The following is a 71,155-nucleotide window of genomic DNA, read 5'->3' as shown; positions in this document are numbered from 1 at the left end:
TCGACCACTCTTCTTCCTCTCCAGTGCCTTCATCTTAACCTGGAACACCATCCTCTCTGGCCTGGGCTCCTGAGCAAATTACAAATAACACTTATATGGTATTTACCAGATCATCAGGTACTTCCCTGGGCATTTCTTTATTTAATTAATGCATTAGCTTATATAATCCTCACTGCATCCCTGTTGGATAATTGCAATTATTATTCTACCCACTTTTTTTTTTTTTTACAGATGAGGGCAAGTGAAGCACAGAAAGGTTAAGTAATCTGCCCAAGGTCACACAGTTTTTAACTGGATGTTCCAGCCTTTGAACCCTGGCCCTTTAGCCCTGGGGTCCATGGTCTTAACTGCAAGCAAGTTATCACTTCCCTGGTGTGGTAATCTCTTTACCATGGGGTAAGAGATTCCATGATCACAGAAGGAATTAAATGGCTACTGGGGCAAGGGGAAGAAAAGGCTCTCCAGGGAAATGGAGGGAGCTTTCCGGGCACAGCTGAATGCCCATTCAAGGTGGGTTACAGTGAGTGTGCAAGAACACCAGCGGGCTGTCCTGCTGCTTGTGCGCACAGAGGAGGTGGAAAGCAGGGTTCCATCCCGAGGCGTGTGTGATGGAAGGAGGGAAGGGGTCAGAGAGACCATGGCCCAAGGGATCTGGCTGGAGAAGGGGTACGAGGAAGGGAAGAGCTGATGGGCAAAGAGAAAGTGGTGAGGTGTGTGGAGGAAATAAGGCGGAACTTGGTAGCTTTGGAGTAGGTGCATTTTCCTATGCAGACTGTGGCCAGGGGAACAGGTGGCCAGGGTGGGCAGGAAAGCAGGTAACCTGATGGAGATGACCTTGGTTCCACGGACATACCTACTTCAGCCTCCGACCCCACCACGTGGGCCTGTGGTTTCCTGCCAGCCTGCCTGCATCTGCCTATGGGTCTGGGTCAGCCTGCCCATGTGGGGTGACACTCCCTGCCCCTGCTCCCTACCCTGCCGGGGGCTGCTGCCCCTGGACCCTGCTCCTGGGGAGGCCGAGGTCTATGAGGGGCAGCCCCGCAGACTCCCCGCAGACTGGAGTCAGATTGGGTGGGACAGCGCACGCTGGTCTTGGCAAGGAAGGAAAGCTCCCTTTTTGCTCTCCAAACCCATGTGCTGAATTTTCCTTTTCCTTTTATTTATTTCTTTTTCTTAAATCCTGTTTCTCTCCCCGAGGCATCTAATCTATTATTTAACATTGGATTGTGCGATTGAAACTCCCAGGCAAATTGACAATTATTTGTGCGGGAGGTTTCAGGCATGAAGCCGAGGCAACCCTTTCTGGGCGACCCTGGGAACCCTGGCGGTGGCAAAGCGGCAGCAGCCCCACTCGTGGACGGGGTTGGACGGAGAAGGTAGGAGGTGGTCCGCGGATCCCCCAGGCCTGGCGCGCCCACAGCCCACTGCCGGGGATCATCAATCTCCACGTGGCATTTCCCCAGGGGAGCGCTGTCAGTGCCTCCCACTGCCCGAAGTCCTCTGAGCCTGAACAGGTACAATCAGTCACTGCGCCCACCCTGGGGGAAAGGCCTCAGTGGAGAATTGATGACCCAGGGACCAGGGCTCGCCATCATTTTTCAGGGGCTGGGTTCTCAGTGCAATTGCAGACAGGGGTCGTTGGTTCAATGGGGTCACGGCGAGTGATTTGAGGTCCTGGGGGGGGGGGGCGGAGGGATCTGGGGTGGGGCTGGGGGTTCCCCTGGCTTGGGAAGTGCCAAGCCTGGGCTTTCTGGGCGCCATCTGGGTAGCCAAAGACTGAGCTGGCCCGTGACCTGAGGGCTCTGTAAGCCCAGTGGAGTGTATGTGAGAAGTGATTCCTCGCATGGGGTTGGGTGGGGAGGACAATGGGGAAGAGGCCAGGTACCGGGCAGGTACCATATTGCAGGCCAGGATAAGGAGACTAGATTTTGTGCAGAAAATAGTGGGGAGCCATGAAGAGGCTTTTGATTAGGGGAAGTGCTGGGATCAAGTCTGTACAGCCGAAGAGATCCAGAATGAGGCACATCAGCACATCATCGTTCGACATTACAGTGCTGGCCTTTGTCAGATGTTGTGCTAAGTGCTGCAGACATGTGGCTATGAGACACATGGATTCCTGGCTTGGGCTTCTCCCATAGGGCACTCTGCCACCCGGAGATCCCTGGAGCTTCTGTCAACCCTGCAGGAACACCTGTAAGGACGGGATCTCCCAAGACTCTCCTGGACCAGTCTGTTGCCAGCCTCAACCACAAAACCTGGAAGCTGCACAGGCTCCCCCACTTCCTTCCCCCAGGTCTGTTTGTACAGCAACTTCCAAGCCCACCCCCACTGCCTGTTATGTCCACCAACATCTCGAGCCCTGCACATAGTGTCTGGCACTTACCCACTTTTTGTTCAGCAGGCTGTAGGAAACCCTCCTTCCTCCCACCCAGGTACCAGGGCCAAGCACAGAGCCCCAGACAGTCCCACTGCCACAGCCAACAAATGCACTCAAGCAGATATGTTTATATTTAGTATTATACAGTTTTGCACCCCACACAGACAACACATCATCATTTCATCATTTCAGGGAATATATACAAAGGTTTATCACAGATTACACACACGCACAAATGCAATCTCAATAAGTTCCCCAAAGGAGAGACTATAAAAGCCAAGTCACGGATTTAGTCAACAATAGGGCCTTTTGGTAGCATGTGTAAGAAACCTGTTGGCACCAATTTCAGGTAGAGAAGGACTTTGCTGCAGGTAGCAGGGTTGTCCCATGGAAACCAAGGATGGGGACATACACAGCTGGACCACGAGAACCCAGGACTGGGGACCATGAGTGTCACCAAGCTCTGTCTACAGGGCTTGGCTCTGCGGCCTCTGTGGGCTGCTTCATGTTTCTCTGTCCCATGGGGACCCACTGCCTCTGCTCTTTCTGTGCCAATGGCAGAAACACAGCCAGAGGCTATGCTGTAGGACCTTCTCCATTCCTAGTCCTAGACCCAGGGAGGCTTTGATGGGCCCAGCAGTTCCATCTCTAGAAAACCATCCTACAGAAACTCCAGGCAAGACAAATGTCCATTGCAGCATAATGTGACTATCAAAGGACTAGAAATAGCCTAAATACCCATTGACAGGGAAATCAATGAACAAAGTATGACCTACCTGTGATTCTAAATATGATGTAGTATTTCAAAAGAAAGCAGCTGGCTCGTTCATTCATCAAGTCAACACATACTTTCTGAGCACCTGCTGCATGAGACCCTCTGTGCTCGGTGAAGGGGACATGATAGTAAGCAAAAATGAACCCCACCTTGCCTTGCAGAACTCAATCTATTGGGAGAATCTGACTCTACTGAAATGGTAGCACCCACAAGTTGTCGCATCGCAAGCTTCACTAGGGCGCTGGTGGAGAAATCAGGGAAGGTTTCCCAGAGAAGGTGCCAATGGAGCTGAGATAAGAAGGATAAGTGGAAGAGGAAGGAAAAAGCATGCGCAAATGTCCTGGGGTGAAAGGCTACATGGATAGGCAGGGGGCTGGAAAAGGGTGGAAGGGCAGTGCTAGACCAGAATGAAGGACCTCGTCTAGCTGCTGGAGTGCTGCTGGGCATGGTCCTCAGTTGCAAATCCTCTTAGGGGACAGTGGGGGCTGAACACAGCTGCTCCCCCACACCCACTGACATGGAAGTATAAAGGCACAGCACCCACACCTCAACTGGGGACAATTCTAGATGTTTTTGAAGCTCCATATGTAGTCAAAGTTCCATATGTAGTCAGCTGAAGGTTTGGTTAAGGTTGTCCCTGTGGCTGAAGCGTGGCTCCCCAGTGATGATTCTCATACCTGCAACCTGTGTGAATATGTTATCTTATGTAACGAAAGGACTTTGCAGATGTGACTAAACTAGAAAGCTTGTGATGAGGAGATTACCGGAGTGAGCCCAACATAACCACAGGGTCCTTGTGAGAGGGAGGCAGGAGGGTCAGAGTCAGAGAATGAGATGAAACAATGGAAGCAGAGGCTGGAGTGATGCGGGGAAGAGACCACAAGTCCCAGAATGCAAGCAGACTCTAGAAGCTGGAAAAGGGAAAGAAAGGAGTTCTGCCCTAGAGCCTCCAGAAGGATGCAAATCTGCCCACCCATTTTAGCTTCTGAATTCTGTAATTGTAAGGTAATTAATTTGTGATGCTTTAAGCCACAAAGTTGGTGATAATTTATTGTAGCAGCCAATGAGAAATTCTTACAGCATCACAGTCCAATTTCTGCTGCCCAGTCCTCTCTTCAACATCCCCCTACCCCCACCCCCCAAGGGGTGACCCTCGGAGCCCTTACTAATAAACCACTTACATGCTAACATCTGACTTGAGTTCTGCTACCCAGGGAACCCAACCCACAACTGTAAGTGAAGGAGCAGGGTGAGAAAGCAGAAGCTGAGGTGGGATTTTGAAGCCAGATCACTCATTGTCTGGTTGACAATAGTGGTGGACAGGGCACAGCTAGCCCTGTCACAAGTTGACAGTTCAATTGTTGAAATGTTTGCTGTTAGTTGGCTGGGATAGCTTACCAGCGGAAGGACATGTAGTGGGTGGGGGTGGGGGGCACTGTATCAGGCAATCAATCAATCTCAGGGAAAAGTCATAATAAGGACAATAGAATTACGTGGCTATTGCTAAACCCTTACATTTGGGGTGGGACATCTGAGTTAATGTACCCCCATATCTTGAACCCCTAGATTGCTCTGAATCCTCCAAGCTGGCAGAAATGGCCCAATGCTTCCCTATTAAAAACCAATGCCCCTGTTCATTAAAGAAATGCAGCAGTACCTTTAAGACATTATGCACCCCCCTTTAGGATTTACCTCCACCTCCCCAACTAGCCACTAAGCCAATAATTAGGGGTTAAGTCACAACATAACCTAGCAGGGAAGTGCTGGGCTTCATAAGGGCGGAAAGGACTTGTAGCCCAAAGGAGGTACAAGATCCAGCTGACATGTGCTGTGGGAGCCAGGGGTGTGCATACGGAGCAGGATTCTGCAGGTGCTTGGTCAAAAGTGGAGTGGAACATAAGGTTGGAATTGATCGGAGGGTTACCAATATGGGAAAGATTTTCTGGGGTAGTGGATTGACTACCTTGGCCAGGAGCAGAGGAGATGGTTCTAAAACAGTGCTAGAAGCATGGAAAAGATAAATGGCCCACACTGAGTGAAGTGGAAACACCATCACTGCCGCATTAGATGGTGGAAAAGACATGTATGTGGGCATGCTGGAGTGGATACTTATGCAAAAAAAAAAAAAGCCAATAGAGAAGGTGTGGCAGGGCCTAGCGATACACCACTTACCAAAGCAATAGGGAACCATGAAGAAGTTTAGCAGCGTAGTGAAGGCCCCTCTGCAGGCAACACCAATGGTGGGAAAGGTCGTGTGATGATCAGGTTCTGGTGTCAACTTGGCCAAGTGAGGATGCCCAGTTGTCTGGTCAGGCAATCACTGGCCTGACCATTGCTGCAGGATATTTTGTGGCTGGTTGATAAACCAGAAGGCTGGTGTATTAAATCATCAGATCAACTAATGATAATCTAATCAGTTGAAGGCTTTTAAGGATGAAAGGAGACTCTTTCACAGCTTCTTCAGCCAGTGAGCCTTGCCTGTGGGATTTTTTCAGAGTATTCATTGGAGCCACCAGTGTCACAGCCTGCCCTATGGATTTCGGACTCTTCCATTCCCAAGGTGTGTGAAACACCTTGTAAATCTCCTATTTACAGATCTCTCCTGTTGGTTTTGTTTCTCTAAAGAACCCTGACTAACACAGCTTGGTACCAGAGTGGTTCTTGAGAAATAGAATCTTAAAAATGGAATTTTACAATTGGTTTTCTATTCTAACTAGATTCAGAGGCATTAATGACTGTTTCCCATAATCAAAATGGCATTGACAGCCAATGGGGTGAGTTGACAAAAGAGATACTCAAAATATCACCATTAGAGTCTACTAATTGTACACTTACACGAGACAGCTCTGGGTGATAATGTTTTTAACACCTTTACAGAGATTTGTGGAATTAAGAAGTATAATGATTGGGCGGGCCACGGTGGCTCAGCAGGCAAGGATGCTTGCCTGCCATGCCAGAGGACCCGGGTTCGATTCCCGGTGGCTGCCCATGTCCAAAAAAAAAGAAGTATAACGATGTTGGCTGGTTGTTGTTAGATATGCTGGATACAGTGGTGAGGGAAATGGATGAACTGAAGGTTTTAAATTTGAAACTTCAGTGCCATATGAACAATGTAAAAGTTTCCATGTGTGCCCTGAAAGAAAATCTTATTTCCTGTGGTTGCAAACTTGAGATCTCTGAAAACCAGACGCAAAGCCTCATTGTGCACGTAGCAGATTTACAATGTTAACTAAAATCTCAACCTTGCATGGTGTCTGCTGTTAAAGTAAGGGCTTTGACTGAAAAAAGATGAATCCTGAAATGGGGGGTGGTGATATATGGCTTGACAATGGTGGCAATGGGGAGACAGGATCCCTGGAATCTGCTGAGCCTTTGTTAGATAGACCTGTAATGGACTGCCCTGAGGAAAGAGCTTCCTGCCCTCCAGCCTGTCTTGAGGAAACAGCTTCCCAGTCCCCAGTCTCTCGAGAGGAGTCTGCCATCCAATGTCTGCCCACTTAATTAGATTAACCCTTTAGTGCCCGGTAACCCTGTAACCACCTCCCCTGGGGAAACAGCCTCCACTTCTCCTTCTGAAACGACTAATCCTGTTTCACCAGATGAAACTGCAATAGAATGCCCTGAAGTAATTAGTTTGAAAGACACTTCTATTTCTTTCACAACCCACCCCCATCACCCCTTTTTTCTTCCAGACCTATAACTAGATTAAAGTCTCAACAGGCTCCAAAAGGTGAGGTACAAAGTATGACCCATGTAGAGGTATACTATACTCCAAAAGAACTGCATGACTTTTCCAATCTATACAGACAGAAATCAGGAGAATATGTGTAGGGAATGGATTTTAAGGGTGTGGAATAATGTGGAAGGAATATAAAGTTGGATCAACCTGAATGCATAGATATGGGTCCACTAAGCAGAGATCCTGCATTCAGTGTTGTATCTCGAGGGGTTAGAAAGGACATTAACAGTTTGTTTGGATGGTTGGCTGAAACATGGATCAAAAGGTGGCTGACATTACCTGAGATCAAAATGCCAGAACTGCCTTGGTATAATGTACATGAAGGGATTTAGAGGCTTAGAGAGATGGGGATGTTAGAGTGGATTTATCCTGGAAGACCTGCCCACACACCCAGGAATGTCCAGAGGACACAGCTTTCACCAGAACGTTCAGAAAAGAATTCATGAAACTAGCTTGATCATCCCTGAAGAGCTCTGTAGTTGCCCTTCTCTGTGGGAATTGCTCTGTAGTTGCCTTACTGTGGGAACTGCTGTCACTGAGCTGGAATCCTTAAACACAATGGGGATGACCCAAGCCCTAGTTGGCAGAAGCCATGTGGCAGCAAGGCGGGTGTGGTTGCCATATTAGTCAGCAACTCAAAACAGCAGTCAAAATAATCTAATTCACAGAGATTTGTGGCATTGGCTAGTAGATCATGGGGTACCTAGAAGTAAAATAGATGGGCAGTCCACTCAATTCTTATTTGTGTTGTATAAGCAGAAGAATTCTAGGTCAGATGAACAGAAGTCTAACTTGAATTACAAAAACAGCCCCTTAATCAATTCCCAAACCTGAGACAGTTTACAGACCCAGAGCCTCTCGAATGAGGGGAGGGTCCGGTACCCTTGGGGAAGGACCATTTTACACTGTCCAAAATTTACAGTGTTACTCTTCCTCCCGGCCTCCCCCAAGGAGATTTACGGCCTTTTACCAGAGTGACTGTGCACTGGGGAAAAGAAAATGATCAGATATTTGGGGGATTATTAGACACTGCATCAGAAGTGACACTAATTTCAGGAGACCCAGAACGTCATCTGGTTCACCAGTCAGAGTAGGGGCTTATGGAAGTCAGATGATCAGTGGAATTTTAGCTCAGGTCCATCTCACAGTGGGTCCAGTGGGTTCCTGGACCCATTCTGTGGTCATTTCCCCTGTTCCAGAATGCATAATTGGACTCAACATACTCAGCAACTGGCAGAATCCCCACACTGGTTCTCTGACTCATGGGGTGAGGGCTTTTATGGTAGAAAAGGCCAAGATGAAGCCACTAGAACTGCCTGTATCTAGTAAAATAGTGAATCAAAAGCAATACTGTATTCCTAGAGGGATCACAGAGATTAGTGCCACTCTTAAAGACTTGAAGGATGCAGGGGTGGTGATTCCTTCCACATCTCCTTTCAACTCTCCTATTTGGTCTGTGCAGAAAATGGATGGGACTTGGAGAATGACAGTGGATTATTGTAAACTTAACCACGTGGTGACTCCAATTGCAGCTACTGTTCCAGATGTGGTATCATTGTTTGAGCAAATCAACACATCGCCTGGTACCTGGTATGCAGCTGTTGATCTGGCAAAAGATTTTTCTCAATAGCTGTCAAGAAGGACCACCAGAAACAGTTTGCATTCGGCTGGCAAGGTCAGCAGTATACCTTTCCTGTACCCTCATGGGTATATCAACTCCCAGCCCAATGTCACGGTCTTGTCCTCAAGGAACTTGATCATTTCTCCCTCGCACAAGACATCACATTGGCCCATTATGTTGATAATATCATACTGATTGAACCTAGTGAGCAAGAAGTAGCAACTACTCTAGCTTTATTGGTAAGGGATTTGTGTGTCAGGGCATGGAAGATAAATCCAGCAAAAAGATAGGGGCCTTCCATCTCAGTGAAATTTCTAGGTATCTAGTGGTGTGGCGTGTGTCAAGATATCCCTTCTAAGATGAAGGATAAGCTGCTGCATCTGGCCCTTTCTATGACCAAAAAAGAGACACAATGCCTAATTGGTCCCTTTGAATTTTGGAGACAGCGTATTCCTTACTTGGGTGTGCTACTCTGGCCCATTTACTGAGTGACCAGAAAAGCTGCTAGTTTTGAGTGGGGACCGAAAAAGAGGAGGCTCTGTGACAGGTCCAGGCAGCTGTACAAGCTCCTCTGTCACTTGGGCCACATGATCCAGCAGATCTAATGGTGTTGAAGTATCAGTGGCAAACAGAGATGCTGTCTAGAGCCTTTGGCAGGCCCCTGTAGGAGAATCACAGTGCAGACCCTTAGGATTTTTTAGCAAAGCCTTACCATCTGCTGCAAATAACTACTCTTCTTTTGAGAAATGGCTTTTTAGCCTCCTGCTGGGCCTTAGTAGAGACTGAACACTTAACCATGGGCGACCAAGTTACCATGAGACCTGAGTTGCCTGACATGAGCTGGGTGTTGTCTGACCCACCAAGCCATAAAGATGGGCATGCACAGTAACACTCCACTATAAAATGGAAATGGCATAGTAGAGATAGGGCTTGAGCAGGTTGAGAAGGCACAAGTAAGTTACATAAGGAAGTGGCTAAATGCCCATGGCCCCCACTCCTGCCACATTACCTTCTCTTTCCCAGACCAGAGTTATGGCTTCCTGGGGAGTTCCTTACAGTCAGTTGACTGAAGAAGAGAAAATTTGGGCCTGGTTTACAGATGGCTCTGCATGACATGCAGGGACCACCTGGAATTGGACAGCTGCAACACTACAATCCTACTCTGGGATGTTCTTAAAAGAAAGTAGTGAGGGAAAATCCTCCCAGTGGGCAGAACTTCGAGCAGCGCACCTGGTAGTTCATTTTGCTTGGAAGGGAAACTGGCCAGAGGTGCTCTGTATACTGACTTATGGGCTGTTCCTAATAGTTTGGCTGGATGGTCAGGGACTTGGAAGGAGCATGTTTGGAAAGTTGGTGACAAAGAGGTCTGGGGAAGAGGTCTGTGGATAAGATGACCTGTCCTGTGGATACAGGTCATCCTCTTTCCTTGGCCGTTCCTGTCATTGCCCAATGGGCCCATGAACAAGGGGGCATGGTGGTAGGTATAAAGGTTATGCATGGGCTCAGCAACATGGACTTCCACTCACTAAGCAACCTGGTGTGGCTGCTGCTGAGTGCCCAATCTGCTAGCAGCTGGAACCCACGCTGACTCCCTGATATGGCACCATTCCCTGAGGAGATCAGCCTGCAACCTGGTGGCAGGTTGATGACATTAGATCACTTCCATCATGGAAGGGGAGCAACTGGAATAGACACATACTCCAGATATGGGTTTTCATTTCCTGTATGCAATGCTTCCACAAAAACTATCATATGTGGACTTACAGAATGCCTTATCCACCATCATGGTATTCCACACAGCATTGCTTCTGATCAAGGAACCCACTTCACAGCAAATGATTTTCAGGAAGATGGTGGAATAGGATAGGCTGAGTTCACCCCTCCTCCAAGGAACAATTAGGGAATTGACAGAAAAACAAGAAGGACCATAGTTTCAGGGGCCAATGACCTGAAAGTGTCTTCACCACCATATAAGGATGTCCTGGATGAAAAAGCAGGGGAGTTGGGATGCAGAGAACAAGTTGAGTGGGCTTTGTTGAGACTCCATGAGGGCTAAGAGGCCACACCCAGGAAAGTGCAGGCCCTCGCAGTTAGCTTGGGCTATCAGCACCCACAGCTCCACAACCTAGAATTTCCTTGGGAAACCCAGAAGACAGTAAACTTGCTTTTCCTGTTCATAAAGATAATCTAGATAGTGCACAGAGCCTAATGCTCCCCTTTCCACTTAAAGGTTTAGAACCCTCAGAAGTGCATGGACAGGGAGGCAGGAATGAGGAAGGAAGCCATCGCATGCCCCATGCCACCATGGCCCCCACCTCTCCCCAACCCCTGCACTACCATGCCCCACACCTTGTGCCTCCCTGTGCCCTGCACCACCTCCACACCCACACCATGCCTAGCCAGCAGACATTTCCAAATTGAATGTGGACAGGAGCAGCTGACATAGCCAGTCCCACAACCCAAGGTCATTCCAACCGGAGCCTTGGGGCCACCAGTCCCATCAGGCCCACAAGTGGAACCCGCTAGGATGCACAGTGCCCATCCCCCAGCCGCAGGATTGGCAGCTTTCAGTGAATACTAGGACCAGCAGACCTGGCTAGAGTTACACTGGGTCTCCATCCATCTCACCCAGTTGCCACAGTCAGAGAGAGGCAGGCCAGAGGGGAAGAGGAAGCCCAAGAGCATCATCTGCTGGGAAGAAACAGGAAGTACAGTCTGCCAAATTGCCAATCTGTCTAGCTTCAAACAGATTTTCAAGTAGAGTTATATCCCCTGCATGAGGTCTGGGCCTTGGTTTTATGGGGAATTACTGATGAGCCAAATGCAAAAGAAGACCTTCAATGCAAACCCAAGCAAATACAAACTCTTAGATGACTGAGGAAAATCAACTTTCAAAATAACCCTATCAAAATAATCAATGCCTTGAAGCCAACAGAAAATCACAAAGCATATGAAGGTGCCAGCAGATATGGCCCTAACCAATGACCAAATTAAAACACCAGAGGAGACACAAACTTTGGAACTACTATCAAAGAAGTTCGTACAAATTTCGTAAATAAATTCAGTGGATTGGCTAATGACATAAAGGATATTAAGAAGACATTAGAAAAGCATAAAGAAGAATTTGAAAGAACAAGTAGAAAAAATAGCAGATATCATAGAGATGAAAAATACCTCAGGCCAAATAAAACAATATACTAGAGACACACAACAGCAGATTTGAAGAGTATGTGAACTGGAGGACAGGACAATTGAATTTGAACACATAAAGGAACAACTGGCAAAAAATAGATGGGTAAATTTAAATTGGATCTCAGGGAAATGATGGACAACACAAAGCACACAAATTTAAGAATCATTAGTGTCCCGGAAGGAGAAGAGTAGAGTAAAGGGCTAGTAAGGTTAGTTGAGAAGATAATGGAGGAAAACTTCTCAACCCTTATAGAAGACATAAATATGCAAGTCAAAGAAACCCAATGAACCCCAAATAGAATAAATCCAAACAGGCCTACTCCAAGATACATACTAATTAGGCTGTCAAGTGTTGAAGAGAAATACAAAGTCTTGAAAGCAGCAAGAGAAAAAGTGACTTACCACATGCCAGGGGAACTACATAAGACTGAGTTCAGACTACTCAACAGAGACCATAGAAGTGAGAAGGCAGTGGTATAATATATTTAAGATCCTGAAAGAGAAAGACTTCCAGCCAAGAACTCTTTATTCATCTAAGTTGTCCTTCAAAGGTGAAGGAGAGATTAAAATTTTCACAGACAGACAAAGGCTGAGAGAATTTGTCAGTAAGAGACCAGCCCTATAAGAAATACTAAAGGGAGTTCTGTTAGTTGAAAAAGAAAGACAGGAGAGGTAGGTCAGGAGGAGGGCACAGAAGTGAAGAGTACCAGTAAGGGTGACTTAATGGATTAAAAAAAGAAAGAGGGAGAAGATTATATAGATCTGATAAATAAAAACCAAAGGATAAGATGGTAGATTTAAAAAAAAAATGTGTTTACAGTAATAACTCTGAATGTTAATGGACTAAACTCACCAATTAAAAGATACAGATAGGGTGAGCTACGGTGGTTCAGCAGGGAGAGTTCTCACCTGCCATGCTGAAGACCCGGGTTCGTTTCCCTGCCCATTCAAAAAAAAAAAGATACAGATAGGCAGAACAGAGAATGGATTAAGAAATATGATCCATCTATATACTGCCTACAAAAGACTCATCTTAGACACAAGGATACAAATAGATTGAAAGTGAAAGGATGGAAAAAGATATTCCGTGCAAGCTGTAACCAAAAGAAAGCAGGAGTAGCTATACTAATATGAGACAAAATAGACTTTAAATGTAAAGACATCATAAGAGACAAGAAAAGACACTACATATTAATAAAAGGGACAATTAACAAAGAAGAAATAACAATCATAAGTATTTATGTTCCCAATCAAGGAGCTCCAGAGTACCTGAAGCAAACCTTGGCAACACTGAAGGGAGTCACAGATGTTTAAACAATAATAGTAGGAGATGTCAATACATCACTCTCCTTTATAGATAGAACAACCAGACAGAGGATCAACAAGGTAATAGGGAACTTAAACAATTTGATAAATGAATTAGACCTAATATATCTAGATCGTTATACCCCAGAACAACAGGATATACATTTTTCTCTAGTGCTCATGGAACGTTCTCCAGGATAGACCATATACTGGGGGCACAAAACAGGTCTTTATAAATTTAAAAAGACTGAAATGATTCAAAGCACTTTCTTTGATCACAACAGAATGAAGCTGGAAATCAATAACCACCAAAGAACCAGAACTTTCACAAATATATGGAGATTAAATACTGCACTCTTAAACAATCTGTGAGTCAAAGAAGAAATTGCTAGAGAAATTGGTAAATATCTGAAGGCAAACAAAAATAAGAATACAGTCTATCAAAATTTATGGGATGTGGCAGAGGTTGTGCGGAGAAGGAAATTTATTGCCCTAAATGCCTAGATTAAAAAAAGAAGAAAGAGCAAAAATTGAGGAGTTAACTGCTCACCTGAAGAAACTAGAGAAAGAACAGCATACTAACCCCAAAGCAAGTAGAAGAGAAATAATAAAGATTAAAGCAGAAATAAATGAATAGGAGAACTAAAGAACAATAGAAAGAATCAATAAAATTAAAAGTTGGTTCTCAGAGAAAATCAGTAAAATCAATGGACCCCAGCTAGGCTGACAAAGAAAAGAGAGAGGATGCAAATAAACAAAATCAGAAATGAGAGGGGGGTCATTACCATGGACCCTGAAGAAATAAACCATAAGAGGATACTATGAGCAACTATACATCAAACTAGATAACTTAGATGAACAAACTAAGACAACTTAGATAAAATGGACAAATATCTAGAAACACACAAATAAACTACACCAACTCAAGAAAAAAATAGAAGTTCTCGACAAACCAATATACAAGTAAGGAGATTCAGTCAGTCATTGAAAATCTTCCTACAAAGAAAAGCCAAGGGCCAGATGGCTTCACAGGGGAACTTCAGCAAATATTTCAAAAAGAACTGATACCAATCCTGCTCAAATTCTTCCAAAAATTTCAGGAAAAAGATGCACTAATTTATTTTATGAAACTAACATCACTTTAAGACCAAAACTGGGTAAAGTTGCTCCAAGAAAGGAAAACTACAGGCCAATCTTCTAAATAAATACAGATGCAAAAATTCTCAACAAAATACTTGTAAATTGAATCCGATTATACACCACGACTAAATAGGTTTACACCAGGAATGCAAGGGTAGTTCAACACAAGAAAATCAATCAGTGTAATACAGCACATTAACAAATCAAAACGGGAAGATCCCATAATCATCTCAATTGATGTTGAAAGCATATGACAAAATTCAGCATCCTTTTCTGAAAAAAACACTTCAAAAGGTAAGAAATGAAGAAAACTTTTTCAATATAATAAAGGACAATAGCCAGCATCGTACTCAATGGTGAGAGACTGAAAGCCTTCCCACTAAGATTGGGAACCAGACATGAATTCCCACTGTCACCACTATTAGTCAAAATTGTACTGGAAGTTCTAGCTAGAGCAATCAGGAAGGAAAGAGAAAGAAAAGACACCCAAATCAAAAAGGAAGAAGTAAAATTTTCATTATTTGTAGATGACATGATACTGTACTTGGAAAATTCCTGGAAACCTATGACAGAGCTTCTTAAGCTAATAAATTCAGCAAAATGGAGGTACTTGAGATTAATGTACAGGGTGGTGCAATGGTGGTTCAGTGGTAGATTCTCGTCAGCCATGCTGGAGACCTGGGTTCGATTCCTGGTCCCTTGTCAAGAAAAAAAAAAAAGAAAAAAAAAGATTAATGCACAAAATCAGTAGCAGTACTGAACACAAGCAATGACCTAATTGAGGAGACAATTAAGGAAAAAATCCATTCAAAATAACAACTAAAGGATGCAAATATTCTAAAAAATGATCATAGTGATGAATATACTGCTATGCGATGATATTGTGAGCCATCAATCGTACACCATATATGGAATGTTTGTATATTAAGAATGTTCACGTTTGTATGTTGTTTTGGTTTGCCAAAAAAAAACAGCAACTAAAAGAATCAGGTATCTAAGAATAAACTTAAACAGGGATGTAAAGGACCTATACACAGAAAACTATAAGACATCGCTAAAAGAAATCAAAGAAGATCTAAATAGGTGGAAAGACATTCCCTGCTCGTGAATAGGAAGGTTAAATGTAGTTAAAATGTCAATTCCACCCAAACTTCTACAAATTCAAAGCAATACCAATCATAATTTCAACAATCTACTTTGAAGACTTGGAAAAACTAGTTATCAAATTCATCTGGAAGGGAAAGAGACCTCAAATAGCTAAAAACATCCTCAAAGAGAAGAACATAGTGGGAGGGTTAACACTTCCTGATTTTAAAGCTTATTGCAAAACCACAGTGGGAAAAACAGCACGGTACTGGCACAAAGACAAAAGTATTGACCAGTGGAATTGAACCAAAAGGGCAGAAATACACCACCAAATCTATGATCAACTGATCTTTAACAAGGCCCCCAAATCTACTGAACTGGGACAGAATAACCTTTTCAATAAATGGGCATGGGAGAACTGGATATCAATAGCCAAAAGAATGAAAGAGGACCCTTACCTTACACCCTATACAAAAATTAACTCAAAGTGGATCAAAGACCTAAATATAAGAGCCAGTACTATAAAACCCCTATAAAAAAATACAGGGAAGCATCTTCAAGACCTAACAATAGAAAGTAGCTTCCTAAACTTTACTCCCAAAGGAGAGGCAATGAAAGAAAAAAAAATATATATATGGAAATTCCTTACAGTCAAATGCTTCTGTGCTTCAAAAAACTTTGTCAAAAAAAGTGAAGAGAGGCGGCGCTATGGTGGCTCAGTGGTAGAATTCTCACCTGTCATGCTGGAGACCTGGGTTAGATTCCCAGTCCCTACCCATGCAAAAAAAAAAAAAAAAAAAAAAATGTGAAGAGGCAGCCAACTCAGTGGGAGAACATATTTGGAAATCATTTATCAGAGAAAGGTTTGATTTCCTATATACATAAAGAAACCATACAACTCTACCACAAAAGAACAGGCAACGCCATTATAACATGGACTAAAGATATTGATAGACATTTTTCTGAAGAGCAAATACAGATGGCTAAAAAGCATGAGAAGAGATACTCATTTTCACAAGCTATAAAAGAAATGCATATCAAGACTACAATGAGATATCACATTACACCTATAAGAATGGCTGCTATTAAACAAACAAGAAACTGCAAATGTTGGAGAATATGTGGAGAAATTGGGACACTTTCGCACTGCTGGTGGGAATGTATAATGGTACAGCCGCTATGGAAGACTGTTTGGTGGTTCCTTAGAAAACTAAATATTGTTGCCCTATGACCCAGCAATACCACTACTCAGTGTATACCCAGAAGAGCAGAAAGCAAACACAAACACACATTTGCACACCAATGTTCATGGCAGCATTTTTCACAATTGCTGAAAGATGGAAACAATCTACATGCCCATCAACAGATAAGTGGATCAATAAAATGTGATACATACATACAATGGAATATTATGCACCAGTAAGATGAAATGAAGTCCTTATGTCTCTGACAATGTGGATGAGCCTTGGGGACATAATGCTGAGTGAAATAAGCCAGACACAAAAGGAAAGATACTGTATGATTTCACTATTATGACCTTGGTAAAGGTAAACATAGAGGCTTATAGTATAGAATAGAGGGAATCTAGAGACCCACAGAAGCTAGAGATCAATGAATGGTTAGCTAATGAGGTTGAACTGCTATAATGAGGTTGGATGTTTGTAAGAGAATGGATAGAAGTGAAAGCAGTTTATTAGTGGGTCTATAATTACTATTGCCATATTGAAGGTGATTGTATAATTGAAAGGGGATTGTATAGAGCCTTATATCCCACTGACTAAGACACAAATATAAAGTTCTTGCATGAACTACTTCAAAGGTATGAATCTTGTCCAAATAGTCAATAATAGAGGGGTATAGTGGAAAAACTACTACTGCATGCTATGGGTTAGGTTTAACAGGAAGACATCAACAGTATCACAGCAATACCAGGGGCAAATAATTGGGGAGAAGGACAAGAGTTAAGGGAGTTTGGGCTTTTACTTGGTAAGGTTGCGTTTGTTGGTTATTTTCCTCTTTGGAGCAATGAAAATTGTCTAAACTTGAGTGTATTGATGATTGTCTAACTAAGTGAAGATAATGTGAGACATGGATTGTTGACTTTGGACTTCATACATGATTCCCAATGGATGGAGGTGGCTAAAGGATACATTGACTGAGAAGTAGAATGATGAACTGTAGCAAATACATATGATGAAATATGTACAGCTATCGAAAGGCGCGAAGTTGTGAGGCATACAACTAAGTGAATAAATCTTGGGGACATTATGTGGTGCAAAATAAGCCAGAAATAAGAGAACAAATATTGTATGGTCTCTTTTAGAAAATATTTATGTAAAAAATGGGGCCTATGAGCCCCCAATCTTGGGGTTTGTTCATATGAAACTTAACTCCACAAAGGTAGGTCAAGCCTACTGAAAATTAGGCCTAAGAGTCACCCCCAAGAGAACCTCTTTTGTTGCTCAGATGTGGCCTCTCTCTCCAGCCAACACAACAAGCAAACTCACTGCCCTTTCCCTGTTTACATGGTACATGACTCCCAGGGGTGTGGACCTTCCTGGCAATGTGGGACAGAAATTCTAGCATAAGCTGAGACTCAGCATCAAGGGATTGAGAAAATCCCTAGAATGAGCTGAGACTCAGAATCAAGGGATTGAGAAAAACTTCTAGACCAAAAGGGGGAAGAGCGAAATGAGACAAAATAAAGTGTCAATGGCTGAGAGATTCCAAACAGAGTCAAGAGGTTATCCTGGAAGTTATTCTTATGCCTTAAATAGATATCACCTTCTTAGCCAAGATGTAATGGAGAGGCTGGAGGGAACTGCCTGAAAATCTAGAGCTGTGTTCCAGTAGCCATGTTTCTTGAAGATGATTGTATAATGATATAGCTGTCACAATGTGACTGTGTGATTGTGAAAACCTTGTAGTCTGATGCTCCTTTATCTACCTTATCAACAGATGAGTAAAACATATGGAATAAAAATAAATAATAGGGGGAACAAATGTTAAAATAAATTCAGTTTGAAATGCTAGTGATCAGTGAAAAGGAGGCGTAAGGGGTATGGTATGTATGAATTTTTTTCTGTTGTCTTTTTATTTCTTTTTCTGAATGGATGCAAATGTTCTAAGAAATGATCATGATGATGAATATGCAACTATATAATATTGTGAATTACTGATTATATATGTAAAACTGAATGATTATATGTCAAGAATGTTCATGTTTCTTTCTTGTCATACTTTTTTTAAAAATTTAAAAATTAATAAAAAAAATTTTTTTTAAATGGGGCCTAGATTGTAAGCTCTTATAGCAATCACACTTAGTCCAGAGCTGTAAGTGTTATTTCTAGATTTTGAGATGCTGTGCTGTATATGTATAATCTCGTATCTCCTTTGAACTTTGGTTACCTGTGTGACACCTAAGACTCTGAGTTAGAGCTCTGCAGCTCTGAAAGTCAATATTGCTACGTACAACAACTCTTAAGGAAACCGAAAAAGAGATCAGGCTTCAATTATAGATAAGAATAAAGCCTATCGTGTCAGACCTAAGATAAATCAGAATATGGGGGTAAGTAGGACAATGTTTGTATTTTAGAACTTCATCAGCTATGTGAGAACAAAGGAAGAGAGATTATTTTGTCCAAAACCTAACTTTTCTGTAACACATAGTGTAACTCAACCTGTTTGGACAGTTTATTTAAACAATCCAAACACAGGGAGCCCAGAACGGGAATGAGCATTTGTAATTCTATATCGCTCAGTGTAATACCTGGATACCTCCCGAAGTATGTTGCGCAGACAACTAAAAAGCATTTCTTCCTTGTGGGATGTGAGAAAAAATATGAAACTATTAAACTTTACCCCCAGGAAACTCCTGATACTGGCTCAAACATTAGGGACTCCCAAGTCAACAGGCCAAGCCCTTGATCTCTCTCTCTCTTTTTTTAAATATTTTTATCATAAAATTGTCACACACATATAGTCCATAGATGGTATACCACCAATGGCTCACAATATCATCACTTAATTGTATATTCATTACCATGATTATTTTTAGAACATTTTCATCACTTCCAGAAAAAAAATAAGAAAAACACATACATTTTATACCCCTTATCTCTCCCTCTCATTGACCACTAGTATTTCAATCTATCCAGTTTTTTACCCTTTATCCTCACCTATTATTTATTTATTTTTTAGCCTATTTCTTTTTTACACTTCTGTCCATACCCTGGATAAAAGGAGCATCAGACACAAGGTTTTCACAATCACATGGTCACATTGTAAAAGCTATATAGTCATACAATCGTCTTCAAGAATCAAAGGCTACTGGAACACAGCTCAACACTTTCAGGTATTTCCCTCCAGGCACTCCAATACACCATAAACTAAAAAGGAATATCTATATGTGGTAGTCAGATTCAGTTGTCAACTTGGCCAGGTGAAGGCACCTAGTTCTGTTGCTGGGGACATGAGCCAATGTTATGTGAACCTCATCTGTTGCTGATTACATCTGCAGTCGGCTAGGAGGTGGGCCTGCTGCAATGAATGATGTTTGACTTAATTGGCTGGTGCTTAAATGAGAGAGAGCAACATAGCACAGCCCAAACAGCTCAGCATACCTCTTCTCAGCACTCGCAGCTCAGCCCAGGCCTTTGGAGATGCAGGAAGAAATCACCCCGGGGAAAGTTGTTGGAACCCAGAGGCCTGGAGAGAAGGCCAGCAGAGATCACCCTGTGCCTTCCCACATAAGAAAGACCCTCAGTTGAAAGTTAGCTGCCTTTCCTCAGAAGAACTAACAAAATAAATTCCCTTTTATTAAAAGTCAGTCTGAAGAAGGAAATAAATAAATGGGAACTCCTCAAAATTAAACACTTTTGTGCATCAAAGAACTCCATCAAGAAAGTAGAAAGACAGCCTACACAATGGGAATCAATATTTGGAAATGACATATCAGATAAAGGTCTAGTATCCAGAATTTATAATGAGATTGTTCAACTCAACAACAAAAAGACAGCCAACCCAATTACAAAATGGGAAAAAGACTTGAATAGACACCTCTCAGAGGAGGAAATACAAATGGCCAAAAGGCACATGAAGAGATGCTCAATGTCCCTGGCCATTAGAGAAATGCAAATCAAAACCACAATGAGATATCATCTCACACCCACCAAAATGGCCATTATCAACAAAACAGAAAATGACAAGTGCTGGAGAGGATGTGGTGAAAGAGGCACACTTATCCACTGTTGGTGGGAATGTTAAATGGTGCAACCACTGTGGAAGGCAGTTTGGTGGTTCCTCAAAAAGCTGAATATAGAATTGCCATACGACCCAGCAATACCATTGCTGGGAATCTACTCAAAGGAATTAAGGGCAAAAACTCAAATGGACATTTGCACACCATTGTTTTTAGCTGCGTTATTTACAATTGCAAAGAGATGGAAACAGCCAAAATGTCCATCAACAGACGAGTGGCTAAACAAACTGTGGTATATACATACGATGGAATATTATGCAGCTTTAAGGCAGGATAAACTTATGAAGCATGTAATAACATGGATGGACCTAGAGAACATTATGCTGAGTGAGTCTAGCCAAAAACTAAAAGACAAATACTGTATGGTCCCAATGATGTGAATCGACACTCGAGAATAAACTTGGAATATGTCATTGGTAACAGAGTTCAGCAGGAGTTAGAAACAGGGTAAGATAATGGGTAATTGGAGCTGATGGGATACAGACTGTGCAATAGGACTAGATACAAAAACTCAAAAATGGACAGCACAATAATACCTAATTGTAAAGTAATCATGTTAAAACACTGAATGAAGCTGCATCCGAGCTATAGGTTTTTGTTTTGTTTTGTTTTGTTTTGTTTTGTTCTTACTATTATTACTTTTATTTTTTTTCTCTATATTAACATTCTATATCTTTTTCAGTTCTATTGCTAGTTCTTCTAAACCGATGCAAATGTACTAAGAAACGATGATCATGCATCTATGTGATGATGTTAAGAATTACTGATTGCATATGTAGAATGGTATGATTTCTAAAAAAAAAAAAAAAAAGGTCAGCAATACTACCTAATTGTAATGTAATTATGTTAAAACACTGAATGAAGCTGCATCTGAGCTATAGTTTTTTTTTCTTATATATTTTTTTATTTTTTATTTTTATTTTTTCTCTATATTATCATTTTATTTCTTTTTCTGTTGTCTTGCCATTTCTTTTTCTAAATCGATGCATATGTACTAAGAAATGATGATCATACATCTATGTGATGATATTAAGAATTACTGATTGCATACGTAGAATGGAATGATTTCTAAATGTTGTGTTAGTTAATTTTTTTTAATTAATAAAAAAAAAAAAAGTCAGTCCGTCTCTGGTGTGTTGCATTCCGGCAGCTAGCAAAGTAGAACACTTATGTACCCCAGAATAGCAATGTCTTATTTCCTAATCCAATCTTATGAGGCAGACCTATTGTTTAGTGTGGAAATTTTGATCAGACTGTTTCCATAGAGCTGTGACACACTCAATTGTGGGTGTGACATTTTGATTAGATGGAGATGTGACTCCACCCATTCAGGGTGTGTTGCATTCCAGCAGCTAGCAAATTAGAACACTATATAATGCATAATTAATAACCTCCAGGATAATCTCTTGACTCTGAAATTTCTCAGCCACTGAAACTTTATTTTGTCTCATTTCTCTCTTCCCCATTTTGGACAAGAAGGCTTTCTCAATCCTATGTAGCTAGATTCCAGTTCATCCCAGGAGTCCTGTCCCACAGTGCCAGTGAGATTTACACTCCTGGGAGTAATGTCCCATGTCAAGGGGAAAGCAGTGAGTTCACTGTCAAGTTGGCTTAGAGAGAGAGGCCACATTTAAGTTAAAAAAAGAGGTTCTCTGGGGTGACTCTTAGGCATAATCATAATTAGGCTTATCTTCTTCTTTGCAGGAATAAGTTTCACAGGGGCAGATGCCAAGATCGAGGGCTCACCCTATTGAATTGGTTGTCCCCACTGCTTGCGAGAATATCAGGAATATTCTAGATGGGGAAGTTGAATATTTCCTCCTTTCTCCCCAGTTCCCTAAGGGGACTTTCAAACTCTTGATCATGAGGCTTGCTCTTGTGAAGCTTATTTCAGTAGTGGTGAAGCTAAGCTTACCTATAGTTATGCTTAAGAGTTACTTCCAGAAAACTTCTTTCGTTGCTCAGCTGTGGCCTCTCTCTCTCTTTAAGCCCAACTCCGTAAGTAAAATCATTACTGCCCACTTATGTGGGACATGACACCCAGGGTGACCCTGGTCTTGATGTTGTCATGAAATATAACAAAATAAGGTATCAGTGGCTAAAGAGAGTTCAAATAGAATTGAGAATTGAGCCTATTCTGTAGGCTACTCTTCGCAAGCTTCAGCTAGTAATTGCTACTTAACCATGGTTTACCAAAACCCTTACTAAAGAACACCTAGGGCTCTCTCTGAGATTCTACAATAGTTTTACACACTAAGATTACTTTCCAGAAAACTACAACCTCCAGATGGTTCCTAGGCCAGATAAATCCTGAAACCCAGAGGGACCAGCCTCTCCAAGAACATCAACTAGTTTCATTCCCTTATCCCATATTATCCAAACGCCTTTCCAACATGAAAAAGTTTAATGGGCAAAGCCCATATACCCCTAATGATTGAGAGAAGGATCAAAGGAGAAGTAGGAGATAAAACAGAGAAGATAGGATTTAGCAAATGAGTATGGCTGCTGAATCATTATACTAATATTTCTTTTAGTCTCCAGTGTCTTGGAGCAGCTAGAAGGAAAAACCTGAAATTGTGGAACTATAATTCATTCCAAACTCTGAAATCTGTTTTATAACTACTTACTCCAATATACTTTGAAATTTATTTATTTATTTTTGTATGTATATGTCACAATAAAAAATGTTTAAAAAAAAGATGCAACCAAGATTGAATGATCAGGACCCTAGGGCAACCACCCCAACAAAAAAGGCATGAGTCTTTGGCCAGTTTCTGGACTTGAAGAAAAGGCCAGTTCACCAAGGAGGAAAGACTCTGTAATACCAAAGCAAGGTTTGTAATGATACACCGAGCCCTTCTCCAAAAGGATATGTAATTTTTTACTCAGTTAAGTGTGCACTGGGGAAAGGGGAATACCCAAATAAACCCAGGACTGTTGAATAACAGTTGAGTTGATACTGATACCTTGAGAACTGATGTATCATTGTGGCCCTCCATTAGAGTACGGCATACGGGGCCAGGCAAAAATTTGGAATTCCGGCTCAGGTCTGGCTTACAGTAGTGCCATTAGATCTTTTGATTCATCCAATGATCATCTCCCAAGTATCCAAATGTATCATTAGAACAGACATACTTAGTAATTGTCAACAACTACATTTTGAGTCCTTGGCCTGTAGAGTAAGAGCTTTTGTAGTGGGAAAGCCGAGAGGTAAGCTCTGAAACTGCCCCCCAACCCCTCCACAGATAGTCACCAGGCATTTTGTGTTGGCTGGAGCTGAAGGAACAAGATGGCGGCGTCGGCAGTGTGACAGGGGCTCCTCCAGGCAGGAGCCGGCGGCGGCGGTGGCGTCGGTAGTGCCGCCCTAACTCACCGCGCCCCTTTTTCAGTTTGCGACGTCGCCGCGAAACGAGGCAGCAGTGGCTACCCAGAAACAAGTGGTTACCGCGAAAGCCCGCTCACAAACTGCGGCCTGGCAAAAGGAACCTGACTGAGAGAGGCATCAGGTTCCCCTCGGACGATCCTGGGCCCTGTAACGCCGAGGAAGAGTCTCCGCTTTCCGTTTCCTGCCGTCCTCCTCCGCAGCCTTGATTGGTGGACCGGCCCCGGAGGCCCTTGTATCCTCCTCCCAGACGTGTTGGGGCTTGGCCCCAGCCCTCCATTTTCGTCTCTCAGGATGGCGAGCAACAGTGGCTCTAAGGCCGAATTCATTGTCGGAGGGGAATATAAACTGGTACGGAAGATCGGGTCTGGCTCCTTCGGGGACATTTATCTGGCCATCAACATCACCAATGGCGAGGAAGTAGCAGTGAAGCTAGAATCTCAGAAGGCCAGGCACCCCCAGTTGCTGTACGAGAGCAAACTCTATAAGATTCTTCAAGGTGGGGTTGGCGTCCCCCACATACGGTGGTATGGGCAGGAAAAAGACTACAATATGCTAGTTATGGATCTTCTTGGACCCAGCCTTGAAGACCTCTTCAATTTCTGTTCAAGAAGGTTCACAATGAAAACTGTACTTATGTTAGCTGACCAGATGATCAGTAGAATTGAATATGTGCATACAAAGAATTTTATACACAGAGACATTAAACCAGATAACTTCCTAATGGGTATTGGGCGTCACTCTAATAAGTTATTCCTTATTGATTTTGGTTTGGCCAAAAAGTACAGAGGCAACAGGACAAGGCAACACATACCATACAGAGAAGATAAAAGTCTCACTGGCACTGCCCGATATGCTAGCATCAATGCACATCTTGGTATTGAACAGAGTCGCCGAGATGACATGGAATCATTAGGATATGTCTTGATGTATTTTAATAGAGCTAGCCTGCCGTGGCAAGGACTAAAGGCTGCAACAAAGAAACAAAAGTGTGAAAAGATCAGGGAAAAGAAGATGTCCACTCCTGTTGAGGTTTTATGTAAGGGGTTTCCTCCAGAATTTGCTATGTACTTAAACTATTGTCGTGGGCTGCGCTTTGAGGAAGCTCCGGATTACATGTATCTGCGGCAGCTATTCCGCATTCTTTTCAGGACCCTGAATTACCAATATGACTACACATTTGATTGGACAATGTTAAAGCAGAAAGCAGCACAACAGACAGCCTCTTCCAGTGGGCAGGGTCAGCAGGCCCCAACCCCGACAGGTTTCTAAGCATGAATCGACAGAAGAAGCAGAGCAGATGATCAGAGCAGCGTTTGTTTCTCCCCAAATCTAGAAATTTTAGTTCATATCACTAGCCAGTGGTTATGGACAACCATTTACTTGGTGTAAAGAACTTAATTTCAGTATAAACTGGCTCTGGGCAGCATTGGTGGTGCTGTATCCTGAGTTGTAGCCACTGTAATTGTGAATATTAACTGAGATAGTGAAACATGGTGTCTAGTTTTCTATTGCATTTTCTCAAGTGGAAAAGTTAACTGAAATGGTTGACACACAGAAATTGGTGGGAAAATTGTGCATATGCCAATTTTTTGTTAAAACTTTATTTTGAACGATACTGCTTTGAGATCTCATTTCAGAACGGCATGAACCGTCATCAGCCACAGTTGTGACGGTTGTAAATGCTCACAATTGTGCATTCTTAGGGTTTTTCCATCCCAAGGGTTTGCAAGTTGTTCACTTAAAACATTCTTTAAAAGGTTGGCTTCTTGTTTGCAAACCAACTGATAAGGTAGCAACCAAAGACTCCAGTGTTTGAGCATATGAAAGACTGCCTGCTTACCTGTGCTAGAAATAACAGCATCTAAAGTGAAGGCTTAAGAAAAATTTAGTGACTACTAGATTATTCTTAGGGTGCTGCATTAACTCTATAATGTTCTTGGTATTAAAAATATTTGTCAAAGAGATTTAGTTAACATCTTACAATTGAACCATGTATGTATGTTGCTTAGATAAATGTAATCACTGTAAACATCTGTATGATCTGGGATTTTGCTTTCATTTTGAAATGGGAGCTTTTTGTTTACAAGTTCATTAAAAACTAAAAACTGTTTCTGTAAGGAAGTGAGATTTCTTTAAACAAAAAATGCCTTGCTGACTTATGGAATCAAAGTCTCCCCAAGTTTTTAATAGAGTACTTCAAGCCATTTGTTAAGTAATAATCCTTTGCAAATCATTTTAGATATAGTGTTAGCACTTTTCCTAAATTTTTTTTATTTTAATTTTTTTAATCATCTGAAGGGGAAAGGCATTCTTTTTCTTTTCTTTCTTTCTTGCTTTTTTTTTAATGACTTGCAGGCATAATACTTAGTAGTGCAACTGCCAGAACTTGGTATTGTAATGCCTGCTGCCACTGACTTAACAGCTGGACTGATTTTGAAAAAGAATTAAAGCATTAAAGGGTTTGACCATAAAAAGAAATTTTCTTTGAAATCTTTGTGAAATGGCTATAACTAGATTAGCTCTTATCCTTGGAAAGCATCACACTGTGAGGTTCGTGTGATTGCTGACCGTCCCTGGCCCCTAGCCACTTCTCTAGGTTATTTGTGTGTGGGCTTCCTCTCTCAACCTTATTTGCGCGTTCTTTTCTTTTTCTCTCTCTGACCCAAGAGAAAGAAAAATTTATCAACAATAGTTCTTTAAATATTGTAATTTATTCACTTATAGCATGTCAGAATAAATTAAAAGAACATTTCTTTGAAAAAAAAAAAGATAGTAAACAAAAAAACAATATCACTTCCAGAATGGGGTGGGGGGGGGCGGGGAGGTGGGGAGCTGTGTGGAAGAAATTGCTGCTGCTCTTAAAAACCTAAAGGATACAAGGACAGTGGATTCTCATTACAATTGCATCGAACTGCCAGTTTGGCCCCTGCAAAATCAGAGCCTGGTGAATGACAGTGGAATATTGAAAAATTACAGTTGCTGTGCCAAACATGGTATCCTTGCTAGGGCAAATTATCATGATGCCAGTACATGGTAACTGGCCATTGATGTGGCAAGTGTATTACTTTCCATCCCTATCAGAAAAGATTTTAAAAAGTTTGCATTCACTTGAAATGGATAACATTATAAATTTACAGCCTTAACCCAGAAATCTGTGAGTGCCCCAGCTGTCTACACAATTATTATCCAAAAAGAGCTAGACTAGCTGGGCATTCTGCAAAACATCGTATTGGTCACATAGATGACTTCGGACCAATCAGAGTGGATAAGCAAGGAGTGGCTGGTACATTGTTGGCCTCAGTAAGTCCCGTGCACTCCAGAGGGTGAGTATTAGTTCATGACGTTTCAGACATCTGCCATACCAGTAAAAATTTGAGAGGTTCCAGTAGTTTGGGGGCATGTCAGACATCCTTTCCACAGTAAAGGGTAAATAATGACATCTTGCTCCTCTAACCTCAAAGAAGGAAGCACAGTGCTTGTGGGCCTCTCTGGGTTCTGGAAGCACATCTGGGAATACTCCTCCAACCCACATATCAGGAGACATGAAAGGCTGCTCTCTTCAAGTCACTCCAGAGTAGCAAAGAGCTTTGTAGCATGTCCAAGCTGTGATGCAAAAGATACTAGCTCTTGGTCATATGACTCAGTGGACCCTATGGTATTAGAAGTATCAATACTGGGAAAAGATATCATGTAGTTTTTAACAAAAGTCCCAAAGGGAGAATCACAATGAAGACCCCTAGGGTTCTGGAGCAAGACCAGGCCATGAAAGCAGTTCTGGGTCTGCTACTGAGCCCTGGTAAAGAAGGAATGCCTGATCATGGACACCAAATGAAAATGCAGCTACAATTGCCCTTCATAAACTGGGTTCTATCAGATTCACCAAGTGAAATGATCATGCGGACCCAGCAGTATCCACCGTAAGATAGGAGTGGTATACACAGGCTCAATCATGAGCAGTATGATAGAGTACAAGCAAGATGCATGAACAGATGTCCTAGACTCCCTGTCATCCACCACTGTTGCACCAAGGCCTCACCCTCAACTCACACCTGAGGCCACATGGTGGAGGTGCGGCATGACCAATTAATGAAAGAACAAAAAAGCCAGAGCTTAGTTCACAGCTGTATCCACTTGGTATGTGGAAGCAAGTTTAAAAAATGGACAATGGTTGTGCTACATTCTCACTCAGGGTGGCCTTGAAAGATGGGGATAAAGAGAAACCCTCCCAGTGGACAGTGCCCCTGGTCATCAACTTTGGAAATAAAAGAGGCCCAGGGTCAGAATATACATGGACTCATCAGCAGTGACTAATGCTTTGGCCACATGGGGGCCTGGAAGGAGAAAGATTAGAATATAGGGTATGAGGCTATCTGGGGAAGTCATGTGGATGGATACATGAATGGAATTTGGCATACAATGTGAAAATCTTTGTATCACATGTTAACACTCACCAGACAGCATCCATCATGAAAGCACTAAGCAACCAAACAGGATGACTTGGCCAAATGGCATCAGCTAGCTTCTGTCACTGGCCTCTCTGTTGCTTGTGGGAAGCATACAGGGAAGGAATAGCCATGTCAGCAGGGCTGAAAGCTATTACCAAGGCTGATCCGGCTAATGTTGCTGCCAAATGTCCAATCTTCCAGCAACAGAAACCAGTGCTAGGCCCCAGGGCAGAGTCATCCTTTGAGGGCACAGTCACTTATGGAAAGTTGACTACATTGGATCCGAAGGCTTATAGAATGTTGGATCACCCAGTACAGAGTTCCATACAACACCATGTCAGATAAAGGGATTTGCTTTATAGCAAAGGAGGTGTGAGACTGGGAGTGTGACCATTGGATGCACCAATCATATCTCATGCAGAGTCAGCCTGAATCTGCCAGTTGGAGAAAGCAATGGAAAGGCCTGTTGAAAGCACAGTTAAAAGGCCAGTTCAGAGGCAATGCTTTGCAAAGATGGGGTGCCAATCTCCATAGTAAAGTATACACTTCAAATCAACAGTAAGTTGACATGGGGATACCATGAGTGGGAGGCAGAATGCTGCCCATCAAAGATGTCTGTGTGCTAATTCCCAAAGCCTGTGTGAATATGCTACCTTACATGGCAAAGAGACTTTGCAGACATGAATGAGTTAAGGATTTTGAGATGAGGAGATTGTCAGATTATCTGGTGGACCCAGTGTAATCACAAGGGTCATTATAAGAGAAAGAGGGAGGCAGGAGAGAGTCAGAATGATGCAGCATGAGAAAAACTTGATGGGGCATTGATGGCTTTGAAGATGGAGAAGGCCATGAGCTAAGGAATGTGGGTGGCCTCTAGAAGCTGGAAAAGGAAAGAGATTTTCCTCTAGAGCCTCAAGGATGAATGCATTCCTGCCCACATCTTGGTTTTATCCCAGCAAGACCCACTTTGGATGACTAACCTTCAAAATTGTAAAACAATAAATTTGTTAGTTTAGAGGAATGACCTAGGACATAGACAATTACTATCTCATTCTGGCTTCTGTCTGAAGAGTACAGGTGGACAAGAATGTATGTGGGGAGACAAGTTAGGAGATCCTACAGTTGTCCAGACAAGGCTAAATTAGTAGAGTGACAAAGGAAGAACTGAAATGATGGCCCTTGAACCATAAAAAGGAACATGGACAGAAGCAAAAGAAAGAAAGGGTAATATAGAGCTTAACAGTGGGAAATTGGAAGATGCTTCCTGGGGTTGAATTCTCAGCTCTGACTCCATATACTGGCTGTGCAGACATGTCTTACAACTGTAAATTGAGACCAGTAAGAATATTAACCACCAATTAAGCAGCAAATATGAAATAGATTGTTGTCCTAAAAGATGCTAAACTGCAGCTGATAGATAAATATGCTTTTATTGTTTTTAAGAAATGTTATTTCAAGCTGCCAGGTCTGTAGAATTTGTTACAGAAGTGATAGGAAACAGATAGCCGTGTCATCATGACATGGGTCTAGTAAGCAAGGGGAGCAAGAGTGTCTTGCTTGCCATCATTCCGAATCACCCACTAGGGGACTTTATGATTCCCACCCCACAATGCTGGAGTCTGAGGTCCTGGTGCCAGAAGGGAAAGACTACACAATCGGTTGTGGCTGCCACCGGGACACTTTAGGCTCCTCGTGCCAAGAATCCAACAAACAAGAGGAGCCATCATCTGGCAGGGGCAGTGGACACTGATCACCAAGAGGAGGTAGTATGTTTGTTACTCAGCAGGGGCAGGGAGAAATAAGGTTGGCAACTGGTTCATCCTCTTGGGTGCCTCCTAGAGTGCCTTGCCTAATTTCATCCATAAAGGGACAAGTGCAGCCACTCTGGCTGGAAAATGTCATCTGACTAAGGTCTCGGAGTCTTTCGGGAGGAGGGTCTGGTGATCCCTCAGATAATTCCCTGGACCTGGAAAAGCCTTAGCTGAGGCTGAGAGGGAGTCTAGGATGGATAATAAAGGAAAGAGAAAATAAGTATTAGGGGCAGTTTCAAGACCAACTGCAGCAAAGAGGGCTGCAGTTCATCCCACTAAGTTCCTATCTCTTCTCCTTTTCTAAGTTCCCCCAGGAAGAGCCGAGGTGCCTCCAAATCCTAAAGGGCCACTCCCTAACAGTACATGCCGAAATAGATCCTCCTCACCCAGGGAGCAGATTGAGTTGGACAATGATGCACCACCCGCATCCCCCTTTAGCAATGAAGGACTTATTCTTCCCCCAGCATCTGGGAGTGCTGCCTGCAGGCAGCCTTATCTGGCAGCTCCCTTCAGGTGGAGAGAGCTGCCTCGCCCAAGGTCATACCGCCTTCCCACATCCAAGGAGACAAGGAACTCAGAGCTGTCCCGGATTTGGGGTGAGTGTGTTGGATCTCTGTGCTCCCACATTGATTGATTGATCATTGTATGTCTCCTTGGATATGGGCTGCCCTGGGAAGGGGTATGGCCTTGAGCAAGGGCAAAGTGGGGCTAGAGAAGTAGGTTGGGGGCAACGCCCAGACAGCATGTAGGACAGCACTATCTGTATCTACAGCCACTTTGGAAGACAGTCTGGCAGCTTTTCAAGAAGTTAAACACAGTCTTAGCATTTGACCCAGCAACTCCACTCTTAGTTATGTACCCAAGAGAAATGAAACCATATGTCCATAAAACAACTTGCACACAAATGTTCATGGCAGCATTGTTCATAGTAGCCAAAAATGGAAACAACCCAAATATCCGACCATTGAATGGATAAACAAAATGTGATCTATTCATACAATGGAATATTATTCAGCTGAAAAAAGGAATGATACATTTAACAACATGGATGAACCTTGAAAACATTATGCTAAGTGACAGAAGGCAGTCACAAAAGATCTCATATTATACAGTCCTGTTTATATGAAATGTAAGCAAGCAAATCTATAGCAACAAAAAATAGGAGCATGGTTGCTTAGGGCTAGGGGAAGGAATGGACAGATTGCTGGGGGTGGGGGTGATAGCTGAAAGGTATGGGGTTTCTCTTTTTTTTTTTTTAGCTTGTTGAAGTGGTAATTTATTAATAGCTTTAAATAAATGTTTGTTTCCATTAAAGATGGTGCGATCAATATTTTCTTTGGTGCACACCCATATCTAAAGTTTGTTTCAATTTTATTTACAATTCTTTGGATTATTTCTCATGCTTAGTAAAGCCTGTTACCCAGTTAACTCTTGTCTACATCAGCAGTGCAGGTAATACAAAATAAAACTTAAGAACTTGCTTATATTTAGCCCCTTGCAGATATTATGCTTTTATTCCAGCAGTTTTACAAGGTAGCTCTTATTCTCTGAGCACTTTATGAATTGCACTAGGACTGGGGGAAGATGTTGTGGTCATTTGTGGAATGGAGATACACTGCCTCCAGATTAAAAATCTAGATCTTTGGCCTTGAGAAAATAATTTGAATTTCCATGGTCTGGGATCCCTCATCTGTGAAAAGAGACTCCAGTTCTCATATTCTATGGGTCTAAAAATTCACCATGAGTGATTTGCTTCAGAAAAGTCAGGTGGTTGAGTAGCATCTTGATGACCAGACAATATTCAAAACATACATCAAAGAAAGTTCTATTAGCTGATAGCTAGGGTTGACATGGGATAGAATACTACACATTTAAATCATCTAAGAGAGATTTTGTGTTATTGAAGGACTACTTACAGAAAGTTTTATGAAAGAAATCATTTCAAACTGTAGTTCTGAAGAACATTTGTCCCACATTTGGCCAGCTCATTAAAAAAAAAAAATTCCTATTTTGCCAACAGAGTTGCTAAGAGGAATAGACCATGAGAATTACAGTAGTTAATGTTTATAATTGACCTTGCTAGTTTATTGTGAGCATAGTGGTTCAGTCTTCTAAAAAGAGATAAAATGAAACATAGAATCCAATCTATTATAAGACCAAAAAAGAAATAAAAAAAGAAAAGAAAACAGTCACCTCAGTAATGGACTGCAGTGACAAATCCCTATTCTTTTTCTTTCTTTCAATGGTGGATGTGACTGTCAGCATGCCGTCAGGATCAAGTGTCGTGGCAGAATTATGCACCTCAGAATTAGCAGCACCGTGGAAAAGATCCCCACTAGAAGGGACTTGAGTTGCTGGTGGGTGGAGCACAGGGCTTCTCTCTTCCAATATGTTCACTTCCCTTTTGGGAAATACTCAATAGCTATTTACGTTGAAGAGTTTACAGAATCTTTGGTAAATTCATAAAAGTCAAACACAAAATATAATGAGAAATAATTCTGGCCACGGAATAGTTTTTAATTTGATTTAACATTTGACACAAAAGATGCCACATGTAAATACATATCTCAAATCTTCAGGGCACTTTGGTTATGGTTTTGACCTCAGGTATAAAAAAATACTTGTATAGATGTATCCATAAATTTATTTTTACAAATTATGCCACGATAAAACTTGATAAAAAAACAAAACACTCATGTGAAACAGTTTCCTTTAACATTTGGTAAGTTAATCAAGTCTGTACCACTTTTGTTGTTTAAAGAGTTCTCATCATTTTAGCATACAGAACTTTAAGTTGAAACTATACCCAGAAGTAAGTTTAGAAAATGGCTTTACAAAAAAAAAAACCCACACAAGGCTGCTGTTTTGTTGCAAGCCGGATGTTTTCACTGCCGTAAGTCTTCACTGGGGCCAAACTTAAAAACCAGTCCTTCAAAAAAGATGAAGGCATTCTGGAAAAAACACAGCAATTCCAGGGAAGACTGTGGGTTTTTCTTTAATATAACCTCCAAAGAGAATCCACATAGATGCAATCAGAGATCCAAAGGCCACCATGAAACCAATGAACAGCCAAATGCAAGCATCTGTTTGACCCAGGCAGCCTTCACTGTAACTCTCATCTCGGACTTGTCCATTTGCTTCTGCATTGCTCATTAGGAAGGCTATTGTTGCCATAACATCACAGGCATGGTATGAGTGGTTGAACTCTTCCATAGTGGGGTAAATAACAGCTGCATCTATGATAATCCACCAGCCCGTAAAAAATAGAACACCAGCAGCAATGGAAGCAATAGTATTGCGCTCCCCCCCTCCCCCCTCCCCCAATCAATGCATTCTGAGCATCTCAGGCCTTTTAGAAATCCAGGCATTATTCCAAGTCAGCCCACCCCTGCCCATGCAATTGGTCTGGAGGCTGGTGCCATGCCATGCCGCACCACCTCACGTTCCTGGGATTTCTTTTTGAGGTGATTAAAAGTTCTAAAATTGACTATGGTTATGGTTGCACAACTCTGGATATATTAAAACCCCTTGAATTGTACACTTTAAGTAGGTAAATTATGGTATGTGGATTATATCTCAATTAATCTGTTATTAAAAAAGGAGGAGGGGGAGGAGGAGAGGAGGAGGAAGAGGAAAGACAAAAGGAAGCCTCTGCAAGGTTTTAAGCAAGTGGCTACATGATTGTTTGAAAAGATCCCTCTGGCTGCCATGGAAAAAATAGATTGTAACGACAAGAGTGAAAGCTGTGAGATTGGAAATTCAGTTGCTGCAAAAATCCAGTTGAGAGATGTACAGGATAAGGGCAGCGGTGGTGAGGAGAGGTGTGGGCAGATCTGAGGAGCAACTAGACAGACTTTGGTGATAGAATGGAGATTGGAAATGGAGAAGAAGGAGGTTCCTGGATGACCCCCTATTTCTGGCTTGCACAACGGAGCAGGGGGGTGAGATGGGATGCTGGGAAGAAACCAGGTTTCAAGTGGGACAAGAGCATGAGTCTTAGTTGGGGGCACGTTGAGCCTGAAGAACCTTAGAAACATCTCAGGGGAGACACCAGGTGGCTGGTGAGATCCCAAATTGGGAGGAGTTGTAAATCCATGAGTCACAGGGTGTGGGTGGTAACTGACACTGCAGATCTGTGTGAGATTGTGTCGAGAGTAAACGCCAGAGAGGAGGAGACCTGGGACTAGTTTGATAGAGGTGAATGAGCCAGCAAAGGAAATATGAGCCATGAGCTGGGTAATGGGGAAAAGAAACAGGTGTGAGTTCTGCTTTGTTGTGGATACCAAGGGCAGTAGTCAGTATAGGCAAGGTTATGCTGCTGAAACAAATTTCCTTAAAATTTCTAAAAAGACAAAAGCTTATTTCTCCCTCACTGCACATCTCCACTGTGGGTCAGGAGGGTCTCTGCACATCCTGATCATTTAGGAACCCAGGTTGATGGGGGCTCCATCTCAACATCAGCTTTTTTTATTATTATTATTAATTTAAAAAATTAACTAACACAACATTTAGAAATCATTCCATTCTACATATGCAATCGGTAATTCTTTTTTTTTTGTAATTCGTATTCATTGCTATCTTTATTATATAAATATCGTTCCCTGCAGAATTGAATAGTGTACTATAATTACATTTCTTTTTTTATTAATTAAAAAAAAATAACTAACACAACATTTAGAAATCATTCCATTCTACATATGCAATCAGTAATTCTTAACATCATCACATAGATGCATGATCATCGTTTCTTAGTACATTTGCATCGGTTTAGAAGAACTAGCAATATAACCGAAAAAGATACAGAATGTTGATATAGAGAAAAAAATAAAAGTAATAATAGTAAGAACAAAACAAAACAAAACAGAACAAAACAAAAACCTATAGCTTGGATGCAGCTTCATTCAGTGTTTTAACATGATTACTTTACAATTAGGTATTATTGTGCTGTCCATTTTTGAGTTTTTGTATCTAGTCCTATTGCACAGTCTGTATCCCATCAGCTCCAATTACCCATTATCTTACCCTGTTTCTAACTCCTGCTGAACTCTGTTACCAATGACATATTCCAAGTTTATTCTCGAGTGTCGATTCACATCATTGGGACCATACAGTATTTGTCTTTTAGTTTTTGGCTAGACTCACTCAACATCAGCTTTTAAATGGGAATTGAACACTGACTTTTAAAGTTTCTGGCCTACATTTTGCTGGCAAAGAAAGGTACCTGGCCTCATCTAATCTCAGAGGAGGCAGGGAAGGAAAATCCTACCATAAGCCTCCAAATGAAGGACCTGGGGGCTCTTGGAGGGCAGTACTAATGATGAACATGTGGAGTAAAGAGTGTTCAAGAGATGGCTAGCTGCCGTCTAAGCCAAGTGCTGTCCAGAGGCCAAGGGGCACAAGGACTGAGTCATGTCCTTTTAAGTAAGTCCTTGATGATCCAAGAAAGAGGCACTTGGGGACCTGAAGCAGCCAGAAGCCAGCCTGGAACAGTGATGGAAGGGACTGGGAGCTGAGTAAATGGAGACAGGAGGTGAAGGCCACTCTTGCCATTACATCTGCTAGGAGAGGTGGAGGAAGGCAGGGAAAAGTCTGAAAGGGCATGTAGGGGACTAGTTTGAGTTTTGGTTTTGGGGTGAGTGTGCATCTTTTAGTGAGAGATAACTTGAATGTATGTGAAGGTCAATGGAAAAGAGATGTTGAAAGGAAGAGGTTAACTCTGCAAGAGACAGAAGGAGTAATCGATAGGGTGAGAGAACGCATTGCTCTATATGATAGATCTTGGAATTTCCCAAGAGATCAAAACTTATTGCCAGGGCCTGCACTCCTGGGGGTGGACAAACATCCACTGGGGTGACCACGGAGTGACAAAAGGGTGGCTATTTGGGGGTGAGGGTAGGTATAGGCAGAGCCTGCAGATACTGACTAGGGTGTCCAAAGAATGTACACATGAGGTCCCCCACAATGGGGGATGAAGCCAGGTGTGGGAAGTTGGGGGGGGGGGCGCTAGCTCTTCCCCCACCACTGCTCCAATTCACTACTCTAAGGAATCCAGAATTCTAAATTTGAACCTGGATTTCCAGGTGATTATGAGGGTATATTTTTCAAGGTGGGAGGATATAATTCACATCAGTTAATCATTTGCTAGCTTGGTTTATATTTTTTAAGTATTTAGACATAAAATATATGAGCCTCCATTTATCCTCCTGCCTTGAATCCTACAAACGTTAGGGGTAGGCCAAGATATGTCAGCTGAAAACAAAACCAGAAATAAATCATAGAATAACGTGTAATATAATCCCAACCCAATTGTCTGGGATCACTATATATAATCTAGTTATTGGAAGAATGCATTCTGTATCAGCCAGCCTTTGCTGTGTGAGAGAGAATCCCAATAAGGACTGGTGTCTTTGGATGGTTCCCACAGCTCTGCCCCATGCTCCTTACTCTGGGTTTCGCCTGGAGGGTCAGCAGCTGCCTGGGGCATTCTTTTCCCCTATGGCAACAGGAGAAGTTCAAGATGCAAGTTCAGCCATGAAGTGCACTTCTGACCTCTATACACACCACTCCAAACTTTGGGGTGTGGAGAAGTTCATTCTGCCAACCATAAAACCGTGGCAAGGGTGTGGAAGTATAAATCTACAGGGAGGCGGTGAGAAATCAGAACCAATAATTTAACCTATCACATATACCAAACTGAGGCTCCCTAGGAAGAAGGAAATGAGATTGTCAGGGTGCAGGGGGAGTAATTTGGAGTGAATTTTAATCACCAAAAGAATTTTTTTTAACAACCTGTATGCATTCCCACATTCCTTCTGCATTAAAATCAAAATGAGAAGGCCTCAATTCTCCCCAATTCCAATGAAAATACCTAATATAAAATTTGGCTGTTTTGAAAAATAATTTTTTTTTAGACTCTGACTTCAAACATACACAAAAGTTATGACCTAAATGCAAAAACAGAACTGTAAAAATTCATAGAGAGACAGCATTTTGAAATATATCAAGATGCTCTTTCTTTTTTGCATTTCCTTAGATGACCTTCCAGCTTCTTAGCCAGGGGCCTGCATTGCCTAGAGGTGTAGGGGGATGGAAGGAAGGAGAGGAGGAGGAGAAAAGGAACAGAAGGACAAAGGGGAGGGAAGGGGTGGGGAGGGGGAAAGGGAGGAGAAGGAGTCTGAAGAGAAGAGGGGGAGCAGAGAAAGGGAAGAAGGGAGTAAATGGAAGAAGGGGGGAGGGAGTGGGAAGGAGGAGGAAGTGGGGGTGGGGGGTGGAGAATGACACTTCCAGAACATTCACCAGGCTAGTCACCTAGGTAGTATGATGGGAGGCTGGGGGTGGAGCCTTCCTTCCCTTGACCACCATAAGTGGCCAGAAACCACCATTTTTAGCAATAGATCAAAGATCCAATTCCACCAGGAGAGGCCATTTGGGGTCCTTGGCTTATAATGCATGGAAGAGCTGGCAAGGGAGGGGTCCCAGCACAGAGGCAGTGGATCAAGGCTAGACCAAGGAGCGTGATGGGAGAGAAGCAAGAGAATATAAATATAGGGCACCATTATTTATGTAAAAGCTGAAAACACACAAATGTTAAATTGTTCTTCTTATGTTGCGAAAAGTATAAAAATGTGCTTGGCAGTGACAGCGCTGGATAACAGTGACAGCTAGGGAAGAAGGGAAGGGTTAAGCTGGTCTGTATCATTTCATCTGATTTGTAAAGAGGGATCTGAAGCAAATAATCAAAATGTTAGTACTTGTTATATCTGGGCGGTAGGTATACATGGGTGCCTGTTAAATAATTTTCTGTGTTTTGAAATACTTGCCAGGGGCAGGGCAGGCTGTAGATTAAAATGCAGAGTTTGATCCATACTCCGTAAACGTGTGTGTGTGTTCATGAGTGTGTGCATGTCTCTGTGCTCAGGTTTGTGTGTGCACATGTCTCTCTGGGCTTGTAGTCCTGTGGGTCTGTGTACCTGTGTCTGTGGTTCTATGTGTGTGTGCAGCATTATACACATAATGCTGCATCTGAGTGTGAGTGCAAGTCTGTGTGTGCATCTTCATGTGTTTACATGCATTCTGTGCAACTGTATGTGTCCATGTCTGTCTTTCTGTGTCTGTGTTCATTTCTGTGTGTCCATGTGACTGCCTAAGGGACTTTGTCCACAGTTGTGTGTTTCTGTGTGTGCCCTTCTGTGCATGTCTGTGCATAGAGGTGAGTGCATGTTTCTCTGTGTGCATATCAGCATGAGCCTGTGCATTTGGATGTCTGTGTGCGTGTGTGCACGTGTGTGTCTGTGTGTGCCTGTGCATCTGTGTGCACTTGTATCTGTGTGCACATCACCAGGAAAAATACTAGGTAGACAAACCCCACTTGTTGGCATAGTTCTCTCTGCCAGAAAGACTAGCAGGAGACTTTTATTTCCCTTTTGTACATCATACTATGCATATTTTTAAAATAACAAGCATATATTCTGTTAATATTTTAAAATACTTTTTAAAAGATAATGAAGATGGTGCAAAAAAAAGACAATGAGGAGACTCACAGATTGAAAAATAGGATGAAATGACCGCCAGACCCTGAGCCCCCTCAGGGACTCCTGGGTCTGAGCTGAGCAGCCTTTTGCAGCCTGGGCCTCCAACTTTTGATCCCAGCCCTCCCCTTCCCCCTATCAGCTCTCCTTTCCCTCTCCAGAGCCCTGAGGACAGAGGAGCCTGAGGTCACTTCCTAGTCCCACCCAAGGGCAGGGCCCAAAGCAAGCAGGAGAGTTCTCTGAAGTCTTGTTTTATCTTTAAATGGTAGGTGAAATTTGCATTCTTCCTCTTTCTGTATACTTGTTTATCTTGATTATACAATCTTGAGGTTTTAACCCCAAACCTTGAAGTCAAAGAACTGCTGGAGGGCCCCCATCTCCCAGTGGGTGCCTGTCACCTGATCTCCCTGAGGCATGCTGGGGGCCCAGCACCTGGGGCAGGGGTGGGGGTAGATCTCTGAAAGGTAAGTTGCAAGAGGAAACTTTTAAAAATATGCAGTCAAATCTCACACCTAGCACTGACACTGGTCGGGTCCTTCACCCCCGTTACCATGCTCCATCCTCCCTCCTGGCAGACCCCACCAGGTTGGCACAGGTATTGTTCCCACAAGAGGAAACTGAGACTTGAGAGATTAAGCCCAAGGGTACCCAGCTGTACTCAGACTCCCAAATTCACGGCCTGCACAGACTCTCCCCTCAGAGAGGCAAGCCTGTGACAAGAAATTGGGGCTGTTCCCCAGGCTTTGGGGGCAGGGAGGAGTCGCAGGGCATGGTTTCTAGCAGACCAAAGGCCACTGGAAAAAATTGCTGCAGCCCTTTGCAAGAGTATCTACAGAGCCCCAGGTCCTATGACACTTGGATAGTGAGTTGGAGCCAGGGGGGTGGCTATGCAAAGTCACTTAGGAGTGGGACTCAATACTTTGAGGCTGTTCTCCCAGGGATTGAAAATAGGCTTACACTGACTGGGAAAACTGGAGGACCCTGACAGCCTCATTGTCCTAGCAGTCTTTCCAGTGTGACTTCAGAGTGACACAGTGGGCCCTTGTGGCCGCTCTTGGCGTCTTCAGATATCAGGCACCAGGTCTGTGTGGAGAGCCTTCCTTAACCCGTGAGGAGCTGCCCTGAAGGAGCTCAAAGGAGACAAGGTGTCTGGGACCAGCAGCCTGGCGTAGCGGTCAAGAGGAGCCCATGCTTGGCCATGGTGCCCACTTTCACGTGTGGGCTCCTGGGGCTGGGGGAAAGGTCCTGCAGAGGACTTCAGTCTCAGCTTCCCTGGAAGTGCCCTTCAGGACTTGGGGACTTCTCTTCACTGTTTGGGTGTCTACTTCCTTTTGAGTTCCCAGTCTTTGGGAGCCCCAGCCCTGTTCACAAAATCCATGCTCCTCCTCCTCCCAAGCAGATCCTGCCTTTGCACCCTACCTCCCACCCAATGGCTTAGGGCAGCACCTCCGCCTCCGTCCCGTCCAGGGGGAGAAACTGATGGGACCTCATGGGTCTGAGCTAATCCGTTTCCTAACATTTGGTCTGGAAGGTGGCATGTAACCCAGTTTTGGCCAACGTATGTGACACGGAGGGCTGTGGAGCCACAGGAATATAATTTTAATTTCCTTGGTCTGGTTGGATGTTCATGTAGATAGGAAGATTTGAACTCGATCAGTCTTGAGAACAGAGAAGAGCTGGCCTGAGGATAAGCCAAGTGCTGAGAGAGACAGAGAAAAGAGAGAGAACTTGGGTCTTGAAGACTCAGCTATACTACTGAATCAACTCCAGGGTACTCAGTCTACCTTCCATTTCACTACCAGAGATAATACATTTTCTTGCTATGAAGCCACTGTGACTGAGGTTTTGTTATTCATTGCTCAGAGCCCCTAATTTACACCTTTTTGAGAATCTGGTGAAAACCCTGAATGCTTTCATGGGAAAAAGGCACAGATGCAGAGTACTGAGCAATACTGGGGGATCCTGATCCCCCAGAGGGCCACCCACACATCTCCACAATTTTAGGGTTCATGGTCAGGAGATCCCAGGCTTCTCTCATTGCTGTCCTCTAGGGGAAGGCAAGGTTAGTTTGGCGCTGAGCAGCATAGATAGGTTATAGGCAGAAGCTGGCTGGTGGGTATCAGGAGGGAAGCAGGGGGTCCCTAAAGCACCGAAAACAGCCCCTTCCTTTCCATCCACCAGAAACCCTAAGTGCCTTCTGAGACCAGGGCCCCGGGGCTGTTTTTGTTTTATTCCCTTCAAGAACACCCAGGGGCCATCCTTCAAGCAGATTGGGACCTCCATTCTCTTGGTAGTGGCCCAGGTTGGAGGGGCACCAACATTCCCATGTTGCATTGCATGGATGCTCTGGGGTCCTAAGCCAGGAGGGTAGACTAAGGGGTTTCCCAGGGTGGGGGCAGAGTGAGTGGTGCTCACCAGACTGTGATCTCTGTGCCAGGCCGGCTCGATCCTAGCCTGGCCAGCAGCCATCTCTAAGCGTCTAGGTGGGGGAGCCCCAGGGGCCCTGGAGTGGGAAGGGGAAAGAGACAGCTCTGCCTAGCACCCCAAGCCCCACCCCACCCCCATCCCCCACTCCCCAGAGGGCAGCAACCATGTCCCTCAACCTGTTCTTCCAGCGCCTCCCTGAGAAAGTCGAGATGAGCAGACCCAGTGATCTCATTTTGGGCTCATTCTACTTTCCTCCTTCAGGTCCTCATTTAAAAAGATAGTTTGCAAACAGCAGCAACAAAGTACCAAATCTCATTGGAAGCCAATTTAAAACATCTGGAAACCTGAGATGCAAGGGCCTGACCTTTATTTCCTGTGAGATGTGCAAAGGAGCTTTTATTAAACAGAGCACAGGGTTGAATCCACTTTTTAACAAAAAATGAACTGTAATGGCTTAATTACTAGTCAAATGTTAACATTAAGTTATTTTCTGATTAGACACCTGCAATCTCATATCTTCAATTGCAATAATGAAACAAGATGTATTTCACGAGATATTTCAATGTGTTTTCAGCCCAATTACACATCTTCAATTAAAGAACACACACATCATTTCATTACATACCATAGATCACAAAATGCCTATCGCAGTCCTGTCCAAGTCTCAGTGCAAGGGATGGTTGACATTTGCCCAGAAACTTTAAAAACCCTTCGGAATATACTATGACCCAATCTTGCTCTTCATGACATGGATAAAGATCAGCTCTTTGATAATGTTGGGGACTGTGAAAACAAAGTACCCAAAAACAACAAGGAAATACAGTTTCTTCAAAATAGTTTTGATTAAACTGTGCATTCTTAATATAATTGGTGCAAAGTGAAACTTTTTTAAGTAGGAATTTAAAATTAGGTGGAACAACCTATTTTCAGGGTCACCAGTACCACAGTGAGATTTGTCTCTTAAACAATGACACTTAGTATCTCTGTGGTTCCATGAATACTTTTGAAGTGTCATATTAAAACCAATCTTGTGGCCTTGAGGCAAAGAGAAGCAATTAGTCTTGGAGTTGTGAATAAATAAAATTCCATTTATATACTCGTCCTTGACATGTACCTTGCAAATCTTAGAAACTTCATCTAGTGGGAAAAGAAATGTTAAATCATGAATACCAATACTAAACACATTGCCATGTAGTTTCCTAAAACAGTTTCGTTTATACCAATCTTTTAAATATTAATTTATATGTATATATTCACCAACATTGAACACAACTAAAGACGCTTTTGCATCACCTAGGGGAAGAGAGGAGTGACCTGCCCTGTGGGCAGCAAAGGCCGTTACAGTAGGCGCTGGATGGGTCCGTGGCCTCAAACATCAGCCTCGTGTATTTTTCCGGGCTCCCCTTTCTTTTCCCACCCCAAGTACTAGCCACACTCAAAAGGCCTGGGAACAGGTGGTTGGTTCTATCCCGGCACCCACACACGATCTCCTCCCTCTATGATCCCAGCCAGCATGCCCAGGGGGCTCAGGAGGTTTAAGTATTTCCATACTAGCTTCACTTATTTGGGTCCGTTTCTTCGCTGCTGGGTGGCATATCCGTAGACGCGGATTCTGCTGTTTCTCGGCCCTTCAGAACCCTGGAGAAACAGGCGGCCAGTTAGGGGGCTGTTCAGGCCTCCCGGGCCTGGCCGAGGCTGTGTGCGCAGAGCAGAGAATGGTGCTGTCGGGTTGGGGCTGGGAGCCAGAAGCCCCCGGCGGCCGAGCGAGGGGAGCAGAGCCGGCGGCCCCGCGCCACCGCACAGATCCCTGACCTAATTCCAGGGCTTTTTTCTGTTCTAAGAGCAGCTAAAAATCCATAAATTAAGGAAATTAACTGATGGGGCCTGCGGCATCTTTGTAAGCTATTTAAATCTATAAATTTACAGCATCTTCTGCATATATCAAGTAATTGAACTAACTGCAGGGATGTAACTTTAATGAGAAAATTTCCCCCTTCTCTTAAAGTAGTTCGAGTTCTAAAATAAATAAATAAACAAACAAACAAATAAATTTCAAGAAACCTTCCCGTAGGAAAGTTTCTGCTTATTTCCGCGTGGAGACGCCAAAGAAGACCCGCGATCTCTTCCCACGCGCCAGATCCCCTACCCGAGGGAGGAAGGCCCCCCCACTCCATGCTCCTCCCACGGACCTCGGGGCCGGGCCCCGAGCACCCCTCAGTGAGTGCGGCCGCGAGAGGGCGTCCGGGCCCGGCCGGAGCTCGGGGTGGGTGCCCCGGCGCGGCTCGCGGCCCGGGCGCACCCGCCCGCCTGCAGAAGTCCGGCTGTGGCTCGAGCGTCCCTAGAACCCCGCCGGGCGGCAGTGCAGGCCGGGCGCCCTGGGGGCAGCGCGTCCGTTTCCTAGGAGCCGGTTAAGGGTCGGGAAGGAGGAGGGACGGGCGGGTCACAAGTGAAAGAGGAGGAGGAAGGGGCAGCCGACGCGGAGATCGCCCTGGGCTCAGGCCTTGGCGCCGCGGGAAGGGTGGGCAGCCGACGTCTCCAGCGCGCGGCGCGCGGAAAGGAAATGGCGCTTCCAGCCGCGGGCTGCCGCCGGGCTCCCCGAGTCCTCCCCACCCCCGCGGGGGCAGACCGCGTGTCCACAGACGTCACTGGCGGCGCTGCTCCCCGGAGAGGGGCAGCGGGGCACAGACCCGAGAAGGAGGGGGCAGAGCTGGGGGGAGGGGCGGCTTGGCCCTGGACTCGCAGCCCAGTTTCTGAACTAGTCCCGCCTCCAGCCCCGGGCGCCGCGGCGGCTGCTGCTCGCCTCTTTGTAACCGAGGAGTCAAGAAATGTGAGAAACGTGCCCTGTGTTACTTATTTGGGAGCCGAAAATTTATGCCCAGCTGAAAGCGCCCGGGGAAATATTACATCAGATGAAATGACAATGATTAAAATCAGCTTCTCCCCCACCCCCTCCCCGAGCCCGGAGGAGGCCCGGGCGCCGCGTGGCCGGCCGGCGGGGGAGCGGGGGCTGGCCGCCGAGGGCGCGGGGCCTGAGCGCGGCGCTCCCGGGAGGGTTCGGGCGGGGGCCCGGCGGGCAGGCGCGGGCTCGGGGACAAGCGGGTAGGGCTCGCCCGGGCGAAAGGAGAGGAAACAGCGCATTTTTGTCGCCGAGCGCAGCAGGCGCGGGCGCGCGGAGCTAATTGCGACTCTAATCCTCTGCCCCGCGGCGCAGCCGAGCCCGGAGCCAGGAGTGGCCGCGCGCGCCCGCTCGCGCCCGCCGCGCTGGGTAATAAGGGGACGGATCGCGGCCCTGGGCGTCCGGGCTCGACCGCGGCGGGGCGCGGGGGGCGGTTTTCTCTCCGGCCGTACGGGAGGCCGCTGGAGAGGGAGGAGGGAAGAGGAGAGGTGGGAGCCGCGGGAGGGCAGCCGGAGCGCGGCGCGAAGAGGAGGCGGCAGCGGCCGCGAGGAGGGGAGGAGGCGAGGCGAGGGGAGGGTGGGGAGGGGAGGCCCCGGCGCGCCGCGCCGCGAGGGGCCGCGCGAAGCGGGGGCAGGGGCGGGAGGGGTGGGTGGGGGGAGGGTTGGGGGCGAGAGAGAAAGTAACTCCAGGACGAGACCGGAGCGACCCGCGCAACGAGCACAGGCGGGCAGGCTGCACCCGGCGCCCGAGCCCCAGCGGCTGCGGGGGGCGGGGGCTGCGTCCGAGCCCCATCCGCCTCTCCGGCTCCGAGGTAAGCCGAGCACGGCGGCCACTGCGCCGCGCACCCCTGTCCCCAAAGTGGCCACGAGACGGAGAAAGTCGCCTGGCCAGGGTCCGGACCTGGGCTGGGGCGGCTGCTTTGTCCCAGCGCTGGGCGACAGGGGCTGGCGGCGCGGGGGCGCCCAGCACAAAGGCCTAGCACGGTGGGGGGTTGCCCACGTGGGCCGGTCCTGGCCGCGGGTGGACCGTCCCTACATTGCCTGGCACTGAGCCTGTTCCCGAGCGCGGGGGTGGGGGCACAGATCTCCGCGCTCCAGCCCGAGCGCCGGACCGGCGAGTTTCCCGGGTCAGAACCCGGCTCAGACAGCTAGGGCTTGGAGACGGACAAGGCCCAGCTTGGCACCCAAATCAGAGAGAAAAAAAGTCTCTAACGGGACAGATGCGCATCCTGCGTCGCCCACCCAGCGAGTCCGAAACAGGTCGTCCTGGGTGCGCGGGGTTTGAGCGAGGGCAGCGACCGATCGCCGCCTCTAGGTCCCTGCTGTCTGCCCGTATCCCAGACCTAGAGGCGCGCACAGAGCACACACTGCCCTCCCGGTTCCCCTCCCGGCGCTGCCGAAGCGGCTTTCCGTCCCCCCGCGCCCCCACCCCCCCCCGACTGCAGAGGGAAAAAGCTTCAAGTTTTCACTCCGTCTCAAACGTGCATGAAGGAATTTAACTGCAAGAGCGAACTGCATTAGTTTCAATTAATTTTTTTTTTAAATCTCGGCAACAATAAACTTTGGGAACAAAAGCGTTTTTACGTCCTTAATTAGGCGAGCTTCCCATCTGTGGTCTCGAAGTGTCTGCCTCTTGATGTAACTTTGTCCCCCGCCCCGCCCCGCCCCCGCCGCACAGCCCTCCCCGCCCTGCCTGGCGCTTCTGGTTCCACCGCCACCCCGGCTCCGCGGGCCTCGGCCCAGCCGGCCCAGGCCGCCCCGAAGTTAACACCGGCCTGGGGGCTCCCCGCGGGCGCAACCCTGGCCAATTCCGCAGGCCTCCCCCCGGCACTCTCGCCCCAGGCCGGCGCCCAGCTGAAGGGAGCTCGCCAGCCGCCTTCTGTTTACCTTTTATGGTTAAAATAACAGCTTAGCAAAGAAGCGACTTCACGAAGAAGCGATTTAGTGAAATCGTCTCAAGCTGCCGCAGCTCAGCCAGTTTAATCACCCCCAGAGAGCTGAACAACTGCGAGCACAATGGGACACAAAATCATTTTGTGTGTAAATGAGCGTGGCATTCTGCTCGCTTCCCTCCGCACGGGCGGGCGGGGCGCAGCGGCGGGCGGGCGCGGGCCCCAGGTCTCCCGCCGCAGCTGGGAGAAACGGGTCGGTACCCGGGCTGCTTGGAAGTCTTCCCGCACGCTGCCGCCGAGGCGCCTGCAACAGGCGGTTGGGCCGGGCCTCGGGAGGGCCGGGGCACGCGGGGTCGGGGGGTGTGGTGCGCCTGTTGGGGGAGTGAACTTGCTTCTGACTGCGCCCACTTATCTGCTTCTGGTCTCAGCAGTGGTCTCGGGAAGGGGTCATTGTCCTGTACAGATGCGTTTGTCGGCGGACAAGCAGCAGGTTCGGGTCAAGGCATAACGCCTGGGGCTTCCAATGGTGAGTTTCTGGTCGGAATATCAGGTTGTGCTTGTGGTGGAAAGAAGGTTGGACGAGGATGGGAGTGAGCAGCTTTTGTGATGGGCCCTTGGTGATCAGTGGCACATTGGGGTGGTGGACTGGGGGTAGGGCACACATCCTGCTGTGTGCTTTGATGGAATTTCAGTGGACATTCCTTTCTTTCAGTTAATCCTCACTTAGTCTTCCCTTTCTGAACCCACCCCCACACCGGGCAGAGCCTCCCAGGGCAGGCTAGTCCATTCCTGGGGTCTGTTTTGGTTTCTCAGAACTTCCCTTGAAGATGAGCGACCTGGTTTCCTCACTTAAGCCTGCTGTACCTCAGGAGGGCCCAAAGTTGGGGACCTCCCACAGACGACCCCCCCCCCCCAGTCTGCTATCCCAACAGTCACTCATCAGGACATTCAGGGCAGAACAAATCGTAGGAGAGTAACCTTGCTGAAATTTGCAGGGTGTCATTCTCATTGGACCTTGGTTCATGTTTTAAAATCAGGTGCTGAATTTCGAGCCACAAATTTGGATACCAGAGTTCAGCAGGAAAAATCAGTCCCTTGGGTCTCAAGAATTTCATTTGGTTTTGGTTACTTCCTCAAGGGGTTAAATCTGTGAGAAGTAAATCCTGGTTAGACTTGTACAGCCCATTGTGTGTGTGTGTGTGTATGTGTCTGGGTGTGTGTCCATCCCCCGGAATGAGACGGCCCCACACCAGTGGAAGGAGCTGCATCGACCTGCTTTCTCTGCTCCCCTCTCCCAAGCAGGTCTGCAAAGTGCCTTTGGTGGGGGTGGCTTCTGGGGCTGGAGGGACAATTTTATTTAAGGCTGGCACAGAGGTAAGTCTGGGGAAGAGCAGCAGAGCAGGTCCATTTGCTGAGCTGCTGTCTCTCCTTCTGGCCAGCTCCCTAATGACCTGGGGGACATTATCTTGAGGACGTCTGGAATATATTAGGCCCAGAGGGAAAAAAAATGGTTCTGGGGTGCCAGTGAGAAACTGGGAGGTGCAGATGAGGCAGAGGAGGACAGGTTTTCTCTACTGTGGGGAACTCAGGGGACAAGTGATGTCCTAAGTGACTTTCCCTCTTCCCCATGCCCTGGCTTCTTCGTGTCTGGCCAATGCTGGGCATATCTGCTGGGAGTCGGGGTATCATTAGGGAAGGTCCTGGGCTGCCCAGCCATGGAGGGTGGGGAATCTTCCTGAGTCTGGTCTGCAAGTTACTCTGCTGATGCCAGAGGAGGTACCATTGGAACATAGCTTCAAACAAAAATACCAGGAAAATCAGATTTGCTCTGAAACATTTCGGGGTAATGATGGTGAGCGTGTCTCAGTACTGTCAACTTAGCAGACATGGAGCTTTGTTTGTGTGTGTGTGTGTGCATGGGTGGGGGTTCTGCTATGGCCCAGAGTCTTGCTTTGGGGTGTGTGGGGGTGAGGATAGTGGTGGGAGGAGTCTGGGATGGAGGCACTTGGGGGCTTGGGGTCCCAGGGAGTGTGCAGAGATGACAGTTCTAAGCGTCTTTGACTCCACTGGAGACATGGCACCCACAACGGCTGGTGGGTAAGCCCTGCCTGGGTTTGTCGGTGCTTCCCACAGATATTCTGGGCCGAAATGGAAGCCTAGATGCCTCACCGCAAGGAGCGGCCGAGCGGGTCCTCGCTTCTCGCACACGGCAGTGCTGGCACGACGGTGAGAGCAACAGGGCGGGCTGGGCCCCAGGCCGCGGCCTCCTCTTCCCTCTTTCTGGGCACCTGCTCGCTTGCCACCCCTCCTCCCCAAAGCAGCAGCTTTCAAGAGATGGCTGTTGACTGGCTGTACGATGATGTATTTTTTGAAACAAAAATGCTCTTAATTTGATGTGAAATTTACTACATGTATAAAACCCAGCGCCTTAGGTGCCAAGGAAGTCACTAATTTAGAGGTGTCTCGTTACTGAGACAAACTTGCAAAAACCCCTGAATCCCAATTCACAAATTGGTGATTCGTTTGTCAGGGGATATTTCACATCTAACACATAAGCCTGCGACCTTTAATTAGAATTTTGCAGTTTGTTTTATGCCCCTGGAGGCTGACACCTTGAAAAAAAAATTTTTTTTTTTACTTGATTTCTTATTGCTAATAAGCATCTTTCTTTTTCCCCTCTGGTACTTTCAAGAAAATGATGCAAATACACTTAATTACAGCGGTGGCCATAATTTGTCAGCTGAATATGTGATCAGGCACAAGCGGCAGTGATCTGATTAGATCTGTGATCGCACTGGCAGTAAAGGAAGCGTGCGGCTCTGCTCAGGAGAAACTCTGGTTTTCCGCCTTATTTCCATCTCCAGGAGGGAGGAAACATGTCCCGGTTGTCTCTCACCCGGTCGCCCGTATCCCCCCTGGCCGCCCAGGGGATCCCACTGCCCGCGCAGCTCACCAAGTCCAACGCCCCCGTGCACATCGACGTGGGCGGCCACATGTACACCAGCAGCCTGGCCACGCTCACCAAGTACCCCGACTCCAGGTAAGAGCCAGACCCTCATTGTGCAGGGTACCTGGTGGCAAGGGGCACTCTCAGCAGCCTGCCGTGGTGGGGCCTGTGACCCCGAGCAGGTGGCATCAACCCCTCAGGTAGAGCTGGCCCCCCTGAGCTGGGGAATCTCATTCGCCTTCAGGTTCCTCTGGAGACTGGGACTTGACCTTTGCAGGGGGTGATTTGTTCCCCGCTAATACTCCTTGATGGTAGGGGAAGGAGGATAATCCTGCTTCCTCTTCTAAGCCTTGGGAAAATGCATGCGGGAGGAGGAGGGGCTGCAGTTTGCCATCTTTGTCTGCTTGGGTGGCCACAGCTGACCTTAACGATTAGCAGCAGCAGGTGTGCCTTGGAAGTGTGTAACACTGGGGCATTCAGGGATTCCAAGCTATGGGAATCATAGTTTGGGCCTCATCCCCCCCATCGGTGGATGAAGCGTCTCCGTTGAGATTGGGACTTTGGGGGCTCCTTCTGGGAGGGAGCCTCCCACCCTGCTGAGCTCACACATGCACCTGACTCTTGGGATGTGCAGGTCGCTGGGTGCTGCCTGCTCTCCTGCTCTCCTCCCTGGGGTGGGCCCAGGTTCCCTGCTGGCCTGGTGGCAGGGCTGACCCAGGGAGGGTTGGGGCTCCATGAGCATCTCCAGGAGGTCCATCTCCAGCATCTCCTCACTGCTGGCTTCCTGGCACAGCAAGGAGGCCACTGCTCTCTCTGGGGCTGCCGAGGGCTGAGCAGCAGGAGGGCACAGGCTACAGCGCATCACCCCCTATTTTTATACATTTAAAATAAGAAGAGCTGTGAATTAATCCCCCTAACATGGAGAGATTGTCTCTGGCAGACTCATGTGCCAGGCTGCCTGGTTGTCAGTGTGACTGCTAGGGGTGAGGTGGGAGTGGGGAGGGGGCACCATAGGGCTCAATGCAGGGTCCAATTCATTGGGGAACCTGGGGTACAGGTGGTAGGGGTCAACAAAGACTGCTGGGGCCCTTGTCAACTTGGGGCTCCTTGGGGCGAAGGACAGGAATATGGGGGTCACGTCACTGGTGTTGCCCCTCACTTGCAGAGCCCTGTCTGGGATGGGAGATGGATTCTGCTTATTCAATTTCAATTTTGCCGTCCGCGGTTCTGGCGTTGCTTAAGAGAGATCATCTCTTAATCGGTTGACAATGTTTGTGAGTTAAATTCATAGAACGTTCTCCCACAGCTTTTTTGAAGAGTGCTTCCTAAGTCTGACATTTGCCTTTCGAAAGCCATCCCAGCTCAGGCCTGGGGGAGCGGAGGCTCTTTATTTTTGTTTCGGGCCTGGGGCGGAGAGGAGAGGGCTGCCTGGCCCTCCCAGGCCCACAGTGCACCTGGTCCTTGCTGCTGGCTCGTCCTAGTGCCTCCTGCCATGGGGTGGGGCATGCCCTCTCGCCAGGGAGCTGAGATCTCTGGAGCTCTGTGATCTGAGATTCAGCCAGAGGGGGTGGCAGCTGGTCTCCTCTCCTGGGGCTGGGGCTCATGAGGAAGTTGTTGTTCTGCCTGGGGGGTGCCTGGCTCGTGGTAGAGTTGCTCCCCGGCCTGATGGGTGGTCCGTAGGACACTCCTGAGATAATGGGTCAGGCCGGGGCCTGAGAAGCTGGGTAGGTGGCCACACTGGCAGGGGCCTGTCACATCTCACCAGTGAAATTTGAAAACTGATTTTCACCAGTGCTGGAAATGAAGCACACCTTTACCCAGAATCACTGATGTAGGAGTCACCTGGGGGTAGAGAAGTCAGTGAGCCAAGGTCACCCCGGCGGCCCTGGGTATGAGCAGAGGCCTGCCCAGGGCAGCGCCTCACACCCTGGGTCCCTGGGCCCATACAACTCTGTCTGGGCATTTGGTTCTTGGCTGGTGGGGTACCCCAACGTAAGGCAGACAAGAGGCTGGCTTCTGGTCCCTCCCCTGGTTCCACCCACTACCACCCATTGGTCCCCACTGAGAAACAGCCATGCACAGCTGCCTCGAGGTTGGGGACAGTCTTTCTGGTCAGCAACCTCAATTGTGTGCTGCATGCTGGATACTCTTCTCAGCTGCAGAGAGCAAGCCCACTCCAGCGTCCATGCTGACTGTGGGAAGCAGCAATGTACTGAAGTCTGGAGCTTCAGAATGAATCAAGCTTTTCACTAAAACACCCAGGAAATTGCAGCCAAAGTTTTTTTTTTTTCATGGGTGGGCACCAGGGATCGAACCTGGGTCTCCGGCATGGCAGGCAAGAATTCTGCCTGCTGAGCCACCATGACCCACCCCAAAGAAAGAAGAAAAGCTGCCCGGGTGCCACCTCCCCTTTGTGCCCACAGGCACCAATGGCAAGGCTGTGCCTCTTCTGTCCCCAGGGGTCCCAGCTGCCAAAATGTGAACTGGCCAGCTTGTTCCATGATTTTTTTTCCTGCAGATGGCACCCCAAACCCTGCAGCCTCCCCCAGAGGGTGGCCTGGGGTCAGCTTCCACAGCCAAGACAGGCACAGCACTAGCTGATTATTAAGACCGTGCAGGTAGCAATGGAGCAAGGGGTTTCCTTTTGGTGATTGTCCTAAACCCTCCCCTCCAACCTGCTCACATCCTTGGGAGCCCCAAATCCTGAGGGCATGAAAAACATTTGTCCTGTGAGATGCTCCGCTGCTGCCAGTTGATGCTAAAGCTGACACCGAACCATGGAAGGGTCTAGAAGCAGCCAGTTCTGAAATACGGCAATTGAGAATCTTGACCATCTAGAACCCAGCCGGCCCTGGAATGTGGGTGGATCTGGAGCCCTCTAGATCAACAGGATTGTCTGAAACCCTGGCCAGCCCTGGTGGATCAGAGCGGTTTGGAACTCAGCCATGCCTAGAATGTTGCTTGCTGCAGAGAATATTTGAGCTCAACCAGAAAGGGCAGGAAAGATCCCCAGGTCTTGGCCTCAGATCTGCCAACTCACCTGTGGATGTGGCGTTTGCTTTTTGCTGCTGGCACCTTGCCAACTTTAGCTATCCACTGATGACTGCTGTGGCACCATGCAGCTTGTTCAGTCACATCTGTCTCCAGGGGAGCTGTCTGTCCCTTGCTCTGCCATTTGATTGCCCAAGCTCTGCAGAGACCAGGTCTTGGAGTCTTTGGAGGCTGAGACAGGCCACGGGCCATAAGGTTTTCCAGCAGAGGCTGTGTCCCCTAGGGCCATTGTCCCCTGGCCTGGGGGTAGTTGGATGGTGATAGGGCCCTATGGCCTTTGAAGGAGTTGTGTCTGGGGTGACGGCAGCACTGGCTCTATAGGCTGCAGACCTCTATGCACCTCCCCACAGGCTCTGGTTGGTTCACACCCATCCACCAGGCAGCCTTATCTTTTATGTTCACCCACAGGGACTGCTTGGCTACTCCATAGCTGGGCCGACCCTCCTGGCTTGTGCCGGGCCACTGGAGTGGAGGGCGGTGTGGAGCAAAGGCCCTGAGAGGGGTTTGGGGGGCTCTAATCCCCTCAGCTTGGCCAGCGTGAGTGCACATGGCAGTGGTGGGGCAGGACTGTGGAGTGGGTGACAGAGGACCGAGGGGTGGGCTGCTGGGGGAGAGGGAGCATCCCGGGAAAGATGCTGGCCAGTGCAAGCAGAGAGCAAGGTGCTTCAGCATCAGCCTGGGGCCTGCCTAAAAGACCTTCAGACCTAGGTTGGGGCTCCCCCTCTCCGAGACTCTGGAGACAGGCTGTCGCCTTGGCAGGGTTCAACTGGGGGTCCAGTCTGTGGCCTGCCTGCCAAAGGATGTCTGGTGCTGCTGTTCCTGGAAGGCCCTATCAGCCTCCCTTCTGTCCCCAAGCCAAGTTCTGGGTTTCCCCTAACCCTCTATGGGGCTCCTAACTGTCCATAGCTTGGCTGGGTCTGCAGGGGAAATTTTCCAAACAAAAGCCTGCTGTCCTAGACATTGAACAGGCTCTGGCCCTGGCCTGGGGTCTGCTTCCTGGACCAACAAGGGACCAGAATCAAGGGTTCCCACATGCCCTGTGGTGCACAAGTACACACTCCTGCCATAGCTACTTTCCCCTCAGAGCTGTGTTCTTTCCTAGTATCCCTCACTGGGTACACATGCACTGTGGCCCATGTATATGCCCCCAGGTACATGCTGTGGGACATAGGTGTGTGTATGTGTACACTGTGGTGTGTGCGTAAGCTCACTATTGTGTATGTATATGTGCTGTGGTGTGTGCACACATGTCCATGTGCTGTGTGGCATGTGTGCATACACACCACCCCTCCTGCCCGCCTAGGTTTCTCTTTGTGGCTCCCTGAGTGAATTTGTCTGTGACTTGTTCCCTGGCTGGCTTGCTGGCACGTGTGTGTCTGGATGGGTCTGGGTCTGCCTATAACTTGTGTGGGTGAGAAGGAGGGGAGCATGTTTGTGGATGACCCTGTTATCTGTTGTCTAGGCGTGTTGTGCCTGTTCCCTGTCATGTGGACTGGGTGAGGTGGGTGTAGGTGACATTTGTTCTGCAGCTGGAAGACTCTGTCTTGGCTGTTTTGCACCCAGTGTGTGGCTGTTGCCGGGGTGTCTGCTGGTTCCGATGTGAGTTTTCTGGGTGGATCTGTCTAGTGAGTTTTGGGTACCAGGCCTCTAGCTGGCTAGTTTGTGCACAGGGGGTAAGGTGGTTGTGTCTGTGAAGTTTCCAGGTTTGTAACGGGTCACTGGGACTGGTGTGTCCAGCTGGGTGTGTCTGTCTGGTTGTGGTTTTGAGTGTGGGCGGGTGTGTGACCTGTCCTGGCAGCTGCTCCGGGGTCCTGTCTGATTGTGATCTGGCCACTCAAGTGTGTGCACAGTCCCAGCAACACCCACCCCTCAGTGCCCCCCAGAGGGTGGGCCCCAAGGAGAGGGGGCAGGACCCCTTCCACTGAACATCCCCCCCCCCTCGCTCCCTCCTCTCTTCCAGAATAAGCCGCCTCTTCAATGGCACTGAGCCCATCGTCCTGGACAGTCTGAAGCAACACTATTTCATTGACCGGGATGGGGAGATTTTCCGTTATGTCCTGAGCTTCCTGCGGACGTCAAAACTGCTGCTCCCGGACGACTTTAAGGTAAGTCTGCAGCTGGCGGCTCCCCTGTGCTGTGTGGTGCAATGGTATTACACAGGGGACGCTGTGACTTAATAAATGGGCCCACAGTCGTCATGGCAACCATAAAAAGTTAAATGATGAAGCCGAGGGCTAAATCAGTTTTTCTAAACTAATTTTGTTTTCTCACATTTTTAGCTTATTTATCAGGGTGTAACAACAATTAAGCAGCGGCGCTTACCCCAGTTGAACGTTTGCCGCTTTTGAGGACTCTTGTGTGTCAGAGTTACAGGGCGTTAGAGGTTCATAAATCCATTCCCCGTTGGCAGTTTGCAGGGGAAGAAACCCAGATCCAAAACATCCTTTAAATGAAAGGTTACCCCCAAGTCTCCAGTGCCTCCAGGTTGGGTCCCTCCATGGAGGAAGGAAGTTCCAGCGCACATCAGCAAATATCCTTCCTTCCTGTCTCCCTTCCTTTCTTCATTGAACCCAGTTACTGAGCTCTGGCAATGACTGGGGCTGAAAGGATAGACACAGGCAGATGTAGGTTCGGCATGGAGTGCAGCCCTAGCAAGAAGCAGATACTGGACAAATAAGCAGTTGCATTCCATTGTGCACAGGTACCAGAGAAGTAAAGCATATTCTGAGAGCAAATAAGGGCCCAGATGGGATTCTGGAGGAAACGTTTACCTGGGTAGTGAAGGAGGAATGCTTAAGATGGGAGCAAGTGCCTTGGTGCGGGGTTGGGAGTGGCAAAGAGCTCATGCTCCAGAACTAGAAAGGGAGGGTGTCAAGGCTGCAACCTTAGGGACTGGGTGGGCAAGGGCAGGGAGGGAGGCTGCTGCTGTGTCTCAGGTGGGAGGACCGTGAGTAAGGGAATGGCAGTCAGTTTTGCATATGAGAAAGGGCATGCTGACTGCTGTGTGAAGGAATGAAGGATGTCTGGGAGTGGAAACTGAAGACCAGTTATGGGTGAGGAAGCCGTTTCCCTGGGCTGGGGGAGCAGTGTCAGAAGCTTTGAACCAGGGTGGAGGTCGGGGCAGAGAAGACAGAGAGTGGCAGCAGGTTAGACCAATTTCTGGGAAGAGACCACAAAAAGATGTCGGTGCAGTTTGAGTCCTGAGTGGACGAGTGGAGCTCCTGCTTCATGCACTTGGTGGTGCATGTTCTGGGCTATGAAGGAAGTTGTAGGGGGTGCTGACATGCAGATGTTACTTAAAACCTCAGAGTGGATGACAGCGGGGAAGGGAAAGGCCCAGATGGAAGCCTGAGGTATCCTTGACTGAGGCATTAGAACTTGGGCTGGTTTCAGAGGCTGGGCCAGCAGGTAGACAGGTCTTAGGGGAGCTTATGGGGCCACACTGGCCATTGGGCTGAGCCCCAGTGAGTGTTGAGAGTAAGGAGCCCTGGCTGCTCAGGGTGGGGTGAGTGTGAGTGGGCATATGTTTAACTGGGGCTGTGGGTCTGTTACCAGGGCCTTAAGAGATGGTTTGTGTGAGTTCGCCCAGCCTGGGGGACAAGCTGCCTCGTGAAGGGTGGGCTTCCCATCCCTGGATACCTCATCACACTCAGAGCCTAGTTCCTGCTTGGGTAGGCAGGGGTGGGGCCAGCACACCGCACATCTTGGGTCCTTTAATCTGTACTCCCCTTCCCTGTGTTGCATGTGTGCATCTACTTTATAGATGAAGAAACAGAGGCCCAGAGTGGCTCAGTGGCCAAGGGCCAGAAGATCTTAGGGCTGGTAGATGATGAAGCTGAATATCCAACCTAGGCAGGTATGACTGGAAACACAGGTCTGCGATGTATTTTTGGCCCTGCTGGGCAGGAGCTCCTCCAGGGCAGGCCTAAGGCAGGCCAGCTGGAAGCGGGCCTGCCCCGCTCCCACCCAACCTCTCCTCTGGTAGGATTCCAAGAAGACGGCTGGTCCCCAGGCCACAGGCATAGCTGTAGGCTCCTCCATTCCAGCCTTCTATCTTTCCAAAAGATTCCTCTGTGCCCTAGGGGAATGCATTCACCCCCCAAGGCTGGGTCCAGGTGGAAGGGTGTAGGAGGTCCAGCAAAGGTACAGGCCAGAGTCCTGCTTACATACCCCTGAGCCTCACTGCACCCTTCTGTAGACTGGGGACAAACACCCTGGGCTGCAGCTCCTGCAGAACCGTGAGTGAAGCGCCCCAGAGTTGGAAAGGGCAGATTCCCAACCCACTGTGCGCTGCCCGCAGGACTTCAGCCTGCTGTATGAGGAGGCGCGGTACTACCAGCTGCAGCCCATGGTGCGGGAGCTGGAGCGCTGGCAGCAGGAGCAGGAGCAGCAGCGTCGCAGCCGGGCCTGCGACTGCCTGGTGGTGCGGGTGACTCCCGACCTGGGGGAGCGCATTGCGCTCAGCGGGGAGAAGGCGCTCATCGAGGAGGTCTTCCCAGAAACCGGGGACGTCATGTGCAACTCGGTCAACGCCGGCTGGAACCAGGACCCCACGCACGTCATCCGCTTCCCGCTCAACGGCTACTGCCGGCTCAACTCTGTGCAGGTGAGCGCCATGAAGGCCCTGGCCCCGCCCCCGGCCTGCCCCTTCACATTCCCCTCCCCCCCAACACCGAGCCCCCACCTCCAACCCTGGGGCTGCGCGGGGCTGCTGTAGGAGCCAACAGTCCCTGACACAGCGAAGCCCTCGTGCCATCTTACAGAAAAGGCAACAACGTGCCGATGCATAATTTATGTCTTGCTCATAATTAAATGATGGCGCCCCAGGGATGGACTTAAAAAAATTGATCTCTACTTTTTTTTTTTTCCCCTCCCCAAAAGGATGTTCTATAAAAATGGCCCAGAGTATTTTCCACAAAGTGTGCTTCATTTGACACTCGGAGGCTGGCTCTGGATTAAAATTAAACCCAGGGAACCAGGGGAGGCAGGAAAGAGGCTGAGAACAGAGGTGGCCTGGAGCTCCCTTTCCTGACCCTGCCAGCCTGGCGCCACCGGTACCCCAGCAACTGGCTACCATGAGTGCTGTGGCCTGGCTCTTTGTGGATGGGTCTGAGAAGTGGGAGGACCCAAGCTGGGGTGGGGACCATTTGCCAACAGCAATTTCCAGTTCAGGGTTAGGGAGTGCAGACTGCTTGGGGGTAGATCCCCTGGAGCACACACATTCTATAAGGACTCAGGGGCAGACATGGCCATGAGATCCGCTGTCACAAAGGTATGTGTGTGCACACACACACACACACACACACACACACACACACACACGTGCGGCTACGGGGGCCTACAGAGGCTCAGATGCCAGAGGCACTCCCCTTTTTCCTCCCAGCCCTGGCTCCCTTCTGTTGAGACTCTGGGCCTCCTGCCATCTGGGACTCACAGCTGAGGGAAGCAGGTGGCTGCCCACAGGCTGGGAAAGGGGTGTTCCATTATTGGGGCTGGCCTCAGTGACGGAGGGGGGCCTCAAGTCGTTTGTCCAGAGGGGGGACCCGGAAGCCCTGTCTGCCTCCCCAAGTCAAGTCTGTGCACCCCTGAGGGCAGCAGGGTGTTGGCCTGGGTGGGACCTGGTCACCCGAGGGGCCCCTGGACCAGCTACTCCTGTCCCTCTGGTGGTTGCCCAACTGGTGGTACCTGGTGAACGAGACTGTGGCCTGCTCTGGCTAGCTGCCCTGCAAAAAGCTGGCCTCATCTATGGCCCACCAGACTGCAACCAGGCAAACTGCAGCAGGGCATGCAGACCTCTGCTTCTTCCCCGGCAGGTCCTGGAGAGGCTGTTCCAGCGAGGTTTCAGCGTGGCCGCGTCCTGCGGGGGTGGCGTGGACTCGTCCCAGTTCAGCGAGTACGTGCTGTGTAGGGAAGAGCGGCGACCGCAGCCCACCCCCACTGCTGTCCGGATAAAGCAGGAGCCCCTGGACTAGGCCCTGCCTCGGTGCCCACCTGAGGCCCCATGGTCCTGGGGGCATCCCAGGGACCTGAAGACAGTGCTGGGAGTCATGTCTACGCATGCTCAGCTGTGGGTGTGAAACAGGGTGGGGCCGGAGAGCCCAGAGGCAGCTCAGAGGCTCCAAGGCTGGGGCCCCACTCTCTTGGTGAAGATGGGAATACTGGAGCTTGCCCACCGAAGGACTGTTGGTACGACCCAGAAATGCTGCGGCGGGAACTCAGCCACCAGCTCTGCCGGCCCCTTGCCCCTGCCCCCCCCCCCCGCCCCCAACTCAGTGTGGTGTCCTCTGAGGTCCTTAGAGGCTCCCTGGAGGCTGAGGCAGGGTAAGCAGCGGCTCCTCCACCATCTCCTCATGGGTCAGACTGTAGAGGGTTTTCCTCGCGTCAGAAATGGCTTATTTTTCTACAGTATTTAAAAGAGAAGTGACCATATCTGCACAAGTCAGAGAAGCAAACAAGGACCAGCGCTTCTTTATCTGGTGCTCAGTTCTCAGTCGGGCCTGCAGCACACCCTCAGGCTGGGTGGTGGCTGCTATGTGCTCTGGCCCAGAGCCTGCACAGCTTGCAGACTACTTGTCCCCATTCTCGGGACAGCCATGGGAGCAGCAAGGTAGCAAGAATGTGACACAGGGCCCCCCGTAGGTGGGACTGCTGGGAGGAGGGCAGTGCAGTGAGTATGGGGCTAGATATTTCTGTAACCATCCGAGACCCTCACTGCCTGGGGCTCAGGCCCTGACTCGATGGGTTACCTGACCCCTCCTATCAATCACAGAAGCTTCCGAGCCTGTCCGTGCATACTCACACCCGGGCTTCCAGAGAAGTCTTTCCCCATCCAGACCAGCTGCAGAGCCACACTGCATCCTTACCTCAGGAATGGGCCCCAGGTGAAGGGACCCATCTGTCAACAACACCCCTGGGTCCCTAGCTCAGGAAGCCATCCCTGCTCTGAGTTTCCCACACTAATTATGCACACTGAACTTAATTAAACCATTGTTACACTAGCCTGCCAATAAGACCCCAGCTCAGACCTACCTGGGGCTCTCGGCTCCTGATTCCAACAAGAACTGGGTCCAAGGGGTCCTCATGGTCCCCAGACAGGCCCAAAGATGGACATCCCTGGCCTCCTCACACCTCCCCTCGTGCTCCCACCCCCGCGTGTTGGCTCTTTCCAGTGGAGAACCCGCACAGAACTGCTCGGTGGGTGGGGCACCCTGCAGGCACGGCCTGTGCACAATGTCTGTAGACTTGTATATGACTCCTTTAATATTGTAAAGATGCTGATGTACAATTGTCGTGCATTTGTGTAAACACATTACGTTCCTAGTTCATGCCATAAATGATGCTATAAAGTGAAAGGCTGAGGCTCCATCCTGTGCGGAAGTAGCAACTGGCTTCCCGTATTTGATATTGTGCAGGGAGGTTTACGGGTGAAACTCCCCGTGCGGCTCCTTCCTTTCAGTTAGAGGAATTGTGCACAGCGTGGAAGCTGGGGAAGGGAGGGGAGGGGGCCTGAGCTGGGTGTTTTTTCTTGCATTTAGGTGCTTCCTCGCTGTTTCTGCCTGTGCCCTGTGTGGATTCTGAATTCTAATTCATAACCCTAGCTAGATGCTTCCCAGGGAGAGGCAGACAGGATGTGTCCAGGCTTCGATGTTTGGGATTTTCTCACTGCTTTGCTTGGTCAGTGGCCTTTTGACAGCCCCACCCAGTGGTACAAGAAGGTGTCAGGCCACGATTTAGACCAGTCAGGGGGACAGAGTTACAGAGCCCCTGGTATGAGAACTACTTATTGCCTGAGCTCAGGACAAGAACCAAGGGAAGGAGTTTGAACGTGCTTGTTCAATTTTAATGAGACTTTTTGTTTTTCCTCAAAGCCCTTATGTTCTCACCCACCAGGACCCCTTTACATGCCTGGGTAGGGCCACCGGCCTCGACCTGCCTTGGAGGTCGACCAGTTGCTTCCTGCCTGAGGCTGCAAAGCAGACACCATGCACTGCACAATCTAACCTGCCGGACAAACTTGCTAGGCTTCTCAGCTTAGCAACATGCTGACAGTTGGAAAATCTGCATTTTGGCATCTGAGAGGAAGAGAAAGTGTTGTGTTTATTAGAAAGGAAGTCTTGTGAAAACAGCTCGATGCTGCGTGTGTTTGTGGGTTTTTCTGGTGTTCTAGCCATCATGGTTACTGACTGGTGGTGATCCTCTTAACATCTTAGCAAACGCTTTTTAAGTAAACCATACTGCTGAAAAAGAAGAAGAAAAAAATAACTCTACCTTACTCAATGTTACTCTAATTTATTTCTTTATTAATTAAGATCAGGAAATATGATTTTATATACTCTGGAGAATTTCTGAGTTTGTAGAGAAAAACTATACCCCCACAGTAATACTACAATTCTAACACACATCATCTCCATAACCAATAAATACCAATATTCAATTCCTTTAAAGCATTTGAATGTACTGTAAGTAACGTTTTGATCAAATACCAGCAGTGTTGTTACTTCCGCTCTTCATAAACCAGGAACTATTCTTGATCATAAGCAGCTGGACAGAGCTGTGCCAACACTTCCCCATTGTTTCCCACTCAAACTCTGCCAGTGTAGGTGAGAGGACAGCAAAGCCACCACAGGTGGCTTATCACACCATCCTACTCACTTGGGGCTCAAAGCCAGGTCAAAGCAGTAATAAAAATATCTTTTAAAAAATGTTTTTTTAAACTGTCAGTTGACTGTGTTCCTTAGAATAAATAAAGGATATTTTATAAATACATACAGCTCTAATGCTTTGTGTCTGATCCACTGAGGGAGCCACAAAAGAAGGTTTGCTGGTGGCAAAGGTGATTCTGGAGTTACTCATTCCCCTTTACACTTAGAACTTGGCCTGGCCACTGAATAGGACTTTAAGGAATCCACATCCTAAATCCCAAGACTTCCCAGATCTGAGACACTGCTGTGGAAGGCTGAGCCCTAAGCAGCAGCTTCTTCATGGACAGCATGTGTAGACGCTGAGCGTCATGTGGGATGGAGGCCAGCATGAGCTTCCTTCACCTCTCTCAAGCCCTCAACCCTAGATGCCAGCTCAGGGTAGGTGGGCATTTTGCATTATACTGATTGTGTGTGAACCAAACCACTAACACATACGAAAAGAGGATAGAAAGCACATGGTGAGAATGAGGAACCAATTTTCTTCTTCCAAGGAAGATGGCACTCTTCTGGCCGAGCCCAGCAGAGCCCGATGGGTGCAGAGGCCCATCCTCTTCCCTGTGCAGAAGGTAAACCTGCAGTCCTCTGGGGAATACCACCTGTCAAGAGGGTTCCAGCCCAATCAGGCCTTTTCCTCCACTTCTGATTCTCAAGAGACAGGAGAGCAGTGGATTTGGCTCTGGAGGATACTCTAGGGCACGTGGGATTGGAGTTTTCCTAGGTAGGAGACCAAGATATCAAGGCTGTCAAGATTTTCCGTTTCAGCCAGGACCTTTGGAAGCTCTAGATAGGGCTGGAAGGACAACTGCTATTAGCCAGAAAGGGCAGCTTATGGCTTTGAGCTCTGCATCTGAGCTGACTGGGGTGGGGTGGGGCTGGGGATGGGGGGGTGGGAATGGGGTGTTGTAGAAGCTATGATGTTAGTTATGTGGCCATAAGTTCAGCCAATTTTAAGATGGATGGGCAAATGTATTTAGCCGCCATGCTGGAGGCAGTCACACAAGACACTCTAGAGCTTGTCTCCTGTGTGATGATGTGGCTGGTCCTCTTTCTATTCACTCCCAACCTGCCCAAAGGAGGCAGCTCAGGCAGAGGCCTAGCCCCCACCTGGAGACCAGGGCCCCAGGTGGCCACTACAGGTGTGGGCTTTCATTCGAATTTCCATACACCAAAGGCTAGGGTGCTGTATAGGGTAAAACCACACTACTAACTGCCATGGGCTTTAACATTACAGATGGGTGTCCTTAAAATGTATCATAAGGATATAGGGATGATTTTAATGCATATTTGTCCTAAGCAGCTCACACCTTTATTCATGTGATAGATTTCTCATTAGCCCAGACAAGGTTTGTTGTCAGTATCCATGGAAACCTGCAAAGATAAAGCTCTGATTTCCAACATACAGCCCACAATATTTTCCCTGCAATATTGCATAGCCCCACCTCCACCCCATTCTGAGGAAGGTGGTCAAAGTCACATACTTAAGCAAATACATCCAGTAGCAGCTGTATCTAGGTAAAGCTACTCAATTCACCAACGAGGGCAGAGAGACAGAGAACATTTCTTCCAGAATCGCTTTCCATTAAGAGCTCATTACAGATGATGCTTTTCAGGGCAGCCCTGAGGTTCCCCAGCAGCCCTTGCTGACCAAGACAAAGAAGGGGTTGGTGACAGCTAAAGACAGACCAGCGCTGATATTCTCTTGGAAGCATCAAAGTTTACTAAGAAGACCCAAATGGAGTGCAACCCCAGTAAGTATTGAGGGTCAGAAAGTGAGAATGGGCTAGCCAGGGATTTTACCCGACTCTCCCAGGCCCTCAACATTTGTGCCTCATTCCTCACCCATATAGCCCCTTTCTTGATCCTTGACTATACATAATAGGTGAGCAAATCTGCTGATGCCCCCACACCCACAGCTATGTCTAACTGCTCTTCTGGGTTCTTCTGGTGACCCCACTTTCTATGGCTCACTGGCTCACCCACCCTCCCCACCCTCTCCCCCCTACCTCAAATCCAGTCATAGAGAGTGGTCAGGGATCCAAACTTTCTCTGGGACCATATCCTCTAGCTTGAAGACATGACCCAATTTCCCTTTCTCTGATGAGCTGACTCTCTCCTGTGGCTCTCTGCCTCTCTGCTTACACTTGGGGTGGGGGATGGGGTGGACTCCCCCTGTGGCCACCGCTATTCTCCCCCTTTGGAGAGAAAGAAGACACCAACAGGTGGAATACACTGGCCTTCCTACCCCAAATCCATGAGCCCAATCTGTCTGTCTCTTTCCTGTTTCAAATACCTTCCCATGATTCCCATGTTCCTGACTTCAACTCCTCCCTCTACGTTTCTTCACAGTCTGACTGGGCATAGCTTGATGTCCTTGGTGGGCCTACGCAGTCCCATGACATTGAAGGGCATTAAATCCTATTTGCCAAGAGTTTCCCAAAGCACATCTTGGGCCCACCCAGATCACCTCCCTGAGATCCGGACACATAGAGCCAGGTTTACATGTCTTCTTGGGTGTATCATAGATGCTTCCAGGGTACCATGTCTAGAAGGTGCATCTGCTCTTCCAAAAACTACTCTTTCATCAGAATCCCCTTTGAGTGGCATCTCTAGCCACATGGCTCCACTGTATATCTGAGACTTCTTATCCTTTCCATTTGAACCTTCTTCTGCCTCACCCTGGTTCCACCTCCAGTAGGGATCCCCCCCCATTCTTAAATGGCCTAAATTCAGCCTTATGGGGAGTGCTTTCCCAGCCACCACTTCTGTTACCCTCCTCCCATCATTTCTGATTTCTAATTTTTTATATATTTTGATGACTATTTGATATCTTTAATTACCATTCAGGCAAGACGAGTCTGGTTTGCCCTCCCTGCAGTCCTGGGGTTTGGCACAGTGGTCCTCGACTAATACTTGACAGAGATTCTCCTATGGCTCACCCCAGTCTTCTATCTGGCTTCCATGTGAGTCTGCCTGTGGATAGAAGACACACTGGTCCCAGGGACATTTAACTGGCCAAGCCTTTTTATGTCCCCGGCACAGGTCTAGGGCCCGGCTCACAGGGCCAGGGGTTTAGGATGGGCTTGTTGACTGGAGTAATGTGGAGCAGTCCTAACTGGAGATATAGTGGCCCACCAATCTGGGACCAAACTGGTGCCCGGGTAGACTGTAATTCAGCCATATCACCAGGAGCCAGGGTTACAGAGGAGGGATTATAAATCTGGGGCATTTCTCTGGGTGCTTTTAGTAGAATGGAAAGCTAACCCCTGGGAAATCCATCCCAGGCTCATCCCTGGTTCTGGTTTGGTGGAACCCTGAATGGCAGCTCTTTGACCCCAAGTCCCAAAACTGGACAAAGAAGGCGCCTGCCTGACTCAGTGCTCCCATAGGTCCCATGAGGTTTGGCGCTAAATGCTCCGAACCTCATATTTCAGGCAGAATGGCGGGGGGGACTCACTACCGGAGGTGGGGCCACTCCTGGGGACATGTGTCCAGGCATCACTGCCCATTGAGAGCTGCTCATCCCCAGGGACAGAGGCCTCTTGTGTTTCTATCCCCACCCCCAGTGGAAGCTTGAATGGAATTTATGCTATTTTAGGGTAAGTTATACAACTCTGACTTGAAAAGTGCGCTGATGTGGCTGCCGAGGCTTTGGATCCTGCACATTAAAGCAGTCCCTGCTTCACCGCAGAGTCCCTGAGCTCCCCACCTGTCCCACCCGAGCGCCTTTTGTTGACGCCCAGCAAGTTCCATGTTCCACTTCTACGCGGCAGGTGCAGGGAGGACAAGACAGACCAGAAGGCTGAGAGAAGACACTTGTTTATCCACAAGAATGGTTCACTTCCAGGGGTAACAGTTTAGGCTGAGGAAGAGGCCATATGATAATTTGCAAGTTTGTCATGACATCAAACATGGGTTACCCCAGATCCCTTGATTTGTATATGGCGCCTACAACTTCTCTGTCTTCCACGCTGGTGTCTCCATAGGGAACAGAGCAGCTCAGAAATCCTAATGAATGGCCCAGGGAAGGCGGCAGGCACACTTTCCAGGGAAGCACAAAGCAGAGGGCTGGAGGTCAGCTGCATTTGGATTTGTCTTTACTTCCACTACATAGAGCAGCCATTCCTGACAGCCCATCCCTCCGTCTCCTGGCCACGCTGGGCAAGGCTTCTCCTTGACCCAGTGCCAAGCCCAGGAACGATATCAGCTGGGGCCTTGAGCACCTGACCCCCAGGACCTTTCTTACATGGAAATCACAAACCCAACAAAGTCTTAAGGATCAGGGGCAGAGCTGGGAGGGGCAAGGACACCCATGCCAAGCTGGGGCTGGGAGAATGCCCACTGGCCCCGCCCGGAGGAGAACAGAGGCCCTCCCAGTCCGGCTGGACAGGGTAGGGAGGGGTGCCAGCTGCCACCAGCTCCAGCCGCCCTGAGCCAAGCCTGCTGCTCAAAGACCGTGTCTAGAATGTCACCTGTGCTTCCTCCTCTGTGTCCTGGACCCAGCCCAGGGCTCCTGAGGAAGCTGCGGTTTGGGGCGCGCAGTCTGCAAGGACAGAGGCTGGGCGTCTGCTCCCACTCCGGACGCGGGCCACACCCTCTTGGACGCGGACGCACCCCCATTTCCCGGGGCCCACGAAGACACTCCTCGCCCTGCAGCCAAACAGCAGGAAGACGGATTTGTGCGAGTATGTACAAGGTCTTGGAATTCTTGTCCAGTTGCTACACAGTATAGGGAGCGTAATTGGGGGGAGGTTATGCAATTGCTAGGGAAGCCAGGGCGGATTGTGGGAGATTTCCAGCTTCTCATTGCAGGGGTCTTGGGACCCTTGGGACAGAACCCAGCTGCCACCATTGCTACCATCAGGCGGCACCAATGGCCTCACTCCGGTAGGGGAGCAGCTTGGCTCTCCTGAGAATTAGGGTGCCCTGATCCCCCCTGGGCTGCAGGGAGAGAGAGTTGGGTGGAGGGACCATGCCTGTAGCCCCAGGCAGCAGTTGCAGCCCCACCTAGCAATGCCCAGCCAGGCCCTGTGCCAACCCCATGGCCCCCAGGCAGGGCACTGGGCCTGGTGGAGGCCTCTTCTCCCTGCCTCCTCCACCAGCGCTGGGGCAGCTGGGCTGCATTCTCAGTCCCACAGAACCCCCATGGATGGGTCCCTCCCTGGGGCCCAGTGAGTCACTTCCCCAGGCCCTGGAGGCCTTGGTTGAAGGTGCCTCCCTCTCTGGCAAAGCCTCCTTTGTTCTCCTGCTGGGTTCACTTCACAACCCTTTCCTCCCCTCCAGCTGCAAACTCAGGTCCTGCAGGTTTTAGGGGCACCAGCTGCAAGAAGCACAGACGTGGGTTGCTGGAGGCGACCCAGAAAGTGTCCTGGCCCTGCAGTAGCCTGAGGCTCCCCATCTGGTTTCTTTTGTCCCCTCCTCTCTCAGGGTTCGGACTCCCCCACCTGCGCAGGTGGTGGGCGTGCAGTCTGGGGAGGACGATCCTGGACATGCACCAGGAGGGAGGGGGGGTTTGGATTTGCTCACCCTTGTCGGCACCGCCCGGAGCTGCTGAACTGGTCTCTGCCATTTCTCTTGCATTAGGGAGTGGCCTACTTGGCTCAGATAACTGCAGTGCTGTCACTCACTCTCTTTGCTTTCCCACCTGGGCCTCCCCCAATCCCCAGGTCTGGTGGAGGAACCTGATTGGCGGCCCAGCCTGGGAAAGGAATTGTCACAGCACCTCCAGACGCAACCTTTAGTTGTCCTCCTCTCCGCAGCCCACCTTTCAGCCCCAGCCTGGCTGGCTGCATGGGGGCTTCTCTGTCCTAGGCAGGTCAAGCTGCTGCATGAGCTGAACAGCCCTCACGGAGGGCAGTTGTCCACAGCTCACCTTGGGTACGTGGTGGGCATCCATCTTACAGTCAACTGATCTTCTTGTTTTGAAGAAGTTGCAAACTAATTCTAAAGAAAAGCAAAGAGATTCTTAGATTTTATTTATAATAGTCACAAAAGGCGGCAAAACCCCAGTGTCCTATAAACAGAGGAAACGTGAAGTATATTATGGGATAGACATTTGATGAAATGCACTTATCCTTCCACAAATATTTATTAAGTGTCTACAAGTTGCCAAGCACTTGGGATGCATACAGTCTAGTTATGGGGGGTCATGGAAGCCAGACTCTTGGTCACGTTCATTACCTCTATCAGCACCGAATCCTCATAACCACCCAGTGACAAAGGAGCAATTAATAGTCTCATGACACAGAAAAGGAGAGGTGTGAAGTCCCGCAGCTAACGAGGAGAAGGAGAGCAGCCCCAGTCTGCTCCAGAGCTTGTGCTTCTGCCATTAAAAAACAAGGCTACTGTATTCATTTCCTAATACTGCTGTGATAAATTACCACCAAAGCAGTGGCTTAAAACCATACAAATTTATTATCTTACAGTTCTAGAGGTCAGACGTCTGAAGTGAGTCTCGCTGGGCTAAACTCAAGGTGTTGGCAGGGCTGAATTCTTTTCTGAAGGCTCCAGGAAGAATCCATTCCCTTGCCTTTTCCAGCTTCTAGAGGTTGCCCACATTCCTGGTTCATGGTCTGTCCCTCTATCTGGTTCGTTCCTCTCTCTTTAAAGCCTGGAGTGCAGCATCTTTAACTCACTTTCTCCCTCTGACTCTTCTGCCTCCTGTCACTTATGATTTCACTGGGCCCATCTGGATAATCCAGGATACTCTACCCATCTCAAGACCAGCTGATTAGCCACCTTAATTTTATTTGTGACTTTAATTCTCCTTTGCTAAGAAAATCAGAGATTCCCTGGGTTTAGGGTATATGTGGAGGAGGGCATTATTCTGCTTACAAAAGCTGGGTAGTAACTTCCCCATTTAAAAATATTTATTGAACACCTACTATGTGCCTGGCACTGTTCTAGGTGAGGCTGGGGATACAGCAGTGAATGAAGAAGACAAAAATCTCCTCCCCTCTTGGGAACGGGAAGGAGGAATATGTGTATTGCAATTTTAGACAGTATGTTGAACATCTACCATTTGCTCTTTCTCCTGCCTGCTCTATGCATCAGAGTGTTGACATCTATGAACAGCGTCATCTATCAACATCTATCAACAGAGTCCCTTGCTTTCTGACTTCCTCTTGGGTATGGCTGATGGGAAGCACCAGCAGGAGACTGGAGGGTAGATGGCAAATGAGGTCAGTAACCCTCATCCATCTTCCAAAAGCTTCAGTCCGTGTCAGGAAGCTTTCCCTACCCAGCCCATTCAGACTCTGAGAGAACATCTCCCCTCCCTTGCCCTCAGGCCTAAGGTGGTAACTGTGGCAGGTTCTACTGGCCTTAGGGTGCCACTACCCTTCCTGGTTTCCCTATTCCTTGCCTATGCCTTTGTAAATAGTACCTTTTAAAAATTCTCCTTAAATAATCCAAATGGAGAGTAACATCAGTTTTCCCAGGAAGGTCTTGCTGAGATGGGAGACATGCAGATACTTGGTGGAAGAGATTTTGGGCAGAGGTGGTTGTAAGTGCAAAGGCCCTGAGGTGGAAGCATGCATGATGTATTTGAGAAACAGCAAAGAGACTTGCCTGCTTAGAGTAAATGGGGGGTGGGTGGTGATGGCAGGAAGTGAGGTTGCAGGGGTACCTGGGGTAAGAGGGAAGTCAGGTCACGTAGAGCCTTTGAGCAAGGTGCTGCCAGAACTCCACCTATATCCTCCCAGCATCCCCCTTTGGGTGTACAAAGATGCTATGGCTTCTGACTTCCCCTACAAATCTCTACCTGAGGGCCTTTGCTGGCCACAGGAGTACAACACGCCCTTGCACACTGGGCAGGCCAGGAGTTAACTCCTCTAGTGGTAGCCCCCAACCAATGTGGGGTTGGTGAGTAAATACCTAGGGGCCTTGCCCTCTAGGGTGTAAATGTGAGGTGTGCTCTAGTCAGTCTCTCCGAGGTCCCCAGTGGAGCGGAGCTCTAATTGCCCACAGTGGTAATTCAGTCATTGTCATATCCTGTATCGGCTTCCTTCATTTCCCTGTTTCACTTCCCCATTCTCCTCCTAGTGCTCCCCAGAATCACCTCTCAAATGAACTGCTTGCACTGAAGCCCTTGTCTCAGCATTGACTACTGGGGCATTCCAACCTAGACACCTGTGTGGGCAATTATTAGGACTTGGGCTTCTACTGAGAGTGAGAAGAGCAGCCAATGCAGGTGGTAAAGGGCTCAAGGGAAGAGTCAAGGAGACCAGATAGGTGGCAACTACAACAATTCAGAGGAGAGATGAAGGTGTCTTGGAGCAGGTAGAAGCAGTGGAGGTAGTGAGAGGTGGTTAGAACTTAGGTACACTTTGAAGGAAGAGTCAGTATGATTAATATATTTTATCCCTGCCTGCCCCACAAATCCTCAGATTCCTTCCTCACCCTACTTGGGCTCTGACACCCATATGAGGTTACACTCCTGTACAGATGCTCCCCTCACCCAAGAGACCCCAACCCCGCACTGACTGCTCAATGACTGCTACCCTGAACTGACTGCTCTCTCATTCAGATCTTTTCCTCGCCTCACTCAGGTTTCAAACCTCACTTCGGATCACCATGGCTTCTTTCCTTGCTCAGAATACCTAATGAATTTTGACCTGAATTGTTCAGGAAGGGAAGAAGATAAGGAAGACCTCTAATAATACATTAGGCATAAAAAGCAGATTAATTGACTATATATTCTGTGGTTATAGTTTTAAAATTCTACCCGGCAATACCCTCCCTACATGGGACATGATATCCAAGGGTGAGTCTCCCTGGTGGTGTGGGAGATGACTCCCAGGGATGAATCTGGCCCTGGCACTGTGGGATCAACAATACCACTTTAACCAAAAGGGGGAAAAGCAGTGTAACAAATAAGGAAACAGTGACTGAGAGAGTTCAAATAGAGTCAAGAGGCTACTTTGGAGATCACTCTTATGCAAGCTTCAGTTAGACATTGCTACCTATCACAGCTTGCCACACCACAACCAAAACCATTTCTGCCTAAAGAACACCTAGGGCAATATATAAAATTCTACAAAGGTTCCATGCGCTAGGGTAACTTTCCAGAAACCCACAACCTCCAGATGGGTCCTGAAATACTGAGGGGCCAGCCTTTCCAGAATATCAACTAGTTCCATCCCCCATCCCATATTATTGATAGCCTTCTACAACATGAAAAACTTAGAATGGGCATAGCCCAAATATACCCCTAATAAGTGAGAGAAGGACTGAAGTTGATGGTGGAGTTACACAGAGAAGACAGGGTTTAACAAATGAGTATGAGTGCTGAATCATTATATTGACATTTATTTCCGTCTTCAATATCTTAGAGCAGTGTGCTGGTTTGAAAGGACTTATGTACCCTAGAAAAGCCATGCTTTAATCCTAATCAATCTTGTGGGGGCAACACTTTCTTCTAAATCCTATTTAGTACTATAGGTTGGAAAACTTGATTCGGTTATCTCCACGGAGATTTGACTCAATCAAGTGTGGATATTAAACTTGATTAGATGGAAACGTGTCTCCACCCATTCTACATGGGTCTTGATTAGTTTACTGGAATTCTATAAAAGAAGAAGTATTTTGGAGAGAGCTTCAGCTCTATTGCCACGAAGCACAGAACCACGAAGCACAGAGCCTACCAGCCAGCAACCTTTGGAGATTCTGAGAGAGCAGAGAAGGATGACAGAACGCCGCAGAACCACAAAGCAGAGAGTCCATCAGCCAGTGACTTTTGGAAATGAAGGAAAACGCCTCTGGGGAAGCTGGAGAAGAAGTTAGCAGATGACACCATGTTCACCATGTGCTTTTCCACTTGAGAAACCTTGAACTTCATGGGCCTTCTTGAATCAAGGTATCTTTCCCTGGATGCCTTAGATTAGACATTTCTGTAGACTTGGTTTTATTGGGACATTTTCATGGCCTTAGAATTGCACACTTGTAACTTATTAAATTCCCTCTTTTAAAAAGCCATTCTGTTTCTTGTATATTGTATTCTGGCAGCTAGCAAACTGAACAAGCAGCTAGAAGTAAAACCTAAAATTGTGGAATTATAACCCATATCAAAATCTGAAATCTGTTCTACAACTAATTGCCGCGATGTACTTTCAAAATCTGAAATCTGTCCTACAATTAATTGTTGTGATGTACTTTTTGTATATATGCTATCTTTCACAAAAAAAGAAAAAAATAGAGGAGAAGTGTAATAGAGAAGATAGGATTTAACAAATGAGTATGACTGCTAAATAATTATATTGATATTTCTTTTGGTCTCCAGTATTTTGGGGCAGCTAGAAGAAAAAATGAAAAAATCATGGAACTGTAACCCATACCAAAGTTCAAAATCTGTTCTATAACTACTTGTTAAAATGTACTTGGAAATTTATTGCTTTTTTGTGTATATCTTATATTTCACAATTTTTAAAGGAAGCAACTTTAAAAATTGCACTTTCCAAATTAACTAAGCTGCATTCAGGGTCTTGGGCTTCATTCTAATGATCCAAGAAGGTGCCCATAATTTTAAGAGAAGATCTGGAGAAGAACAGTTTTAAGTAAAAACGAACATAGGGATGAAAAAA

The 71,155-nt window shown here is 47.4% G+C and overlaps 1 protein-coding gene, 1 long non-coding RNA gene and 2 pseudogenes across 6 annotated transcripts in view; 3 read left to right on the top strand and 1 right to left on the bottom strand.

Moving 5' to 3' along the window:
• Positions 1-24,030: 24,030 nt before the first annotated feature.
• Positions 24,031-25,827, top strand: LOC143659351 (casein kinase I pseudogene; annotated as a pseudogene).
• A 7,194-nt stretch (positions 25,828-33,021) lies between these two features.
• On the bottom strand, positions 33,022-33,504 carry LOC143660249 (transmembrane protein 50A pseudogene; annotated as a pseudogene).
• A 10,347-nt stretch (positions 33,505-43,851) lies between these two features.
• On the top strand, positions 43,852-60,642 carry KCTD15 (potassium channel tetramerization domain containing 15). 5 transcript variants are annotated; one of them, XM_077132227.1, is made up of 7 exons: positions 43,852-43,918; positions 46,310-46,404; positions 48,012-48,104; positions 48,743-48,918; positions 53,837-53,981; positions 56,177-56,482; positions 57,690-60,642. In XM_077132227.1, exons 3-7 carry the CDS (start codon positions 48,039-48,041, stop codon positions 57,846-57,848), a joined length of 852 nt encoding a protein of 283 aa, XP_076988342.1. In that variant the 5' UTR covers positions 43,852-43,918; positions 46,310-46,404; positions 48,012-48,038; the 3' UTR covers positions 57,849-60,642. The 5 variants fall into 5 exon arrangements, with proteins under 5 accessions (XP_076988342.1, XP_076988339.1, XP_076988340.1 ...); XM_077132224.1 differs by having other exon boundaries at positions 43,859-43,918; positions 46,307-46,404; XM_077132225.1 differs by lacking the exon at positions 43,852-43,918 and adding an exon at positions 44,644-44,798.
• Positions 60,643-64,865: 4,223 nt separating this feature from the next.
• LOC143660248 (uncharacterized) overlaps positions 64,866-71,155 on the top strand; it is a 13,893-nt gene continuing 7,603 nt past the window's right edge. Inside the window, exons 1-2 of the long non-coding RNA XR_013163891.1 lie at positions 64,866-65,260; positions 67,629-67,756. This is a non-coding gene — a long non-coding RNA (uncharacterized LOC143660248). The remainder of the gene's footprint in view (positions 65,261-67,628; positions 67,757-71,155) is intronic.

Source organism: Tamandua tetradactyla, chromosome 16 (assembly GCF_023851605.1).
Source record: "Tamandua tetradactyla isolate mTamTet1 chromosome 16, mTamTet1.pri, whole genome shotgun sequence".
NCBI classification, from domain to species: Eukaryota; Metazoa; Chordata; class Mammalia; order Pilosa; family Myrmecophagidae; genus Tamandua; species Tamandua tetradactyla.
Note: the sequence above shows the minus strand (reverse complement) of the source record. Positions and strands in the feature narration are given on the sequence as shown.

Bases quoted from the DNA above. Each gene is read 5' to 3' on its own strand.
- KCTD15 (XM_077132227.1), top strand. From the start codon at position 48,039: ATGCCTCACCGCAAGGAGCGGCCGAGCGGGTCCTCGCTTCTCGCACAC. The intron at 48,919-53,836 runs GTAAGAGCCAGA...CCTCTCTTCCAG, and splicing joins ACCAAGTACCCCGACTCCAG to AATAAGCCGCCTCTTCAATG. The intron at 53,982-56,176 runs GTAAGTCTGCAG...CGCTGCCCGCAG, and splicing joins TGCTCCCGGACGACTTTAAG to GACTTCAGCCTGCTGTATGA.